The sequence below is a fragment of the Equus asinus genome, chromosome 4 (genome assembly GCF_041296235.1).
Source record: "Equus asinus isolate D_3611 breed Donkey chromosome 4, EquAss-T2T_v2, whole genome shotgun sequence".
In the NCBI taxonomy this organism is placed as follows: domain Eukaryota; kingdom Metazoa; phylum Chordata; class Mammalia; order Perissodactyla; family Equidae; genus Equus; species Equus asinus.
This window is the reverse complement of record NC_091793.1, coordinates 101,447,629-101,519,717: the sequence shown is the minus strand read 5'-3', so window position 1 is coordinate 101,519,717 and position 72,089 is coordinate 101,447,629. Positions and strand designations below refer to the sequence as shown.

Below are 72,089 nucleotides of genomic sequence, written 5' to 3'. Positions count from 1 at the left end.
ATAATCAATGACATTTCTATACCATATTAGCGTATGTATTTACTTATATGTATTCTGTAAAAAATTGTTGACCATGACTGGGAAGGTGGTCAATTTTAGTTAACTCCAAATTTCCATTATAAATGGATTTAAAAAGCTTTGAGGCCTATAACATTTAAAAAATACAATCTATGTGACTACAATGTTTGATTTCATTTTAATCCTCAAGTGATTCTGTGAATAAGACAAGGCAGTTATTTTTATCCTTATTTTAAAGAGGAGGAAAATGGATCCCACGGGGCGTAAGTGACTTGGCCAAGGCTGCACGAGCGAATGGTGCAATAGGAACTTGCGCTCTGTTCTCTGGACTCCTAGGCCCTCATGTTTTTCCCCTTGTGTACCATTGAATAAAGATGGCATTCATGATCCTCCAGAATACAGGCATGAAGGCTGAGCTGTTTTTCCAGAGCTCATGTGTTTGTTAGGGTCCAGTCACACACTCTCCTGGGGCTCCTGGTGACCAGTGGCCCACGGTGGTAAGGGCACTGACTATATTAGATTGTGATCTGAAGCGAGGAAACAGAGGAAGATTGGTGCCCAAACAAGGAAGCACATGAGTGAAAATCACACTGGAGAAAGTTGTGATCCAGTTTAACAATTCAACACTTTATGAGCATGTGCTGTGTGCCAGGACCACTGCCAGGAGCTATTTCTGGCACACTTTTGCTCTCGAGATTCTCACAGTTTGGAGGGGGAGATAATTAGAAGTCTGTGACAAATGCAGTATGCAACGAGTGTTATGGGAGCCTACGATTAGAAACCTATACTCCAGCTGGAGCTAAGGAATAAGACCAGGGGAGGGAAATAGGAAATGCTTTCCAGAGAAGGTAAATCTGAGCAGAATCTGGAAGGAGAAGTGGGAGTTAGCCAAGCAAAAGAAAGCGAAGGAAGGGACATTTCACTTACGAAGGCATGGAGGTGAATGAGAGTGTAGAAGATTCAAGCAATTGCCAGTACATCCCTGGTGAGTTTGGGATGTGGAAGGAGATGAAGGTGGAGAGAGAGAGGGCCCGATAATGAAAAGTGATGAATGCCAAATTAAGTAAGGAGTTTGTATTTTATTCTGCAGACAAGATAAGGGAAAGCTACTTCAGGTTTTGTTTTGTTTTTTTAATTCAGGCAAAATTCACATAATATAAAACTAACCATTTTAAGGTGTATGTACAGTTCAGTGTCATTTAGTCCATTCACCATGCTGCACAGCCATCACCTCAATTTAGCTCCCAAACATATCATCATCTGAAAAAGAAACCCTGTACCCATTAAATGGGCACTCACTCTCTACTCCTCTTTCCCCGTAACCCCCACTAACCACTAATCTATTTTCTGTCTCTAAGGATTTACCCATTCTGGCTATCTAATTTAAATGGAATCATATAATATATGAGCTTGTATGTCTGGCTTCTTTCACTCAGTATAATTTTGTAGTATGTATCAGTCAGTACCTCATTCCTTTTTATGGCTGAATAATATTCCATTGTATAGATATACCACAACATATATATCCATTTATGACTTTATGGACATTTGGGTTATTTTCACCTTTTGGCTATTATGAATAGCGCTGCAGTGAACATTTATGTACAAGTTTTTGTTTGAATACTTGTTTTCAATTCTTTGGGTATGTAATTGAGAGTGGAATTACTAGGTCATACATAATTCTAAGCTTAACTTTTTGAAGAACTGCCAAGCTGTTTTCCACAATGGCTGCACTATTCTACATTCTCACCAGCAACGTATATAGATTCCAATTTCTCCATAGCCACACCAATACTTGTTATTTTCCATTTTCAAAAAATTATAACCATCCTAGTGGGTGTGAAGTGATGTCTTATTGTGGTTTTGAATTGCATTTCCCTAATGATAGTGATGTTGAGCATCTTTTCATGTGCTTTTTTGGCCATTTGCATATCTTCTTTGGAGGAATGTCTATTCATGTCCTTTACCTGTATTTTAATTGGGTTGTCTTTCTGTTGTTCAGCTGAGAGAGTTCTTTATACATTCTAGATGCTAGACTCTTATCAGCAATATGATTCCCAAATATTTTCTCCCATTCTGTGGGTTATCTTTTTACTTTCTTGATAGTGTCCTGTGATACACAAACATTTTAAATTTTGATAAAGTCCAATTTATCTATTTTTGTTATTGTTGTTATTCTTTGCTCTTTTTGTGTCATAGCTAAGATCCATTGTCAAATCTCAGGTCATTAAGATTTTTCTGTATGTTTTCTTCTAAGAATTTTACAGTTTCAGCTCCCACATTTAGGTCTTTGGCTCATTTTGAATTAATGTGAAGTAAGGGTCCAACTTCCTTGTTTTGATGTGGATACCCAGCTCTCCCAGCATCGTATGTTGAAGAGACTATTTTTTCCCCGTTGAATAGCCTTTGCAATCTTGTCAAAAATCAATTCACCATATGTGTATATCTTTATTCTTCACTCTCAATTCTAGTCCATTGATCATATGTCTATCCTTATGCCAAATACCACACTGTTTTGATTATTGTTGCTTTGTAGGAGTCTCGAAAGTTGGAAATAGAAGTGCTGTCCTTTTTCAGGATGATTTTGGCTATTGCAGTTCTATATGAATTTTAGGATCAACTTTTCCATGCCTGCAAAAATTGTTGTTGGGATTTTGATAAGGATTGTGTTGAATCTGTAGATCAATTTTGTGAGGGATTGTTCTCCTCATTTCCTTTAGTTCTTTGTCTACGATGTCCTTAATCTCTTTCAGCAGATTTAAGTTGATTTAAAGTCTTTGTCTAGTAAGTCCTATGCCTGTGCTTCCTCAGGGACAGTTTCTGTTAATTTCTCTCTTTTTTTCCCCCTGTGAATTGCCCATATTTTCTTGTTCCTTTGTGTGCCTCACAAGTTTTTATTGAAAAGTAGATAATTTTAGTAGTATAATGCAGCCATTCTGAAAATCAAATTATCTCCCCTTCCTGCATTTTGTTGTTGCTGCTTGTTTTAGGTTGTTGTTTGCTGGTTTAGTGGCTTTTCTAAAGTATTTTTATAAAGTCTGCATTCTTTGTCATGTGTAGCTACTGAAGTCTGTATTCTATTAGCTTGGTGGTCACCCAGTGTTTTGACAAAATTTCCTTAAATGCCTGGAGGCAAAAAAAGAAAAAAAGAACTCTTCCAGTCTTTGCAGACTGGCTCTGGGTGGGGGAACTTCTTGAACAGTTGGCCAGGCCATTTACAACTCTGTCTTTTCCTGCTTGCTCAGAGCCTGAAGGTCAGTCAGAGGCGGCAGCTTAGGTTCTTCTGAGGACTTTTCTGAGTGTTCATCCAGCTCTGAGAATGTGTGTGATCTTATGGATCCCCCAGGAAAAGCCCTCATCTTCCATCTTCCATCTATCTCCTTCCCGATCTCTTCTTTCCCAGGCTTTTCAGTTTGTCGATTGTTTGTCCTGACTGCTGTCCCTTGCCCCAGTCCCCTGTGGCCAAGACTTTTGCTTTTAAATGCTTTTGGCAAATGCCTGGGAAGTTGCTCCAGTCCTGGGAATGCTCCTTGAGCAAAACAAAGGCAGGTTCTTGCACTGGTCCTTTATGGAGCCACCAAAGAAGTTGAAACACACAACCACAATTCTTTGAGACAAATATCTTTTTGCTTTCTCTGTCACTAGCAACTCACACCAGGAGTGCGTGCTACCACCTGCATGGCCACTGCTGCTCTGGGAAGTGGGGGAGAGTAGAGGGGCAATCCAAAATGCCACAGTGCTCTTACCACAGTCCAGCAGCTTCTTTCACCATTAAGTTTTCCCTGGTCATTGGAAATTTTTGTCTAGATTACAGAGTTGTGCAAAAGGTGATTGTGACAATTTTTGCTGGCTTATTAGTTACTTTTATCATCTCATGAATTCTCTTTAATTTTTTTTATTGTGGTAAGACATATATAACATAAAACTTGCCACTTTAACCATTTTTAAGTGTACAATTCAGTGGCATTAATTACATTCACAGTGTGTGCAACCATCATCTCTATCAGTTGCTTTTATGAAAGAATGGAAGCTCTGGGATTTCCTACTCTACCATTTTCAGTGATGTCATTTCTACTTCAGGTTTTAATGAGGGAAAGAATGTGGTGTGATGTGTGTTAGAAAAGTTAGAGGGCTAGTAACTAAAGTTTTATTGATGGTAAAAAGTATTTGCTAAAATATAGGGTACACTGGACCTCTCAGTACTATTTTTGCTACTTCTGGTGAATTTACAATTACTTTAAAGCAAAAAGCTAAAAAATATAATGAATAATGTATTTCAGGATCATATATATATGTATTTTATATATATATATATAAATTCAGATATTTAAAAGGGAAAAGCTTAAATTCAAAATAGCAGATCAAACCAGAGGGAAAGAAACAGTACATATAGTTTCCAAAGAAAATCCTGGGGTCATGCACGCTACAGTGTGAAAGAGCTGTCAGGAGATGATCGTGTTGAGCACTGAGCAAACCTGGAAGAACATTTGGCTTGATTTGAAGAAAAAAATAAGATTGAATAGGAATGAATGTTAAAACAAGCTCTCACAGGACCAATTTGATTACGTTTTTCACTTGTCAGTCAGGTTTGGCATCAAGTAAACAAAATATACTTGGACAAAAAAAATTAACAAGAACCAAGGAAGAAGAAACTTGAACTCAAAAAATAAATATAGGCTAGAGGAAAGGGATCAAAAACCACTCTAGGTATTGTAAGGTAGGAAAAAACTTTTTCCTCTACCCTCTTATGTTCATGGACTGAGCTCCTGCAAATTAAACTTACAAAAGACAAACAGGAGAAAAAACATATAAATTTTATTTGATGTTAATATTTTCATTTTTATGTTTATATGGGGGTCTCACAGAAAAAGAAGTGGAACTCAAAGAAGAGATTGAGAGCTTATATACCATTTTAACAAAAAGTGATACATTTATGGAGAAGTGACAAGACAAAGGAAAAGTGTTTGGGCTTCTAGAAGTGGTAAATTGTGGGGAAATAAATACATGGGGGGAGACTAATGGAAGATAAGCACTATTTCAGTAAAGTTTGTTTCTGCAGATTCAAGTTGGTGCTGTCTCCAGTGATTAGAGTCATGTCCTCTTCCTGATATTGGAGAGGAGAGAGGAGACACCTTCATAAAGGGAAATTTACACTCTGCTTTTAGTCATAAAGGGGAAGAGTGGAGACCTTTCTCTCCATTTGCTATTTCCCAATTGCCTTCAGCTCAAAATAATCCTTATGCCAAAATAGCATATTTTGGGGGGGATATTCTGATCCTCTTCAGTATTTTAAGGAAAAAAGGATTTAACACAGGGAGCCAGATACTCACAAAACTATTAGAAGAACAGAGGAGCAGGCTCTAGCAGGCAACAAGCAATAACTTCCAGAACACCACAGACATGACCCTCTCGAGGCGCTGCAATCTCAGCCACAAAATATAAAATGGGAGTTAAGAAAGCCAGGCATAGGAAGCCATAAACACCATTATCACAAATGCTTTTTGACAGCTCCCAGTGGAATATAGTGATGGGGCCTGGAACATGGAATGTGACATCCACTACCCTTACCGCTGCCTCCTGCCCCATGAGGCTGGAGACTGGGCACTGGTATTTCTGTCACATTGTTTCCCAACAGCAACAAATGGCACCAAGATAGTTTTTGCTTCATTTCTGCCTTTGAAATCTTATGCAAGTGCATCTAGTTGAGGAACCTTATTTGCATCTGAGATCTTAACTGTGAGACTGGGGAATGCAACTTTTAGCTTTGCAGCCTCTGCAGTAGGAAATACACATGAGGAGGAAGTGGGAATGGATGTTAAGTGTCAACTGTGTACATTCAGCCCTAGTAGTTGAGATGTCCCTCCGTTTTTATCTATTCCTTTGACTGACAGTTCTATTATACCAAGATCAGAGTGAGAAAAAAACCCTTAGAGACCATTTCATACTAACCCTATAATGTTGCAGACAAGGGAACTGAGACCCAGAAAATTTAAGTAACCTGTTCCAGATCCCGCAGTTAATTAATGACAAATCTTAATTCCTGGCCAAGGATCCTTTCCAGACGTGATTTATTTATGTATACTCTCCTTTGTTCCAAAGAGAATTTAAAGTGGCTCACCGATATAAAAAACAATATAGCAGAATAAAATTCTTAAAAAATAAGTATGAAGTATGAGACATAGGAAGTGAGGGGATCGTTCCAAGGAGCTAGGACTCCAGCACGTAGGAGTAGATAATTTAGAGTTCTGAAGAGGAAGCAAAGACAATCTGTGATTGAGTCTAATTTTAAGGTGTTTGGTTAATAAATTTGACCTAAAGTTTGGTATGTTTAAAAGAGTTCCTTTATATTTTACCACACACACAAAAGTTCCGTAGTCAAATTGCCTTAAAAAGAATAGTGATTTCTTTTTTTAATTTTTTTTTTTTGAGGAAGATCAGCCCTGAGCTAACATCTGCTGCCAATCCTCCTCTTTTTGCTGAGGAAGACTGGCCTGAGCTCATATCTGTGCCCATCTTTCTCTACTTTATATGTGGGACGCCTGCCATAGCATGGATTGCCGAGCAGTGCCATGTCCGCACTGGGGATCCGAACCAGGGAATCTTGGGCTGCCGAAGCGGAATGTGTGCACTCAACCGCTGCGCCACCGTGCTGGTCCCAGAACGGTGATTTCTTAAAACTGTTTCTTCAAAACTCGGGAAGCCCCAAAGGCTGAAGGGACTCCACCGAAAGCTGAGGTGGCTAAGATAGCAGTGATTTGTTCTGCGGAAGGGATAACAGTACCCCTGCAAGGGCTGGAGAGATGTCAGTATCTCAGATTGACGCGGGTCAGTATCTCAGATTGATGCAGGTCCACGTTTCATTTGCGGGCTATCTGTGCATGTTAGAACCGTCCGCTGTAGGCTGCTGAGATGATCTGGGGAGGGAGTGGATATGCCAAGCAGCAGTTGATATCGCGATTAATTTAGAAAGTGGTAAATAAAATTGCCTGTCAAGAGCCAAATAACAAACACAGAATGAACACCAAGTATAAGTTATTAGCTCTGTGTTTCTGTAAAATGTATTTTGGAAATTAATAACTTTTTCCTACTTACCACCTAGCTCCCTTCCTCCACATTAAAAATTTTTTTTTTCCCAGAACAGAATTTGATGTTCTCTCCAACCTGTTCCTCTAATTGTAATTAAACTCTGGAGGAGTCATCTTTTCAAATGCCAGAAAATAAGTTAGTGCCCAAGGGAATGGCAAAGCTGGAAATGTGACGTGAGTAATCGCCAGACCAGCTTTTTCTGCTCCAGAACAAAAGAAGGGCTGGGAAGATGGGATCAACCGCAATTCTCAGACGGGAAGCCCTGGTGTTCATTTCCCCAAGGAAATAATTGTTCTGCATTCTTTGGATCATCTGACAAACTGCTTCCTGGTGTATTGATTTGCTGCCACACTGAAGAGGTAATAAATCAATAACCAGCTTTGTTGAGAAAGCAGGGAAAAGCAGTATTAACTTGAGGAACCACATAAGACTTTAGAAAGGGAATTGAGTTTTTGAAAGAAAAGAGTATTGCATTTGGGAGGATCTTTAAGGACCTGAAGAGAAGGCCAAATAGTAAGAGTTGGAGGGAAACTTACATATGATTAATTCCATGCCGGTATCACTTTGCATGGGTTATTACTGCAGGCGGGAAGCTAGGCGTCCCTGGCCATACTGGAGCAGTGGTCCATGAACCAGATAACATGGTCAGACCTGGGTACCTGGTGGGAATGTTAGATTCATGGAAGACATTGTGGCAAAGAAAGAAGTTGCTTTGGCATCAGAGAGACCTGAATCTGAATCCCGGCTGTCTTTTACTTATTGAGCTTGCTTGGGCAAGTTACTTAAACTCCTGAGCCTCAGTTTCTTCATCTGTAAAATTGGAATAACAATCTTTTTTTCCCACAATGCTCTTATAAGGATAAGATACAATGTCTCGGAAGTAATTGGTACATTGTAATTGATAGCTAGTAGCTATTATTGTTAATGAGGGGACTTTTGGTCCCATGGGGAATAGATTAAGAAGGAAAAATATCAGGAAGCTGGTTTAACATTTTTTAAGTTGCTAGAGCAGTTTCTAAATTACAGAGAAACCAGCAAGTTAAGAAAAGCACATGATAAGTAGTTAAAATCATTGGAGAGAATTTGATGCTAAGTCACTGAAAGGAAGTCAGTGATTTATTTGAGGAAAATGATGTCCAATTTATCAGTAGAAAGGTATTTGACATTTGTGGGAAATGGGAGAAAAGTCAGGTCAAAATATAAAAATTCAAAAACCATTAACTGGATGAAATGGAATGCTTGGTAGTGCGTGAGGGAGGGGACAGTGTGAAATAAGTGGTCCTGGGCGCTTATTTCAGTGTGAAATAATTGGAGGAAGATGGGTAACAAATGGTATATTGAGGCTGGGGTTCAGGGAACTTTGTCTTTCTTTGTGAGGGAAAATACCATTACTGATGATGGCAAAAATTTTTTCTGAGCAAGTATTCTTTCTGAAAACTCTGCCAGCATAAATGCCATAACTAAAAAAATTAAAAATAATAAAAATAGAAAAAAAAGTGCCTGATCAGGGTACTAACAATCAGTTTCCCAAGGAAACTGTGGAAACTGAAAAGTTAGGTGAGATAAGAAATTAAAAATTTCAATTATCTACCTGTCAGTTGTCAGGCTACCTAATTCAGGATGAAATGCAGAGATGAGATTTTAAGATGAGACAAATGCCTAATTCTAACGAAGCAGAATAACGCCGAGTGGCAGAAGGTGTTTGAGTAATGAACAGGACCTGGTTTAGTCAGATGTTTATGAGTGATCCTTTCTGTAATCATAACATAATCAAGGCCAACATTTTAGCAAGTGAGGTAAATCCGAAAACATTCATTTAGACAAAATTCAAAGAGTTATCAGAAAAACTTGGCTGCAGCAGATTTTAAAATAACTTTTTAAAAAAGCTTATAAGCTGAGTAAAAACATTATTGTAAACACATGAAAATTGTTTGCCACAGATAAATCAAAATGTTTGGGTATCAGGGGTGAACTAGCAATTAAGTGACTGAATAAATAATTCTAGAAGCACGTTGCAAAGTTTTCTGAAATTAGTCATAACAAGATTGTTTTTAAATACACCAAATCAGCAAGCTACATAGATATGGAAAAGTTAAACATGTGGATGAGAAAGAAATAATGTAACCCAGTGAATTCATTTATTCTTTTTTTTTCCTAGATAGAAATGCATCTAAGCAGCATCTAAGAAGCAAAAACAATTAATTTAGAAAAGACAGATTTTCTCCCCTGTGCCGTCTTCTTTATTATCTGAAAAAGTTAGCAACACCCCAAATTTTTAATGAAACTTAATTTTAAGGAAAACTGCTCCACTGAAGTCTCGTAGCCTTTTTTATTTCAAAGGAAGATGTTATGGAAAGACATTAAGGCTGAATGCCATTTCCAAATTATCTTTGGAAGCAGACAGGTGTGAGCTACTAAGGAAAAAGTCAGGGTGCAATGAGATCACTGGGAGAGGCTGATCCCCACTCAAGATCTTTGAATGGACGTGGTATGGCCATTGTTGGAGACATATTACCAGCTGTTAATTGGGTCCCTGTGCCAGTAGCTGGGGAGTTTTCCATATGACTCTAAATGCTCTGGGGCAGTGGTTGGACCCCCCCTGGTAAGCCTGTGGAATCTGTGATGAAAGGCAGGCTTCCAAACACCTAAGAAGCATAATCTCCATGGGGAGAAAGGCAATAATGTTAATATAAAGAGAACTCCCCAAATAATCTGCTAGTTGTTTCCGGAAATAGTTTTATTGGATTTTTTTAAATCATAAAAGTAATGTACTCTTATTGAAAAAAACTAGGAAATACAGACGTATAAAAAAGAACATAAAAATCAATTATTATCCCACTATCTAGCAATAACTATGATATCTTAAAGTATATTCTTACAGATTTTCCTTCATGCATACATTTTCTGCCCTTTTGTAAATTTTATATAAAAATGAGATGGTACTATTTTACCCTCCACATTTTTCACTTAAAAACATATGAAATGTAAATATTTCCATGTCCACAAATACAGATGCATATCATTATTTTTAATGTCTGTGTTGTCCAGATATTATGTAGTTTAATCTTCTACCTTTTTGATGTATAGATTATGTTATGTGACTGATTGATTGATTGATTGATTTTGAGGAAGATTGACCCTGAAATAACATCCACTGCCAATCCTCCTCTTTTTGTTGAGGAAGATTGGCCCTGAGCTAACATCTGTACTAATCTTCCTCTATTTTATATGTGGGACGCCTGCCACAGCATGGCTTGATAAACAGTGCTAGGTCCGTGCCTGGGATCCGAACCAGCGAACCCCAAGGCTCTGAAGCGGAGTGGGTGAAATTAACTGCTGTGCCACCGGGCTGGCCCCTAAGTTACGTGATTTAAATAAATATTTTATTTACTTTTAAAATCAGTTCAACATTTGGTTTCCAGTATGTTCTTTATGCACCTAATCCGTACACATTTCTGTATCTTGTTATACTCTGAGACTATAATATTATGCTCTGTTCGGCATCTAGCACACCAGAGAATGGTGGAATATCTTTATCCATTCACTGGAAGGGGTTTTAGAGCCCTGACCCTCGATATTTCACGATCCAGACAATGCTAAGCCGAACATCCCTGCTTGATTATTTCCTAGGATAAATTCCTAGAAGTTGAATTGCCATCCCAGAGGGGATGCACATTTTTTAAGGCTTTGGCTTCATACTGCTAAACTGACCTCTTGAAAGGTGAATCAGTGTCCCCCCATGCCCAATTTCTCTACACTCTCCTCAGTGCTGTGTGGCATCATTTTATTTAATCTTTGCAAAGCTGATGGGTTAAAAAATGATATCTCACCCTAATCTGCAGTTTAATTACTAATGAGATTGAATATTTTTCATATTGCTGTCTGTCTGTTTTTTCTTTTTTTTTTTTTTAGGAATTCTTAGTATATGTTCCTTCTGTGAAACTTCTAGGGGAGTATTATGTGGTGCAAACAATGGGAGAATCAACTGACTTAGCTTATTTTTATAAACACACTAAGTTTCTTGGAGAGCAAGACCTTGTCAGTAATGAGTTGGTCTCCTGGACTGACCTCTGACTTGTGTTCAGGATTGGGCTGTAAGGTATAGGGAAAGACTTGCTTGACATCTTATAAATTATCAAAAAAAGAAACGCTACTGTAGACTTGAGATGATAGGCTGTTGGGACTCGAGTACAGGAATGTCTTTCAGGGCTGTGTGACGAGATAGGAACATGGCAGCTAACCCTAAAAGTCCACTGGTAAAGTATGATAGCAGTGGCTGGGAGACATTTACTTTATTAATCAGACTTTCAAAAACTTTTCTACTCAATTTTTTTTTCACTATTGAATGTTTTTTGGATCAGTTTTTTAAAAAAAAATTATTTAGCATACAGTAAAATTGGCATTTGGGGGTATATAATTCTACGAATTCTAACACGTGGGCAGATTGGTGTAACCACCAGCACAGTCAGACGTAATCACAATTACATCTCCCCCCAAAACTCCTTTGTTACCCCTTTGTGCTCACATCCTCCTCCCACCTCTAACCCCTGGCCACCACTATGATTTCTCTCACTTTAGTTTTGTCTTTTTAAGAGCATCACGTAAATGCAATCATACAGTATGAAATTTTGAAGACTGACTCCTTTCACTCAGCAGAATGCCTTTGAGATTCACTGAAGTCATTGTTTGTATCAATATTTTGCTCCTTTTTATTTCTGAGTAATATCCCATCATATGAATGTACCATAGCTTGTTTATCTACTCACTTATGGAAAGATATTTCGATTGTTTCTAGTTTTGGGTGATTATGGATAGAGTTGCTATAAATACTTTTGTACAGGTTACTGTGTGAATGTGAGTTTTTATTTATCTAGGGTAAATATGTAGGAGTGGGATTGCTAGGTCACGTGGTACATTTATATTTCACTTCATAAGAAACTGCCAAAAACTGTTTTCCAGAGTGACTATATTATTCTTACATTTCCTCCAGCCGTACACAAGTGATCCAATTTCTTCACATCCATGTCAACCCTTGGTGTTGTCAATATTTTTTATTTTAGCCATTGTAACAGGTGTGTGGTGGTGTGTCATCATGGTTTTAAATCTCTATTTCCCTAGTGGGTAAGGATGTTGAGCATTTTCTCACAGGCTTATTTGCCATGCATATCTCCTCTTTGGCTTAGTGTCTATTCATGTCTTTTGCCCATTTTTGAATTGGGTTGTTTTCTCACTGTTGTGTTTTGAGAATTCTTTATATATTCTGGATACAAGTCCTTTGTCAGATATGTGATTTGCAAATATTTTCTCCCAGTCTGTGACTTTTATTTTCATTCTCGTAACAGAGTCTTTCCTAGAGAAAAAGTTTTTACTTCTGGTGAAGTCTCAGGATCAGTCTTAACTACTCTGTGCAGAGGCTGGTTGATTACTCAATCTCCCAGCCTCCCTCTCATCTCATCAATCCAATTCCCAGGATTCTCCCCTCACCTCACCTGCTCACAAAAGTCGATTCAAACTGTTTATTATAGAAAGTAAATAAATCTTGATTTGTTTTTAAAATCAATTCAACATTTGGCCTATTCATTATGCTCTTTTATCCATACACATCTCCAAGTCGCTCCACCTGAAAGGGAGACACTCGGTCTGTTTCATCTTTTTCACCTTGCTCCAGGCAGCACATAGCGTATCAGAAGATGATGGAGTATCATCGCTGCAAGAGATTTTAGAGCCCTGGGAGTAGACATGTGGTCTGTGGATCAGCAGCATCAGCATTATCTGGGAGCCTGTAAGAAGTTCAGACTTTCAGACCCTACCCCTGGCCTAGGAGTTAGAATCTGTATTTTTAATGAGATCCCCAGGTGCACATTAAAGTTTTGGAAGCACAGCTGTACAGCTCATCTGGTTCTCACTCTTGTTTTCCAAACAAAAAAATGGAGGTCCAGAGAGAGCAAGGAAGGCCGTAAGGCCCGTGGCAGCTGGTGCTAGAGCCAGGATGAGCACAAGGCCCTTTTACTTGAAGGCCAGTATCTTCTGCACAGCACCACCTGCCTCCAGCATTTTGCATGCCAACGGCTTTCTAAATTTCTCTCATCTCATCCTAGGCCACGCGTGGAGCATCAGCATTTGTCCTCCACAAAGACTCTCCTCGTTCCTTATTCCCAATATCCCCTAGGGATATCCAACTTTCAAAATGCAGACTTTCAAATTTTCCTAATGAAATGAACTACACATTCTTTAGGGGGATAAAGTGCTTTTTCCCCTTGCATTTGTTTACTTCTCTGTAAGCTCCTGAGATGGCTAACATGGTAGTTGTTAATCACACCATCTGTTCAAACAGCACTTCTAAATCATTTGATTCATACTTTTCTTTTTAAGGAATTTTTTTTTCAGAACAATATGTTTGTGTCTGTGTTACTCCCATCATTTGGCAATGCAGAATGAGCTATTTAAACTTTCCTATTTATTGTAAATGGTTTTCAATCAGCAAATATTTTTAAAAAATGTGCATACACCACAAAAAAGCTGTGTCTACTGACTTTTCAAACATTGGAAACGGTAGAAAAATCTGTTCCAGTTTGTCTGCTGTCAAAATTTTAACCATCTGATTATATTTAAATGAAGTGTTTAGGAAGATGATTTATCTGACTGACCCTGAGAAGTTTTCCCCACTGGTCCTGAAGATGGCAGTGCTGTGCAATTTAGTACAACCCTTGGCTCCCCCCAACCCCCTCCACTTCCCTGCCTCCCAAAAGGAATCTCTGGAATGGCAGAAACTGGGGGAGGATTCGCTAAATCTGAACCTTGTAACACTTAGCATAAACCTCTTCTGAACCCTGGGACAATTTGGTTTATCTTTTGGTCCCTTTGTTTTTGTTTAAAGCTGTACCCCATGCATTTCCTGTTTCCAGCCGGGATCAGAAATGGAAATAGTTTAAAGGTTATTCTCATATCATGGGTAACCAGGAAGTGTCTATATAGTTTACTGAGAAGCTGGTTTTCACAAGACTGCTTGGCTTTTTTTTTTTTTTTTTAAATCCTAACAAAGGCTCAACTGAAGATAAGTGGAAGCTAAGAATATTGGAGGTTTAGAATGCCTACTGGGACCACATCTCTGGGATCCTGCCTCTACTGGTTTCCACTCCTTAACAACAGAGGCCTGCAGCCTCATAGTCTTTAAATTTCATTAGCAGGGTCTGGAACATGGGTTTAGAGGTACACTGCTCAAGCCCCAGGCAGTAGAAACCAGAGGGCAATTTCTTGGTCCCGTCGTTGTTAAGGTGTGGGCACGGATACAGATGGGGGAAGGGAGTGTGTAGATGCGCCCAACTTACTTTTGAGACTGTCAAAGTTTGGCAACAATTCTACTAGCCAGAAAACATTTATTATGTGAAAAGCATTATATTAAGTGCTGTTATAAATAACAACCAAAAATATTTATGTTGCCATGGGCCAGCCCCTTACCAAATGCTTTAGCAACATGTCATTTAATCTTCACCAGAACTGTATGAGGTAAGTACGATACCCATTTTTTTTTCAACATAAGGAAACTAAGGGACAGAGAAGTTAGGAAATGCGGCTAAGGTCATGCAACTTGTCAATAGAATTGTTGAGATTCAAAGTCAAATCTTCCAAACCCAGAAACTTCTCAATCAATCATTGCCTTGTATTTTGATTTGCAGATGACATAGCATAGACATCAAGCTCTCAAATTGGAATTAGACATATTTGGTACCCGTTTAAGAACGCCATATGAAGGGAGACCTAGATCCTAGTATTTTCCTTCTGCCGAGTGCTACATAGTTGTAAAGGAGCCAGGCCCTCACAGAACACAGACGTCATTTGGGCGGGGGAGCTCCACATGGAACAGCGCACCTGAGTGACCTAAGATGTCTTTCTCCAGGGTGATCTATTCGGAGAATTTCTGGGACAAAAATTTGCTCATAAAACTATGGAGGCCAAAGGTACCCAGGTTGCACTGTAGTTTTTCATACCAAGGTCTAAAACACATGAATGTTTTCGAACCGTTTTTTTCCCCAGAGTGTTGGACCACTGCTCAAGCTTAGAGGACATCCTAAGCTGGTTCTGTTTAACCCCCTAAATTCAAATGTGGGGCCTTCTCTTTCATTTTTATCACTAAAATCTAGGTCTATGGAACTCATTTCCCTTCTCTGTGCTCAGCATTGCCTTGGACAGTGAGCCTCAAAGCATAGTCCCTAGACCTGCAGCATCAGCATCACTTGGGAACTTGTTAGAGATGCAGATTCTCAGGTTCTGTCCCAGACTTACTGAGTCAGAAACTCTTGGGGTAGAGTCTGACCATTTGTGTTTTAACAAGCCTCCCAGGTGATTCTGATGCACTTTAATATTGGAAAACCACTGGGCTACAACATTGCCTATATGTAATTTGGAAGAAAGGAATGGAGCTCAAATGAGTGAGTGGCCAAGGTGCTGAATGCTCTGCGACAGGAGTCCCTACTAGTTACCAGTGGAAAGGACGAGCAGGATAATCCCTGTGCTGCGCTGGCTGTTGAGCTTGGTTCTACTCCCCTCCTTGAGGTCTCATTGAATCCAGTGCCCTCTTCTAGGACCTTTCTCTTACATCTCTTCTCTCCCAGCTAGTCTTCCAGCTAATTCCCAAACCTGGGGGATTCTTTTCTAGCTTTGAGAGGATGGAGGGTTGGGAGATGGAGGTATAGATGAGGATAACCTCCTAAAACTCATCTCATTTTCTTCCAAATCTTTCATCTAGACTTTTGAAGGTCAAAAGCCAGGAAAAGACTCCTTTCTTTTCTACTTTCTGTGATTTTATTCTCTGTCTCAAGCAATGAGCTTAGAACAGCTGGGATGGGAGGTGAAAAGAGGTAAAAGCAGGCAGGGAAATATATTAGTGTTTCAAAGTTATTACGGCAACACACTGGAATGCAAACTACTAGGTTTTCCATATTTCTCCCCAAAATGCCTCAGGCAGAAATCTCATCACACTGAGATTAAAGGTAGATCTGGGTTGCTGAAGGTGATTCGAGAAGCTCCACCAACATCCTTTCAGTGGGAAAATAGCTCTTCTCTCAAGGATCTAGTGTAACTTAAATTTCTTCTCAGTTTGTTTTTATGAGTAAACTTAGATCTATTTGGGCATTGATTCCTTACAATGCAAATACTTCCTGGAGAATATGCCTTAGTTATCCGGATGCTTGCCAGGAATACCTTTCCCTTTCTTTCCATCTATGCTCTCTAAATCCCTCCTCTAAGTCTGCCAAACCTTCATTGATCACTCCAGCCAATATTGATCGTTCCCCTTTCTTATTACCCCAATACTTACACCTTTAATAATTTGTTTACTTTCAATTTAGAAACCTCTTTTATACGGACTTGCTTTATGTCTGTTCAAGTCAGATTGCTTCCCGTGCAGACATTTTTTTTCTCCTCTAAAACGTAATCTTACAGGAGATGGGAACCACTTCAGTTTGTAAGGAAATTACTTCCTCCGTATCACTTCATTATTACGTGCATGCTGAGGTTATTATTTTATCTTAAGATGGTGTTATACTATGCATCTATATTTGGGACAGTTCACACCCACACCAGGGACCCAGCTGCAGCTGAAAAGTAAGGTTAAGACTAGAATCTGTCACTTAGCGAAGGCACATACATGGGAGAGCAGCACTGATGGTGCAGGAGAGGCGTGGAGTGCTGTCTTGGCCTTGACTTTGAAGGAGGGGCCGGGATGTCAGAGATGTGTGTGTGTGGTCGTAAGGTGAGTTAGATAGTGTCTACCACCTGGAAGTCTCTATTTAAGACTGTTTTTGAATGACGCTCAGAGACTCCGTACGGTTCCTTAGAGGTATCTCCACGTCTCCTTGCGGGTGCAGATCGGTAGCAAGTAGGAGCCTGGAGGAGTGTCCCTCCTCTTAGCTTACTAGAGCAGCTTCAGGGTTTTCTGTTGTATCTGTTAAGGCTTTGTGTAGAGGGTATTTGAAATACAGGTTTTCCTACTGAAAAAAGATTAGGAGAAAAAAACATTTTTCTCTGTAGTCTAGATTATTTTGATTACTGCCATCTCAATGTTTCTTTCCTTTATAAATTCCTGGAATGTTGAAAACCTTAGTTGAAAGTATCTCAGGTGGGCTATGGGAAAGTGTTTGCTCATATTGTGATCATTCCCCCAGATGACCATGGAGGCGATGGAGAAAACCAGAGGGAAAGGCCTCCAGGGTGAAGGTAGAGGCTGGGTCGGGGGAGGAATCAGGTCTTGAGGCTCCTTCTCCCCATCCTTCTCCCTGCCCCAATTTCTGACTCCAGTGTTAAAGGGAGTTTATTATGAAGATGCTATTTTTTTAAGTGCACTCTCTTCTCCAAATATCTAGTTCAGTATTGGGTGCTCAATAAATACATCTTGAATTGAATTAAGAACCCTGGTGCTGTTAAAGAAAAGAGATGCTGAAAGTTGAGGGGAGAATATAAAAAAAGAAAGATCACTGAAGATGAACTTGTCTTTCTTTACAGATGGCTGCAAGGAAATACCACGGTAGGAAATGAAAAGCTCCCCTCCAACTCCAGCTAGATACGCCATTTGGCTTATCTTATTAAGGGTGACTTTATTTCAAGAGTCATAACACAAAATCTGACAGTGTCTCAACAACCTACTGCAGCCCACATATAATGCCAAACTGGGTCCCAGAATTCTGATTTTTGGCCAATTTTTAGGGAGTCAGTGGGTTCATGTGTTTTCATTTCAGACTCTTCGATTGTCTCTCAGACTGGTCTAGAAAATAGCTTTTGGGCTGTAATTTTATTTTATTTTTTTATGCTTTAGGAAAATCTCTTCTGGCTTTTCCCTATAAAGAAATAAAAAACGGAAAGGCATTTTGCAGCAGGAGCAGACCAGCGGCGGCCACGGCAGCCACGACTGCTCCAGCTGCCGCCATGCTTCATAAAACTACCCCAAATGGGATGAGCACATTTAGCAGAATGAGCAATCCACTGCTGCCATATCACTTCTATTTATAATCTTGGCAGAGCTACAAATTTCAAGGGTTTTCGGAGACAGAGGGACTTTGCTACATGGAGTGATTTCAGCTCTCATCTTTTCAGAGTTTGAATTCACCAGAGTGGGATCCTCCAGCCTCTAAGGGAATTGATGTTGCTGCAGAACCCATCTAGCTTCCTGCTCACACGTGATGACTTTTAATGCAGGCCAGCAAAAGACTCTGAAGAGTCTTTTTTTCTAAGGTACCTTTTATTTTTTAAGGAATTTATAAGCTAGAGATCTATTCCACGTATTTTTGTATGTTTATGCACAGATAATAGCCTGAAATCACCTAAGGGTTTAACTCACACATCTTTCTCTGCCTTACCTCAAATTATTCATTTCCAATACTGGCCTCTCTGTTAATTAAATGATATGTCTATGGGGGCATTTCCACTTGAATGATAATTAATGTGTTTTTTCCCAATCCAGCTGCCCATGAACTCTTGGTAGATAAATTGTTTTGTTGCACATATTTGCGGCTGGGCTTAGATAATGATTTCCTGCTCAACTAAAAAAAAAAATAGTAAACATCATCTAAAACACAGGATCTCTTCTCTACCTTTTTACAACTTGGGAATGTGGGGAGAGGAAGAAAGAGACTGCCTCATCTGTAAATAAGAGCACCAAAGTACCACAGTAACCATGGGGGGAGCTACAATGACCTTTTGTTTAATTTTCATAATTATTGGATATCCTCGTCTGTGTCCCTGGTGGTTTATAAGGCATATGGTTTCTGAGACATGCATAAATTTAGAGTAGGTTATTTATTTTTGGTTCCAGAGATATGTTGAAATGTGACAAATTTGCTTTTTAATGCACAGTCTTCTTTCTCGTTTCATTATGCTGCTAAAGATTTTTTGTGAGAGGCAGGATATGTCACAGTGGCTCAAGGCAGAGGCTCTGAAGCGAGAGCTGCATTCGAATCTTGTGTTCACCTTTCGGCAACTACGAGAACTTGGCGAGTTCTTAACCTTTTCATATCTTACTTTTCTCATTTATCAAGTGAAAATAATAATAATTAATATCTCCTGCACAGGGCTATTGTGAGGATTACTAGCATTACTTATGTAAGACAAAATAGAATGGTGCCTGGCACATACTAATTAGTATTTTCAAAAGAAACTACTTTAACATTAAAGTAGGTTTATGAGAAAAATTGCAAAAAACTTGTCTAGTTTTATACCATACTCTCAATTAATTGACAAAAGTCTCTGAAAGTGCAATTTTAGCTCCAGAATGCTAAAACTTCAGCAGATGGATAGTGTGAGCATGAAATTTACAGTTGTAATGAACAAGAACCTCAAACAGAGGAAGTATAAATCTAAATGGCAAGAGAGGGGAGAATTGCTCGCCCGGACAGGTGAGCGTCTAAAGGTGAGTAACATATTCACAGTAAAGAGAAGAGGACAGGATGCCTTGGGATGAAACTCCCATCTGAGTACCATGTTGACAAACCCTCTTATTCCATTTACTCCATTCAGACGTGGCCTCCCCTTACTCTGAACACAAGTGTTACCAAAAAATTATATAGTTAGGAAAAAGAAAATTAAAAAATCTTTGGCCTTACAATGCCTCCTCCTGATTCAAAATGACAAGATTAGGGAAAGTGACCTATCAAAACTGGGTTACTCCACCAGCTGATGCCAGTTATGTTCAGAGAACTTTAATTTTTGGCTTGATTCTTGATAATAGGTTCTAAGTGGGGGAGTTTCCAAATCAAAATGTTAGCATTGTTGCATAGTAAATATCTAGAAAGGAAGTCGATGTCGTCACATTTAGGGAAACCTTTCTGATGAAGGTTTTAGAGAGAGGCAGGTCAACTGGAATTTCCTTTGGAGAGAATTGTCTTCAGAGCTTTAGAAATGCTGTCAGGTGGTCAGTTTTTTCAATGCTCCCAAATGTGCATGAAGGAATTAGGAACCTGCAGATGACCTAGCTAATGTTTATGAAATACTTCTGAGTGCTAGGCGCTGTGTTAAGCACCTTCTATGTTACTTTGTGTAATCCTCTTTGTAACTTTAATATTTTCCCGTTTCGAAGCTCAGGAAGCTGAGGTGCAGACACGCTGCTGTTAAGTAATAAAGCTGGGATTCAAACCCAGGTAGTCTGACTTCAGTCCATGTGCTGTTAGTCTTAATCACTATATTCTCTTCCATGATCTCACATAAGTATTAAAAATGCAAGAGTTGATAAGTATCCATATAGCTTCACTATATCAATTCTAAGACCTAAAAAATCATTATTCTGCGAGATTTCCATAGATATTAGCAACAATGCTGACAGTTAGACTAGAATGTCAAATAGCAAATATTGCAACGTTGGAAAATAATAGCCTCCTTCAACAATTATTGAGATCACTTTTATTCTGTTGAAGAACTGAACAAATCCCACAGATAAAACTAGTCCTAAATGGAGGTATTTCACTGATATTAAGGTTCAATAGTAGCACCTGGAGAAATATCACAGTGAAACCACTGCCGAGGCTGGGCATTGCGCTGACCTGATATTTGAAACTGTGAGCTTCACAATCTGCCTAATAATTAAAGCAATTTATCTTGAGGTGGATCTAGGCCGTTTTGTTATTTCAACATGAAACTCTCGGGGAATAGAGATGACTGTAGAGAACCTCTGTTGTGCAAACACTAATATGAAAAGTAAAGAGGTGACTCTTTCAGATGCCATCAACTATGTGGCATCACAGAACTTTGGCTGCTAAATTAATGCCCCTACATCTGGTTGGAAAAGACTTAGAAATTGGCAGAAAGGTAACTGAAGCTTTGTCACCATCTTGCAACACGTAGAATGCAGACGAAATGACGATACCTATATAAATCTTCATCCTGTCCCAAAGGCCAAATTAAGAAACAAATATGATAAACTAGTGTCTGCAAAGGCCAAAGAATTCTAAAATCATATGGTTTGCCATTTGAGTACAGGTTTGTTCTGTCCAATTAGATACCCATGAGACAGTAGCACATGGCTACAAGCAATTAAAATGTGACCAGTCCGAATTGAGATGTGCTGCAAGTATGGACTATAAACCAGATTTAAAGACTTAGTATGGGAAAGAAATGTAACATATCTCAATAATTTTTTAATATTGATTATACATTAACTAATAATATTTTTGACATTTTGAACCCCTCTGCTGGTGAAGATTCTAAAGCCCCTGCTCCTGTTGTTTTATATCCATTAAGGGTGTAAACCATGAGCTACTTTGGTTTAAGCTCCTATTCTCTTTCCTGACTTTGGTTCCTCTTTTCACACTCGGAGATTTCATACTCTGAATTTCAAATTTGGCTATGTATCCAAATTTTGCTTTTGTAGAGTTTCATTTTTCCATAATGGAGAGTCCTTCTCTGTCAGTTCTGTCTGCCATATCGACTTGAGATTCTCAGTGATCTCATTACTGGGACATTCCATAGTCTCTGGACGTGCCAAGTTGGCAGGGTGTTTGCAAGTGAGAGTTATGGAGAATTAATGATAAACGTCTAAGACTCAGGGCACATATACTTGCTGAGAGCACTCATGATATGCCCCCTATGTTCTGTTCTCAGCCTCTCACTCCTGTGGTCCCTTCACCTTGGCAGTCTGTTCTCTTAGGCAGAATTCCATTTTGCATGCCCTCTGCCTGGCATGCCTAGTATGGGCTCTACATCTGATCCCTGGGACGTGCCTCTTTGACCCAACGTTGGAGAAAAGCATGTTTACCTCCTAGCTGCAGCCCGCTCTGTGCCGCCCTGGGCTGCTTGAAGTTTATCAGGTGAGTCTGCTTCCAGTCTCCCAAGCCTTCCAAACTCAGGGAACATGCATCTCTGAGAGGTCCTGATGGAGCCCCAGCTCTAGCCCTGGAGAGAAGTGTCAGAAACTCCTTGTGCTGGGGAAGGAGAGGGTGATGAGGACCACAGCTCGGCTTGAACCAGAGAAAACCTCCTCACACAATTCCCTCTCTTTGCCCGTCCGTAATCTTCCTATAGGTCAGTAACTGAAACTTTCCTCAGCACCTACTTTAACGTTTTCACGGGATTTCATTCTCTATTCTCTTTATTCTCACCTCTCTTTATTCATGCTAACCAATACTCTGGTGTTTTGTATCTGGGCTCAGGTATCTATCAGATTTTTGTGCCTGTTTACTCTAGTAACGGTAACTAGGGAGTTAATAAGAATTTCCAAAATTTTTATCATTTTTCATGAATTTTCCTTCAGTCTTTGTTACTATGAAATACTTTCGTCTTCTGAAAAGCAGAAGTGTATACGATGTGTGCTCATTTATGGGGATATGGTTTAAAAAAGTTGGAGTGGAGAGTCTTCCGGGAACAGAAATGACTTTTGCAGTGGTTGTTAATCTTCAGTTTGATAGATTATCTTTCAAATAGTAGGCATTACATAAATATTATTGAATGCATGAGTGAGAAAAAAGCAATCCAAAATCTGTAACACCTGCCCTTGAATTGCAGAAGTACTGGAAAGTGTTGAAGGAATTGTTGCCTCTCGAATTTCAAAGAAGAGCAAGATCTTTTCGGTGTGCTTTTTCTGAGTTCCAAGCACATTCTCTTTGGTATATTTAAGGCTGTATACCACTATAGAGAAACCACTATAGTTACCATGGTGGTTTGTCTGCCATTATCCCTTCTGAATTTGTAAGATTATCTTACTTTAAAATACTTTTCAAAGATCCTTGCAGATTGCTTTGATGTAGTGGGACTGGATGAAATTTAAGGTCTCTTAGAGCCTGGAGATTCTGTGATTTCTTTCACAATTCTGGCATCGCCTGTTCTCTTCACACTAGTGGTCCAGCAGAAGTGAGGTATGCAGGGCAGAGCTTGGGAGCCTGTGGAGCAATTATTTTCCCAAACGTCTTCACTGGCAAAGGTATTCTGCCATATGGCTAAGTATAGCATGCAGGTGTCACAGATGAAATCTAGAAGCTTCCATGGCTTCACAAAGCCAGTTTCCAACTTGCTTTGGGAAGACTATGTACTTTGCAAGGAAAGTTAGATTTTGGTCTACATGTATCTTAAAGAGCATGAATTATTCAGAATGAAATGGGCTATATCTCCATAAAGGAACATTTTGTTTCTTCTTAGCATTAAGCACAGTGGTATATTGAACAAAGTATCAAGTGTAGGCTTTTCCAGTTTAAAAATTATTCTCCCTGAGAGTTTACATTTTTGACCCAAGTTTGCTACAGCTTTCCCTCTATTTGAATATGGAAAAAACGTATAACAGCAATAGGATTTTTGAGTTCTATTATCTTATCAATGGCTGTGTAACAACTTGCTTGAGTTCTCTGTGACTCATTTTCTCTATAATGAGGAGGATACTTTCTGTTCTAGAATGCTGTAAGTATTATTTGGTGATAAAAATGGGTTCTAGAAGGACAATGTGTTTAAGAATACTAAGAGGTATTATCTTCTTTCTTAGCTTCTATACATGTTTAAATTCCTGTGATTGAGTTCAGTAAATAGAAAACAGGAACATGTACACCCCATTCTAAATGATTGAGAAAGAAATGGATAAACAAGACCATATTTAGCAAAGCATTTTAATTTGGGGAAGAAACTGAACAAAGAAAAGAAAAAGAACATTAATAATGCTGAACTTCAGTGAACTACATTTATTAGCATCCATGTTGTTCTCCCAGTTAATATAGAGATATCTTGTATTATACAGAATAACTGTCACCCATGTTTCCATTTATGAAAACATTCTGAAAATATCATTCTGATTTGCTCAAAGCAGAGATCATCGATGCCGGCTGATTGAGTGCACTAACCTTCCCAGATCTATACATGTGCATGCTTGTATATGTATAAATGTATACAGTGGTCGCACCTCTGAGACTTTTTGGCTGCTGGTCATCAACGGTGAGTTGTGTATCTGTAAACATTTGAACCTAACTAGTAGACTTAAGATGGTTTGATGTGAAAAATATTAAAAAGGAAATTTCCTGGAATGAATTATGCTATGTAGTTCAGTAGAGGCAATTTAATAAATTGTGGCTTCTGAGAACAATTCAAGGAAATTACAAGGAAATCTTACCAAGAGCGTTTCAGTGACCTATGGCGTGGAAGAGCTCACCATAGACAGACCAGCCAAGTAGCCTCTTCAACTTATGGTTCACATTTTCATAAGAAAGAGCCAACTAGCTAGTCAAAAAAGCACGGCAATAATTGCATTCTCTGCCAGTGGGAAACTAGGAAAATGAAAAACAGAATAATTTAAGTAGGAAAGGGAGAACTCACTTTGCCATTCTGATACCTCTGAGTTTGAAATCAAAACTAAACGTCTTGTTTCCTTTGGAAGTAACAAAGAAGGTTTTTTTCCCTTCATAATGAGCATTATCTCCTGTAAAGAAAAATAAAGCAATGCTGTTTACGTGTTTAATGTTTAAAAAAATAAAGACTGGCTGTCGCCGGAATGATGGGACAATAGATAAAGAGCAGACACAAAGATTTCCCTCCCTCTTCCAGGCCTCCACCCTTCAAGCTTCCCCAGAGAGGAGAATGCAGAAGTGGCTCAGAGCCGGGAGGGTGGAGCTCTGGAAAGTCATCTCCAGCTCTTTCTGAGTTTGGATCCCAGGAGGTTGAAATACCCCACTCTGGCCCGCTGGCTATTTCTGGCAAGACTTCAGGAAGCTCTTTAAGTCATATGATTTGGCTGCCAAAGGTTCTGACAAGAAATCTTTCCTTGACTTGGGGGTGGGGTGAAGAAGCCGGGAATGAATGATCTGAAGGAGCATGGACATTTCTGCCTGCCCCCATGCCCTTTTCTGGAGAGGTGCCGTGCGTGGAATCCCAGCCGCATTTTTGGGCCAAGCCCTGGTGATTCACCTGCACCACCTCTGTGGAAGAGCACAGCTGAGCCTCCTCCCAGCTCTGCCCGTTTGTTGCAAAAGAAGCCACCGTGTCGTGCCTGGTTCAGCCAACCTTCCCTTATGAATCTACAAATCTGTTCTGCTTGGAGTAAGGTGTTCTAGGCAGGCAACGGACAAGAAAAATCACTGAGATGCTTGTTTCTCCACAAGATGCTAAAGTCTTCACCTGGCAGCAGGAGAAGCACAGCTCCCTGCCCAGAGGGCTTGGCTCAGGTTGGTTGTCAAAAACACGGTTGAAAAATAAAATAATCTTAAATAGTTTAATAGTGTTAAACTTGCAATCAAGTTTGTTATTCAAATCTTAATGATGTTACTTCATCTTAATCTAAATATAGCGACTGTAATTGGGATATCGTTAGCTGTCCTCATAAATATAGGGTTTAAGTATCTTGGGTGAGGAAGGCAACCAGGGTTTCATTTCCCGGAGGAAAGATGGGGATGCACTGTGGGGCAGTATGAACAGCACCGACCTTGGACATTGACTGATTTGGGTTTGAGGAAGGACCCAGCCACGCCTGGCTGTTTGGCTTTGGCCAAGTTACTTTCTGAATAAACTTCCTGAACTTCCATCCTTTCCTTATAAAATGGGGCTGACAATACCTACATCATAGGGTAGTTGTGAGGTTTACATAAATGAATCACCTAGGACAGCACCTAGCACACAGTAACTGGTGAAGAAATGGTGACTATATTTATATTATTAAGATGGAAGACATAAAAGCATTAAAAATAGAAGGATTTAAATAACAACAGGTGTTATCAGGGCTGTGAGATTATGGAAAATTTTCTATTTTCTCCTTCATTCTTCTCTTTATTGAAAAACAAACAAGATCAATGAAGTTTATGATATTGATTTTCTATGTATAGCGTATCTGTGTTTATCTACATCTATCCCTCTGTCTCTCTACCTGTGCATACACACAGAGATTTGCATGCAGGCACTAATTCAGGCTGAAATGAGTGCTTGCTCTGGAGATCTAACTAGGACACCAGCAAGGACACTCTAGTGTGGAGAGAGGACAGTGGTATGGGTTTCAGAGATCTTGAGGCTAGTTGAGGTATTCCCTCCAAGTTAGCAGAGGAAATTTTGTCTTAGTTCAGGTTTTTCCTTCATAAAATGCTGCTGCTGGAGGGCTTGATAATGAGAGTCTCTTCGCGCTCTGAAGTGATGTGATTCTATGCTGATCACAAAGAGAGCAAACAATTGCTTCTACTCTTCCAAATCCTACACGGGAGTCCCCAGATGGAAGGGAGAATGTCTACTTGAATTGGTTCTCACAGGGAGAAAATGATTCCCTGCAAATTTCCTGTCTCCAGACTGACGGGAGAGGAAGAGGAAGGTGTCATAGTATTACTGTGGGGTTTCTGATTCTCAGGGTCATTCACGATCACACAGCTGTAACTGTAGGCATTTGGTCAACAAGTCTCCACGTTGGCATCTACCTGGTTAAGGTTGGTTCTGCCCGCTTTGTTAAGTGGGTGCCTGCTCTGCTGTTTCACTGAACTAATAAATCATGAATACTTTCCTTAGCCATTTAAAAGTCATTTCCTCTCATTTTCCCTGGGCACCAGAGGCAATCTTGTACATGAAGGCTGGTGTGTGTGTGTGTCTGTGTGTGTGTTTTGATTGCTGCCTTCAAAAATAGCATATGATAGCAAACAACTGCTTAGAGATTTTCAAGCCAAAATTTATCAACGACCTAAACTCCAGCAGTGTATTCATCAAAAAGCAAAGATGTATGCCTTGTATTACTTAACCTTTCCAAGCCACCTGTTTCTTATTATACTTTTTATTTCATATTCAACTTCTTATTTGAAATTCAAACATCTTCTTATAATCATGTGTATGATTTCTGAACTAAAGTAGAACATTCTAAAAGCTGGTGTTTCATGTACAAAAATTGCTTTTATGATAATTCATCTATTAAACAAATATTTATTGAGTGCCAAGTATGACACAGTTTTTTAGATTTTGGGGATATGTTAGTGAGCAAAGGAGAGGATAATGTCTGCCTTCATGGACTGTAGAATTCTAGTGTGTCTGGGGGTGGGGAGGGAGAGTGACAGACAACAAATAATATTGTATATTAGACTGTGATGAATGTTATGAAGAAAAAGCAGGGCAGGAAGATGGCAAGTTCCAAGAGTATGTGTGTGTGTTGCAGGGAAGGAGGGAGTTCAAATTTAAATAAGGTCATCAGGGAAGCCTTTGCTGTCAGGGAGACTTTTGAACAAAGATCTGAGGGAGGTAAGAGAGTGAGCCATGGGGGTAACTGGTGGAAAAGCCTCCTACTGAGAAGGGATGGCAAGTGCAAAGACCCTGAGGCTGAAGCTGCCTGGCTTGCTTGAGGAACAAATGAAGAGGTCCATGTGGCTGGAATGGAGTGAGTGAGGTAGGAGATAAGGGAGGAGAGAAAAGGTGGCCAGATCAGAAATATGGAAGTGTTTCAGAGAGGAAGAAATGATCAATCAGTATAATTATTAAGCAGGGAGATAACATCCATGAACAAAACAGATGAAAAACTCCTGCTCCTGCAGTTGACATTCTAGTGAGGGGAGACAGAGTGGAAATAACCAAAAAAAAGTGAATTGTATAGTATTCTAGAAGGTGGTAAATGCCATGGGAAGGAAATGGACAGGGAATGCTGGGGTGGAGTGTGTGGATAGTCAGTATTTCACTGTTACCTAGAACAATCTTAGCATGTAAACTTCTCAAGACTAGAGCCTACACTCTTGGTTCCTTTATTTATTACCCAATTCTTAGCACATCATGACTAACTAATTTAAAAGCATTGAAAATGATCCTGTTAAATAATGATCATTCAACAAATATGTTTTGGTTATGTTCTGTGTATCGTGGACTGTAACAGGTGAGCAAAAAGAGACACAGCCTGGCTTCGTGGAGTTTATAGTTTGGTGGTGGGGATAACGTTGATCAAATAATCTTGTAAATACATGTAAAGTTCCAATAGCAGTGGTGCTATCAATGATTTTAGGAAAGCATACAATATGGAGAGGAATGACAATCCATTACCCTGCCTTCAAGATTTTAGTAGTAATATTGGCTTACCCAAGCAAAATGACTTTTGGTAGTGGTGGTGAAATAGGAGCTAGAAATAGTGCAAATGTTTCTCATCTTGTTTCAGAATACATTGTAAGCCACTCTTCTGAGAGGCAGCAGTAGTGTCTCCAATATTGTCTTGCAGAATTTGCTTAGTTGAAGTCTGTATAAACAGTAATAGCTTCTTGCCAGTGTACTTTGAACCATATGGAAAAGAGAAGATTCTAATCTAAAGCTGGGTAAATTTGACTCATGACTGGAAAAGCCCATGGTACCTTGGGTGTTCTTTAGGGTGAGGGTTTTAATAGATCCTGGGATGGAAGTAAGATACTAGTTAGTGTATGGCCTCCTTGTATGAGGCCAGCAGGTCTGACTCCAACTCAGTAACTCACTTTAGATAAACCTATTTTCAGCTCTGTTTGGAGGATGTAAATCTTGGCCATTCTTTACTGTCCATTAGTTTAGATGACTAGTGATATTGTCCACCAATTGAACCAGAAATATATTTATTCACTAGCAGCAATGACTTATTTTTCTGCATTATGCCTGTCCTTGGCAAAGGATGCTTCAGCTGCTCCCTTTGCTGCCTTGCTGTCAATTTGATAAACAGACAGGCTTCCTTCCGAGCAGGGCTGGTGTGGCTCCAGGTTGCAGCCCTGCCCACTTCAGCCGTCTGCAGACCGTTGTTCCAGCCTCCTGTGAGCTCACAGAGCCCATTCTAAGTGCACCAGGGCATTCCAAAAGATGCTAGGGCTGACAGCATCACACCAGTACAAGGAGAAAATAAAGTTTTGTTCTGTTTTGTTAAATGTCTCTGCCAGACTCTACAGAGACATACTGCCAGAAGAACAAAAGGAAAGTTAGTTCTGTCCGTTGTACAGAGCTATTTTGAAAATTTACTGCCAGCACTTTGCAACAGATACATTTGTATATTTTAACTTTTCCTTCAAGCAGTTTTTCTTGCACAATGATGATTCCTTCATGTGTTGGATTTTTAAAAGGGAGAAAAGAGTAAGATAGTTTATTAAATGAGCACAGCTTTTAATGGTAAAGAAAGTGAAATAGGACATGCTAGATCACAAAGACTAAAGAAAGCTTAGCCAGAGAAAACCAGTCCTGTCTAAGCTTTTCTGCAGAATTCATAGGATTAGTGTTTGGGAACAGACTCACTGTGGATTGATGATGTTGTACCAGGTGCTTCTCTCATGTGCATGCTCTTTTGTATTCTACTTTAGCCAAATCTGTAACAGCAATATTACATTCATGGACTACCTCTTCCACAGTAACCATGTTCCCCTTCCCACTCCCATCCCAGTGTGTTCCTGGCGGAAGGGGAGGGTTTGGTCACCATTTTATGAAAGGGAAAACTGAGGCTCACGGAGAGCTAATCTCTGGATCTAGTTCTCACAGTTAACAGTGACTGCAGGGACTTATTCTAGTGCCTTATTACTTAAAGAAGTAAGTACGTAAAAAATAAGTAAGAAGTTGAGATCTTTTTCACTGTAAAAAACAGAAGGTTTCTCTATGAAAATTAAGCATATTGAAAAAGTTGGCAGATATAGCTTAAGCTAGGTGGAGGAAGCACAGATTTTTTTTCTATCATTATTATCTTTAAAGCTATACCTATATGCCATATGTTGTACACACTCTTTTGTATGTATGTGTGTTTCATGATGATAATTAGAAATAACAGGTGCTGAAGATAACTAATTGGTTTTTAATGCCTGGCCCTGTGGTAGACATATTAAATATGTAATCTCATGTTTTTAATGTTAGACTTTTTTTATTTTAAGAATTATTCTTAACCATTATAAAAGTTAATAATACATCATCATTATAACTAGACTTACACATTTCACTGGTTTCAATATTTACCATGTTTTCCATTTCCTGGGTCCTTTTTGCAGTTTCTTCTGGGTAGAGATTTCCTCAAGTGATGTTTCTAGACCCTCTGTGTTGTTGTGGGACTTTCTGAAATCCTTACATATCTGAAATTGTCTGTCACACAAAGATAGTATGGCTATAAATCATAAAGTCACGTTCTTTCTGCTGAAGTCCTTTGCAAACACTACTGTTTTCTAGTTTTTAGGTTACAGATGAGAATTTCAATACCTGTCTGATTTTTTTTTTCCTTTCCAGGTGACCCATTATTGTTATTATCATCATTATTTTCTGCCTGGAAGCATGAAGGAGTTTATCTTTGGGTTTCAGAAATTTTACCAGGATCTTGTATTCTTCTAAATATTCTACCCTTACTCTAGGCTATTTCATTAGATATTCACAATAATATTTTTGGAGGTTGCCTTACATGAGTTCTTCCACAAAGCAGATCCTGAGACAATGGCTTGAGGTAGGTAGTTTATTTTGGGAAATTATCACAGGGAACAAGCCTGGGGTACTGGGAAGAGTGAAATGGGGAAGGAGGGAAAGCCAATCTAAGGGGGCATTTTTGAGTTGGTTACCACCATGGGCAGCTACAGCCCACCTGGGATCCTTTTGAGGAACTATACAGGCTATGCCTCAACATTATCCACCTGAGATAGGAGTAAAGTATTTATCCACCAGCTTCCATGCCCTCATTGGCCAAAGGTTATTCTGGAGGGTGTCAACTCCCTTGCATTTCCTGGTTTGCACATTTATCCCCAGGGATTTGATCTCTCAGTCATTTTACCTATGTTAGGTTGTGTTTGCTGAATTTGCATGGAAGCATCAAGAGAAGCCCCAGTGAATATTGTGGGTTAGAGCTATATTCCTTCATGCCACCATTTTGTAGCAAATGCTTACATTTTTGATGGGAATCAGGGTCAGTTGCCCCACCAGTGTGGCAACTTTCTTTTGTTTGTTGGTCCATCATTTTGAGAAGCCCTAAATGACAAAATAGTAGTCATAGCTTTAAATTCTGTGAAAGTCTTACTGCCTTTCTGTGTTCTCTGGCAGAAGCCTCCCCCACCACCCTCCATCTTCCCCCCCAGTGCCAAGACTCAGGACTTCTAATCCAGCAGAGCCTAATGACATAGGGATGGGAAGCACATATTCTGAAAGTGGGTCACTAGGAGTGATGATGAGAAGGGCCAATCCTGCTTCCACCCATTGGTTTTCAGGCCCATGCATTCTAGTTACACTTCACCATATATTGGCTATAGATTCACTAAATGTACAGAGTGCTGGAGGACAGCACCCAACCTTGCTGGACGTGGTCCCCGAGCTGGCTCCTTATCTGGGCCTTTAACAGATGATTCCATCATGCTAATAGGCTGGCTTCTTCAAAGTGATGTGGTATTGGTGAGATCTGAGGATTCTCTAGTCAAGCACTCATTTCATTAACCTTCACTGTAAAATGTGTCCCTTGGTCTTAGGCAATTTTATGGATCCTATATTGGTAAATCACACACTATTCAAGCCCTCAGATGATGCTGGCTGAGACACCTTGGATATGAAAGACAAACTTATAATCAAAGTAGGTGTAAATTCTAACAAGGATATATTGCTGCCTTTCTAGGATGTTACCAACTTGTCACCAAGCAACTGGCCTTCTTGAGGGATGTTTATATATTGAGGTACCATATTGCATCTCTGCTGCTGTCAGCTTGGGAATTCAGCCGTGCAGTAGCTAGATGAGCTTTAGTGAGAGAGAGCCCATGCTGTTGAGCCTATGCATAGCCTCCATCCCTACCAAGGCTGCTTTCTTTATGACACTACTGTGCAAGCATTGGCGGGTGCTGAAGTCAGAAGCTGACTGACATCCACTGCACAAGTTATCTTACTCATCTGATTGTTCCGTGCCTCTCTGAACGCTCTACAGTGCTCTTCAGTGGGCATTTACACAAGATACAAATACCCTCACATGCTTTGGGCCCTCTGCCAAAGACTCATCCACAGACCTGTTTCTCAAACTTCCTTGTCCCCAAGCTCCTTTCAGGATCCCGAATAGAAAACCCCCCAGTTAGCCTAGAGGTCTGTGTATATCTGTGCTTTAGGCAGTTTTTGCCTGTGTATAAGCTATATAATCAAGTGTGTTGCTCAGAGTTATACTCACTGGAAAACTTCCCTTTTCCGCTACCCCTCAGGGCCACCTTTGAGCGGGGCTGTATTGTGGCAATCCATTTTCAGTTATCATAAATATTGAGCTAATCCATCTGTGAATCTGGCTCAAATATTTCCTTCTCCATGAGTTGATCATAGAGAAGCCTCCATGAAAGCATGGGTGTAAGTCGAAGGAAAGGCATCAGTGTAGCAGAGGCAAGTCACAAAGAAGTCAAGGCTGCCTGCTTATACTACCGACTTGTGCGTCTGGACCTGCTTGACCCAATCCTAAATGTACTCTTTATGTCATACAGTGGACTGCTTCTGTTCCTGGATGACCTTATGACTTTGTGGATCTCATAATCCCAACACATCACAGGCAGCTCCAGTTGCATAGTCACACTTGATGTCCTAGCCTCTACTAGGGCTAAAAGCATGCCAGGAGCTGTTTTCAAAATGGTAAATAGTTCTCTGCCTTTGGAGGTTTGATCTTGCTCCAGAACCAGGGGTCTGTGCTGTGACTTTCATATTGAGGTTTAATGGAGACTCTACACAGCATCCTAATCCATAAGGGTACCTCCAGAACCGTCGATCTTCTAGGTCATACTACCTGAGCATCAGGGAAGCTTGTACTGCAGTCTAGACTGCTACAGGATCCTCTTTTGTTCTGGGCAGCATATACCACACCTAAAAATGACAGCCTTCCAAGACAGTAATAAATGGTTCATGTATGTTACCATGTGTGGTGTGTGGTGATGCCAGTATCCGAATAAGCCTCCCAAGTGTCTCTTTCTTAGTGGCGGGAAGTGTGAGTGCAACAATTTGTCATTTATATTAAAGGAAATTTTCCCACATGTTCCAATGAATTGGATGCTTAAAAACATCACCCATGTGGTAGGTCCTTGACATTCTGAGGGTTTTATCATCTACTCTCTGGCATGTATGTATTTTACCAGGGCACCCTAAATACTTGCCCCTTCCTGCTCACCAGGTCCAATTACCATGACATCATCAGTGTTGTCAACTAGCAATCATGCTTGTTCTGTGGCATTCAAGACATTCAAGCTCTCTGTGGATTATATTATGACAGAGAGCAGGAGATTTAACTTGCTTCTGGGGCAAGACAGTCCATGTATACTACTGGATACAATGTATACGATGATAGCAGACTGATTTTGATCCTTATTATTTATGGGGATTGAGAAAAATACATTTGTCTGCTCAAAAGCTGCCTATTAAGTGCCAGAAGCTGTGATAATCTCCTCTAGTAAAATACTACATCTGGCAGAGCAATTGCGATTGTGGCTACCAGTTGGTTATGTTTACTGTGGTCCATTATCATTCACCGTGATCCCTCTAGTTTTTGCAGGGGCCAAATAAGTGAATTGAATGGGGGTACACCTTCATCCTTCAAGTCTTTGATGGTGGTGCTAATTTCTACAATTCCTCCTGAGATGTGGTGCTGAAGTTTCAGGGACTTCCTCTTGTCTGTTGCAAACACAGAGGTTCTTACTCCACTGGCCAAGAAACTAATTCTAAGTGCACTAAGGGAATGGGAAAGTAACTGCACAGATGGTCTGTGGACCCCTTGGACTGCTATGAGTTGGACATGGCCCAGGATTCCATTCATTCCCTGGCTTACATAAGCCTTTCTCTAATGAAGGTTTACAATGGCATTTTGGATTCTTTGCTATCAAAATCAGCTCAGACCCTGTGTCTAACAGCCCTTGAATGGTCTGGGTGTTCTGCTCTCCCCACTTCACATTTATTCTGGTAAATAATTTCAGATACCTTTGAGGAAGGATTAGGAGATTTTTATTATATATATTTGTAGTGGCGTTGCGGGCTACTTCCTCAGGGGAACCTAACCTTATCATTAGTCAATGAGCTCTGGGTCTGACAATTGACTTAGATCTGGAAAATGGGTGAGTGATTGTGATTTTCCACTGTAGTGGCTGACGCCATTTTTTCTTGCCAGATTTCAACTTCTAGTTATGCATATTAAACAAAACTCTAGTTAGCCACTCATTCATCTTTTTCCTATGATCTATTAACAATTGTTACAGATCCCTGCGGGTCAAAGCACTCTGATTGTCACTCTGGCCTTGCTGCCCATGTCAATAATTATGTCCACCTTGTTTTTGTAAAGACGAAATAGACTCTCCTATTTTAGAACTCTATTTGCTACAGTAATACCCAGGAAACCAGTTCCAGTGTAGTACCTCCTACTGTCAACAGCCACAACCAAGCTTCTCCACAATGTTGGTGCTTCTCTTCACTGTGCATTCTTCATTGATTGGGTGGAAGAGTGTCTTTTGGATCCCCTCAGGGAACATAGTCAGGTGGTGGTTTTTTTGATTTAACATAATAAATCCATTACAACATTCCCACCTCCCTCAGCCTTCTTCCCTTCCCCAGTACTCTGCCAAGGTGGTTCTTTACCTGATTTACTTTGGTAAGGTCCAAGCTTCAAGGAACCACCCCAACAGTGTTTTAAGACCAGCTCTGTCCTTGCTAAGACATTGAACTCCACATCATGGGAGAGTGTTCCAATGTCAATAAATTCTCCCCTCTCCAGCCTTATGTTTTAACCTCATATAGAAGCCCCCTCAAGATCTACTGCTGCACTCATTTCCATGGTTTCTGTTTTGCAATTCTTTAGTTGCGCTGTTTCCTCCCTGAGCAGGAAGCATATATCCCCCACAGTGGTGCTGTGACCTAAACATTCCTATCATTATAGCTCTTACTCTACAGGGTAGGAACCGAGGGAGGGTTCTGCTGGCTGTTTAGTACATGCACTTATAAAGCAGAGGAATAACGTTTGGATGGGTCCAACCTGGAGCAGTGAAGGGGATGGAGTCTGAACATGACAGGGAGGAGCATACCTTATGAAATGTCTTCCTCAAGTGAGGTTTTTGAAGAATCTGTTGCTCAGGGTTTCTCAACAGTAGCACTATTGGCATTTGAACTGGATAATTCTTTGTTGTTGGAAGGTTATCCTGTGCATTGTAAGATGTTAACAGTGCCTCTGGCTTCTATCTACTAGATGCCAATAGCACCTCCCTCTTTCGGTTGTGATAACCAATTCTCCCTGGTGAGAACAACTTCTTGGGTGATAGGAACCAGGCTCCTACAGATGTCCCTGGGGTGATGGCAGAATTCCTCAGGGTGCAGCTGAGGTGAGGTGTCATTCAGGCTATTCCTGTGCATGTGTGGTGGCTGGAGCAAAAACTTGGGCTAAGAAGATGTGAGACAAGGCGTAAAATGTGTAGAGGTAGATAATATGCACTTGTTTCACAGAAGTGAACACTGAGGCTCAGAAGGTTAAACAACTTAAGCTGATGCATTTAATTTTGATGCACTGGGCATAAAGATGACTAAGACACACTTCCTTCCCTCAAGGAATTCTCAGTCCAGCAAACTGTGAAATATTATATCATAAATGATTGCATGTAAGCAATGATGAGGTTATACAATCAGCAAGTGACGAAACTAAAAAATTAAATGAGGCATATTCATTTTAGTATATAGATATGCCTCAGGATTTTATTATGTTTACTGCATGCTAGAATTTTTGCTGAATTATTTGCATACCTGGTATCATTTAACATTCACAGAGATCTAAGTAGACAGTCTCATCTCCATTTTTCAGATGATAAAGTGGCGCTTTCTTATACACCTTCATATGACCTAGACACATTATACTTAAAGACACACTGCTTTGTAGAGGAGGATGACCTTAGACTGATAAAATCAATGTGGACAAGCACAGAGAGCAGGCACAAGACAATGCAGCATGTGGCTAGACACAGCAGAACCCAGTGACCGTTTTTATTAGCTCCATCTTCATTCTCCAACAGTGTGGCTAATTAAAATGTGGGCTGGTACTGAGTAGCTCAACTCTTTTTAACAGTGGCTTGTGAAACTGTGCAAACTATCTAAAACGTATAACTAATGTGAGCGAAATAATGTTGTTACAAGGGAATTGATAACCAAGGATAATGGGAAGGGGAAGAAATAGCAAGTTGGAGCTAATTACCAGGGAAAGCCCCCTGATACTGAGAATGGTGAGCCAGGATAATGGTCTCCTGAGAGGAGTGGCAGAATCACCATCAGTTAGTACATTTAAAAATAGGCAATGCAGCACTAGAAACAGGACTATTGGGAATAATCTTGCATTAGGCAGGAAAGGAGGTAATTGACTAAGTGACCTAATATTAAGAGCTTTCTTTCTCATGAATTTCTAGAATTCTCAAAAAATAAAACTTTATAGGCTGTATACAGAAATGTGAGTACTAATGACTGGAGATGCCTAAATATAGCCCCAAATTATTCATAAATGGAAAATGAGAGCAGCCGTGTCCCAGATGGAGCATAATACAAGGGTCAGAGGAAATGCAGGAGATAGACAGGGAAAGGGGAAGCGATGTCAGGAGTCAGGTTTCTCCGACGCATGCAGACGGGGCTGTGCTCCAGTGTACTTGAGCTGTGAGAAGGCTGTATTAGTCAACTATCTAGACCTCTCCTTTCCTTTCCTCTCTCAGTCTTATTCTCCCATGATGTAAGACAGAGTTGACAGAGACCACCCTACAGTATCCACATCTTCCAAGTCACTGCTCTTCTTACCTTAAAACTGGTGAGTGTATGATTTTAAAGCACTGTTTCCCAACTCGTATGCCAAAGGTTGACTCCCAGCCAGAGGAGCCTTGCTAAAAATGCAGATTTTGGGATCCCACCGTAGATCCATGGAATCTGGATGTTTGGGGTGGACCCCACGAATCTGCATTTTTAAGGAAATTCCTTCAGTAAGTCTTATTCACACCAGTAAGTTGGGGAAACGCTGGGGAAGGGCACGCCGCCTAAACCAAAAGAAACCACAGGGAGGAAGGGCCTCCGAGTCTTCCCCTCTTTCCTCAGTGGCTTTCCCTCATTTTCCTTTACTCCCAACTGAATGGATCTCCTTTAAAGATCACTTTTGTACTTATAAGTATGTATATGCACATCTATAATTTATATTTTACCTACTTTCAAAAAGACTTTGATATAATTTTCTTCTATGTCGAATATGCTGTTTGTGATTTCTCTGCTTCATATTTGTGGTACTGTTTTAACCCTCGAGAGGGCAGGAATTAGGTCTTGACCGTCTTTCTATCCTTCACCATTTTGTGGTAAAGAATGGATATTTTTTTTGAATGCAACTAAGTAAAATCTGTAAAAAGTAATCAAAACAAGGGTTACAACAGAAACCCAGGGTGTGTCAGCTTTGCCAATGTGAGAAAGCATAGTCTGGAGGCTGAACACTGAGCTTGGGGTCAAGACCTGGCTTTTGTTTCCAGCTCTACCAATAATCGCATATGAAGACTTCAGCAAGTCCTGTGGCTTCGCAGTTTAATCTCCCTGTAAGCAGGGATAACCATCGCTTTCTTACTTCTCTCACAAAGCAGCCGAGAGCATAAGCATGAGAATATCACTATTTAATATCACTTTTCACTTAGGAAAGCTAAAAATGACACCAACATTATCAATATCATCATTCCCAAATCTACAAACTGTTGAACAGGAGTTCAGTCTGGGTTCCCCAGAGATAATTATTTTCCCTCACACCAGGTCATACCAGAAAAGATAAAACAATAAAAAACAAAGATTCCAGGAATTACATCTAGTTAAAATGTATATCAGTAGTCAGTCTTCTAACTCCCCAGATAATGCTAGATCTCAGGACAAGGAAAATAATTGGCATTGTTTAATTTTTGACTTGCTACCTAATGAACAGCTAAACCACTTTCATAGAAGGCAAAATTACAGTGCTGCTGCTGGTACGCAGCTACTGTATCTAAAGTTAATTGGATTTTCCATTATGATGAGGCTTGTTTTTCGGAATTTAATCTCTTAGTCTCTTCCGGTTGCTCTGAGTTGATGGTGAGAAAGGAGATATCTAGGGCCTGTGGAGGGAATCATGAGTTGGGGAGGAATCTCATTAGGTCAAAAAATCCTCAGGTATATTGAGGCATTACAATGTGCAAGCAGGAAGTAGGATCTGTGTAGAATATATATATCTTCTCAAAATGGAGTTTTTCAAGAAGGAAAACTGTCTACTTTTTATTGTAGTCTTTCTCAGTCTCTCTCCCTCTCTCTCTCTCTCTTTCTCCCCTAGACAGTAATGTGCTTTAGTTCCATTAGGATATTGGTGTTATCTGTGCAGACTGGAAGAAAATAGCAATACCAACTTTTTTTCTAGTCTGATGGATTGCTCTATAGATTACCTAATTTAGCATCAGTTTGTTCTCTCCGGTGTTTTGGAACATGAAAAGAGCTTTCAAAGTGAGAGAACCAACTTGAAAAAAGCTTCAGCACTGCTGATGCGCCAAAGACAATGGGGTTTTCTCAGTTGTGAAATGGCAACTCACACTGTCACCTTGAAAACAGCCATGAATAAAGGTGCAGCTGCATATGTGCCCAGCAACCTCAATGGCCCAGATAGTGGGTCCCTGGGGAGGCAAACAGCCAGACTGGTGCATTCAGGGCCCATGAAGGGGTTAGAACAGCCACTTGGCCCAGGCTTCTGCACAGGAAGGAACTTCAGTTTAGAGTTTGTCATTTTCTGTGAAAAAAGGCTATTCATCAAGTACTTTCTGGTTATGTGACCCTATCAACACTTATGTGCAATTATTTATTGTATAATAGTTCACAGTTTGCTGGACTGAGAATTCATCGAAGGGGAGTATTACGTCTTATTCAAATTTATGCTCTGTGCATCAACTTAAGTTGTTAATGTATCTATTCTTGTGTATTAAGAGCATTCATTTGATAGGGGTAAGCATTTAAAATATGCCATAATTTTGTTAACCCTGTTATGGTATTTCTTAATTTTTAAGTCACTAAGAGTCTAAAAATAAAAAGTGACCTAGGCCTCTCTAGACTTCTAAAGGCCCTGAACACGTATGGAGCCTGCAGAAGCAACTGACCTCAGTGAGGAGTGCTCCTCTACAGGTCCCTTGAAGATGTGGGAGGAAGCTGAGAACACAAACTAGGGGGATAGTTGGTGAGAGCCGTGGTTTAGCCAGATTTCAAAATCCTTTACGAGCATTTCCCCAAATAGCTGCCTTTTAATGTTCTAAAAACAAAAATATTGCCTCTGTCTTTGTCAACTTATGTTAAACTTATTCAAATATTTGTTCAAATGCTGTGTTGAAGAAAAAGTGCACGAACATTGCCGGGCACTTGGAAGACTTCAAACAATTAAATCACAAATTGATGAAACTGTGATCCTAATTGAAAGTGGGCTCCAGACTGAGAACTGCAGTTCAATCACAGTTCCCCTTTCATTGCAAAGCTTAGTCTGCCCATGAAATAGCCACAAACTTTATATATAGATAGTACTTTACAGTTTATAAACCATGCTCACATATATTATCTCAAGTAGCCCCAATAGAAGAACATTACATAATACCTAGAATGACATGACTGAGCTTTTTTTAAGGGGCAAAATTGTCTTAGCAATACATTTGGAGATCGATAATTTCATACTGCAGATGGAAATCTGAAGGTGGAAAACAGAACTCCAAATCTAGACTGATTTTACAGATTTTAAATACCGTTTATATGTACATATGTGACTCCAGTGAGTTCACACAATGGTTTGCCAAGGGCTGCCTGCATTCTTTCATTGCCACCTAGAAGTCAAACTCACTGCAAGGAAGGCAGGTGAGGTTCTACTCTCCCCACTCATCTCCTGGGTGGGTAGAGCAATGATGTGCCACACTATATGTCCTCTCCGCCCCACCACAGGGCCCACTGCCCCCGACAGTGGCAAATCCCTGCTCTCAATTTTTAGGGAAACCAAACGGTTTAAACTTCTCCGCATAGACAATACATTACTGGAAAAATGTCTATTGCTTCTTTACAGTCCAGTAAATTAAAAAATAACCCCTGTCCCTGTAGCATTGCATTTTTGGCTTCTCACTTCAGATTTGGAAAATGACAAGATCTCAAGAGTCTTCAAAAGTCTCAAAATAAGTACTTAGAGCATCAGCACCTTTGAAGAGCCTCCATCTTGTCTTCTGCACTTCTAGAGGCACATCCACCAGAAAAGACATAACGATTGCATTTTAACACACTGTTCCTTTTGGTCTCCAACAGGGAACTAAAATAAGGATATTAAGTCCCCTCCATGTGCTCAAAATTCGGAGAAGTAAATTCAAGATGGCAGCATTCATGAGCCTGCTCTCCTTCCTTAGGTACCCAGATGTTGAACCTGGGCTGCTTACATCCCTCTTTTATACACCTATTCCTTGAGTTTTTCTCACTCCTCTCTCCACCTGTGACCCTGCGGCCATGTCTTCTCCGTCTCATGTACCCTCTCTAGTCCTGGATTGCCTTTCTCAGCCTCAGTTCTACTTCTAGGTCATCAGGCACTCTGTCAAATCTTATTAAAATAGCACTTGAGAGGTTGGTCCCATGGTTAAATGGTTAAGTTTGTGTGCTCCGCTTTGGCAGGTTTTGCTGGTTCTGATCCTGGGCGCTGACATGGCACTGCTCATCAGGGCATGGTGAGGCGGCATCCCACATGCCACAACTAGAATACACAACTATGTACTGGGGGCTTTGGGGAGAAGAAGGAAAAATTAAAAATAAAAAAAAATAGTACTTGATAATTTAACTACTTCCAGAAATCCTTTCAACTAATCAAAGGGGAGAGGGTTATTTTGTTCACTTTTAAAAATACACCTCTACCACTGTTCCTGTCTACTTTGTTTTGGTGTAATGGAAATATTTGTGTATGGGCCTAATTTTTATTTTTTTCGTTAATAAAACTTTCTCTCAGTTATCACTGCTTTTCCCACATTCTCTTGGTCTACATGAAGTAAACATGTTTTTGCAGTTTTCCCAATGGAATCTTCGTCTTCCTGGTTAAATTTTCAACTTCTTATTCAAACTTCTAAATGACCACCATATCATGAACGGCAATGTGTGATGATTCATTATTAATATGCATCAAATATAATTCTCAATATGTATTTGTTAGCAACCTCCCATCTTGTACAAGCCTCATCTACAGTTTTGTCCATGCCTAAACCAATTTTAGCTAAAAGTAAGACGTGGTGACCAAAAGCAAGGTCCAAAACCAAAGCCTTCTCAAGAGTTTCCCTCTCAACACAACTCCACTTGGAAGAACAAGTATGGAGGACATACAAAAGTTGTTCTATAGCAAGAGCTCATGTGAACAAGCGAAAAATAGGTTGATAGAGGGCAGTTCTTTAAAAATACTTGGAAGGGGTAAAGGGGCAAATTTGAACGATGACAGATGGCAACCAGACTTTTGGTGGTGAACATGATGTAGGCCATACAAAAGTCAAAATATAACAATGAATACCTGAAACTTATATAATGTTATAAACTAATGTTGCCACAATGAAAAAATACTTTGGGTACAAGCTTAACTGTTGTGGCATAGATATTTTATTACCTCAGACTGCTAACATTTATTGAGTACCCTGGGATAAAGGTGAAAATGTAATAATTCCTGCCCCCAAGGATATCACATTATAGTGGAAAACAGTGACATTGGGAACAGATATTTAGAGCATTCTAAGGCATTTCAGAAAACTATTGTTCTTCCTATTTTGCATGGAAAGAAACTACCTAAATCTTAAAAAGATTAAAAAATTGTGCCAGGGTTACAAGACTAATACATGGCAGCAAGTGCGCCAGGATCCACATAGAAAGAAAGGAGATGAAGAGTTTTCAAAGTGCTTAAGAAGGAGAAATTAGTCACAGACTTCCTCTTATCTGCAGGAGCTCCTCCCAAGTTTCCGATAATATTTTTAACACATAAACTTGCATTTTATTCAGACAACTGGAAAATAATTTCCTGTTGACCAACTGAGTATTTTCCCTGAAAAGTTAGTACAAAAGGAATGTAACACAGTCCCTAATTATTAAGGTGGTGAGAAAATAGTAAATACTGGGTGTGTTGGTAGTAATGTGTGTGTGCACAATATTCCATTTATTCTGAACATATCTCCATCTTGTTCCTATATCATGTGTCTTATGAACTCAGACTCTTGGTCAGAACACATCCTGACAAGACAGTTAAACATAAACAAAGAGCTCTGTAACAAGTGCAACAAGAAGAGCATCATTTTTTTGTGAGCACACTTTGATACTCCGTGGAGAAATGCATTGCCCTCAGGTGAGGTTCTCTGTTTTCCTAGATGTCTCTAAACTGTAGTCTTATTTATAAAAAAAATAATATCTTGGTGTGTGTTTTAGAATTAGGCATTTAAGAATATCAACATGAAAGTGCTTAGATTTACTGCACTAAATTAAATAGGTTATTAACTCAGAATAGTATTTCTCTGCATTTCTTTTCCAGTTCAGCCCCTTGAGCACAGTTAGCATCCACCTAGCATTTATGAGTGATAATGCCTAGCAGCATATGGCAAAGATTTGAATGTGACAGCAAACAAACAAGAGTCGCACATCAGGCATACAGCATATATATTGTTTGCCTGCTGAAGTCATGTCTTGACCAGCCTATATATTTGGAAAAAATCACTGCACTCATTATCCTTGGTGTGCATCACCATTCATTCATTGACTTATTCATTAATTCAAATATTTATTGAGCTCTTACTATGTCCCAGATTCTCTTTTTGCCTAACCAACAGCAACTTTCTCCTTCTTCCATGGGGCGTAGTCCAAATTTAGTTGTAACATCTACTCTTGCCCCACATGGCTCAGCTAAAACTCAATTGGTTTAAACCAAACTTGACCTCATTTGTTTTGCAAAGTATTGATTTCATTAAGGGTATAAATCCAGCATTGGCCAATGGACATTGAGAAGAAATCTGTTGGAGGGCTTCTGGAAAAGATTTCTTTGCTCTTAGAGTTGCACAAGGAAGAAACTATATTTGATAGTTTTATGTGTCAACTTGGCTAGGCTATAGTACCCAGTTATTCAATAAGACACTAATCTAGGTGTTGCTATGAAGGTATTTTGTAGATGTGGCTACTACCTACCATCAGTTGACTTTAGGTAAAGGAAGTTATGTTTGATAATCTAGTTGGACTTTCAATCAGTTGAAAGGTCTTAAGAGCCAAGATGGTGTTTCCCTGAGGAAGAAGACACTCTGCCTCAAGCCTGCGGGATAAGCTCCTGTTGGGTTTCCAGCCTGCAGTGCTGTCTTATGGATTTCAGACTGTTCCGCTTCCACAACCGAACAAGCCAAACTATGATAAAATAGATAGATGGATGGATAGATGGATGGATAGATAGATAGATAGATAGATAGATATCCTTCTGATTCTGTTTCTCGGAGAACCCTGATTGATACACTGTCCTTTTTTCAGTCTAGAAATTCAGATGAGAGAGTAAAAACATGGGGAGAACCTGGGTCTTTGATAATGCGATTAAACTTCTGAGTTAAACAATCCTGGAGCCTCCCTTATTTGGGGCTCCTTGTGATCAGAGAAAATAAATACTTTTATTCTTTGAGCCATTTTTAGTTGGGGCTTCTGTTACTTAAAGCGGAAAGCAACCATCTAATACAGAAACCATTGGAAAACAATTAGTACCATATATACAATCATACTTAGTCAAACCTAGAGAGTTTAGGATGATGACATGCTGGTATTTGGGTTATTTTCTTTCAGATAACAAAGAACTTACTTTCTCTGGCTAGGAAGGTCAGAATAAATGAGTGCATTTGAGAGTCTAGAAACTAATTATTATCTCTCTATAGGACTGATATAAAAGCAGGAAAAGAGGTGCAGTAAAGAGATCTCCTATGGTGATAGGCTGTTTCATTCTGTGTAAGGAAATCTTGAAAACATTATCCATATTCATAAAATAATAAAACTGTCTCACTACTTTTGGAAATTATTGAATAACTACCTTGTTCTTTATTTTACACTTTTGACCTTATCAAGAAAGGATCATCTGCATGATTCCTTATTTTAATATCTCATACTGACTATTTTAGTTCTATTTCACACTCAGGATTACAGTTACAGTTAAATTACAAACGGCTGTGATTCCTGCCCCAAGAATCTGTGTAGGTGTGCACAAAATCCTTAATGTCTTCTGCAGGGAACAGGTGTTGCACAGGCAGTGTAGGCTGGAATGAAATAAATTCACTCAGGCTGAAGCTATGAAATGGACTTGGTAAGATGTGATGTTTTGAGTTACACATGTAGGAAAAGAGGTATATGACAGAAACCCTGAAAGACACAAAAAGGGAAGCCTACGTTTCCACTGTGGCATCATCCTCACAAGTTAACCATTTCTAAAAAATTTTAGTTACTTTGAATAACAACTGCACAGAAGTACAAAATGCTAAGTGGCAGCCCAAGAGGAATGGCAAACTGCAGTCTGCAGGGTTCTCTTTCCCAGGGACCAGCTCAGGATGCTTGAGGAACATTGCAACCTCACACAATCTTACAACTTGTTGACTTTTGTTGGGTTTGGTTTTAAATGGAAGTTTAACTTTCTCATTTAAAAAAAAAAGTTTTTTGTTTTTTTAGAAATGCATACTAGACTTTACAATAGACATTTAAACTGCACTCATTTTCCCTTTCCGTCCAGTGATAAAATGGTGGCCATTGGCACTTACTGAGCACTTAACATGTATTCAATGCGCTGGTACTGGGGATACAAAGATGGAGAAAACGCGATAATTTCTAGTGCAACAGCATTCTGTAAAAGAATTAAAAACTCTTCTCTGTGGAGTGATGTTCTGTATAATTTGCCTAACAAATGTATGAGGAAACATAACATTGTGTCCAGACTTTGTTTTCTGGGCTGATTTGGGTCCTACCAGAAGCAAAGGAAGGTCTTAGAGTCCCTTTGAACTATGCCAAGTGATGAGTCCTAGCAAAAATGCAAACTCCTGTGGCTCACACACGCAGTCTCCAGGACATATAAGTCACTTGGGAAGAGAGGATTGAATGCCTTCTTTCCTGATGGGTTAGTCTGAACTTACTCTAAGGTCTCCCCATGATAAAGCAAAAGAACTTGATTAAGCTCCTTTAAATAACTTAATAACTTATCAAGAAATTAACCTATCTATTTTTATCTTCTCAAAATGTGGTCCATCAACCATGTGCATGAGAATCTGTGGGATGCTCAGTAACACGGCAGTCCTGGGCACATAGGATGCTCATGGCTAACAAGCTCCCACAGGTGATTCTTATGTTTGATAAAGCAGATTAATAGAAAACCACTGATGTTGGGCCAGATGCCTTCTCCACCCAACTCACTGATCCCAGAGGCTAACCTAGATGGACTACACGAGCCAGGATCTCTCCCTCTCTGACTCCTAGTTGGCTCTGGTCAATGGACCCTAGAAGCTGACTGGAGGAAAGGAGGAGCGTGACGAAGATATTTATTTCCTGGGCTTTCTCTTCGCTATGTTGCCTACAGACAGCCTTCTGCAACCCCTAGGACTTTCACTTTTCCAGTTTCTACAGTGACTCATGCCTCTTGTCCCTTTGGGTGCAGATATGGTAACAGCTCCTCTGATGTTACCTGCCCTGGAGTACGACACTATTCCCTTCAGCCTGCCTGCACTTCGTAAACAGTCTCCTTGTAAATTAACTCTCCTCTAATTTAACGTGAGTGTGCCATTTGCTTTCTGTAGGAACCTTGACTGAAATACTTAGACATATTTAGTAATATTTTATAACTCATAATATTTTATGTTTTGCAGATTGCTTTTATATTTATTTTTTTATCTTTACAACAAAATATGATGTAAGGAAAGCAGATTTTTTTTAAAAAAAATCACTATTCTGTGATTAAGAGAACGGAGGCCAAGAGAAGTTAAATACTTGTTAAAGTTCACCCCGCTGGTGAATGTGGGAACCAGAGAGCACGTCTGGCTTAATGACTCTGAATTTAGAGCTCTTTGCACTACATAAAGCTGCTGGTCTCCTTCCTTCCCCTCCACGTGTCACATCACCTGATACCATTACCTGATACAACTGCAACTGAAATCACGTCTTTTGGGTAACAATGGACAACGAAAGAAAGAATGCAGCGTGATCCATGTATTCCTTTCAACTGAGGCTGGGATGCAGGCACCCAAGGACTGGGAGAGGAATATTCTCAGAGAAGATGAGCTTTTCAACAGTTGTGCATATGGTATATGCAGTTGGCTCTTACACAACCTAGTCTCTGAGGAGCTTTCCATCCAACAGCAACTTAAGCATCCCTTTCTTGAGCTCCCTCTGTACTCTAAGCCAGCATCTATCACAGCATCTCTACCACTTTCTCTATGTATCTAGCTCTTCCTTTAGATTGGCAGCTCCCTCATGGCAGTCTACTTTTTTCATTTACTACTCTATCTCCAACTTCTTGCCTAGTTCTGGGCACACAGTAAGTGCTCAACAAGTATCTGTTGACTGCATAAAAGAGCAACTATCTGTCTAGTGCATCCATATACCAGCACCATTACAAAATCTTGGAGTCACTTTCTCCTTTCCAGTCTTTCTTATTCTCTAACCCAGCCAGTTGTCAATTTTTGTTGATTCTACTTTTCGAATCTCTCTTAGATATATTTCTTCCTTCTCATTCTACTGCCACTGTCCTAGTTCAGGTTCTCAATGCTTTTTTCCTTGTAGTTGTTGTATTAGTTTCCTAAAATTCCTTCCCCTTGTTTTTGCTGGCACCAATGCCGGCTTAATCTTCTAGAGTCCAGCACACAGCATCTCACTCCTCATCACAGCTTTCAATGGCTTCAAAACAATAGTTTATACACTTTAGCATATCATTCCAATGCTGTGTGCCTGGCTTCATATTTCCTTGCCCAAGCATCCTTTTGTATACTCTAACTTCTAGCCAGCCCGAACTTTGTCCTGTTTCTCTTACCCCTGGTTTCCTCCTCACTCTGTGCCTTTGCTGGTACAGTTTTAACATCTGGAATACTTTCCTTTGTCTGGTATATCTGTCTGCAAGGCTATGCTAAGAAGCTACACCTTCCATGAATTCTTCCTATTCTGCTCTTGTTCATCTTTTTAAGAAGTAGTTTTTCCTGGATTTGAACTCTCATATCGTCTTACTGATATCATTTTAGTGGCATTTAATGCTTTCTGTGTATTGGAATTATTTCTGTTACCCCTCTACATCTTACCCATCTATAGATGGTAAGGTCCTCAAGTTCAGGATGCATATCTAAATTATTCTTGTATTGTTACATATGGTGCTTTGTACGTAGGACGGATCAATAAATATTCATTGAATTAATATGTGTAATTGTACAAGGGAAGCATGGACAAGAAATGGGGCATCAGGATCGATTAAAGGTTAGTAGATGAGGTGATGCTGAAGACACAGAAAGGAACCAGAGGGATATATCACTGTAGCAAAGACATAGAGGCAAAAGGAGGATGCCTGAGCCTCTGGACACCTAGAGATGGCTTGCTTGCCTGAGTAAGAGATGAGAATAAGAGACACTGGCCATCAGGGGAGAAGACCCTGAAATTCAAGGGGAGAAGTGACTTGGACCAATGGGTGATGGGCAGACAGTGAAGATGTTCTTTATGACAAAATGACAGAAATCTTGGCAATAGACGGAAGGACAGATAGTCAGGAAAGAAGTGAATGTAGAAATTAAAAATTACTATAATTAGGTCCTGAATAAAACTGAAAAGGATGTGACCACAAAAAATGGCTGGACTTGGGGACCAACAGTGAGTTGACATGTATAGATGTTGGTAGAATATGGAAAGAGAGGACCAGAGGCAGGCATAGTTATGTCTAAGTTAGATCATTAGGCTGACCTTGGGGAAAAGCCTTTGATACCCAAGAGGATTTTGGGCCATTAATATCAGAAATGTTTAGTAGCAGCACTGACTTGGGAGACGAGGTTGCCTCAGAACTGCAGAAGAGGTCAGAACAGATGTTCAGTTCTGTGAAAGGACTCTGAAAGCACTCACGGACTTCCCAGAAGCCTCTTCTTGCAGCTGTGACATGTATTAGATATCTGTTCCAAATGGGAAATACTGATACTCTAAGCAGTTTGTGTAGGTTATACCTACAGCTCTATCTGGGTCACAACAGAATTCCCTTCCTACTGCAATTGTATGCTCTATCTGATTCCAAATCTGAGAGTAATTCAACACGCAGAATGAGGCATTGGTAACTCCTGGATTCTTTTTAGGCTTTTAAATGCTTTACTGCACAAGTCTAATTGCTCAATTTCTCTGCCAGAATCTCATCACTGGTTAAATGAATTCAGTAGTATTCACTTCAAAGTGATCTTGTGAAGCTTAATTAATGAATGTCTTATTTATAAATCCTTACAAAGAATTGTTTTACTTCAAACCTTCAGGATGAAACCAAATTGAACTTGAGTCTTTTTGCGTCAATGGCTTTTCAAAGAAATAGACTCTTTTTCTCTCTGTGGAGAAATCAGCATAAACACTATCGGAATTTATCTAAACAAAAGAACGGGGCATTTTCATCATTCCACAATAAAATGGAAATTTTCTTGGAAAGGAGGTGCTTTTCTATTCACTGTTCAATTTCTACTTGATTTTGCCTTCTCCCACTGCCTGTCAATTATCTAGGACTAGGGAACATTTAGATTTAAGTGGTGAGTAGGGTTTATCCAGGGAGACAGAATCAGGGCAAAGTTGCATATTACATTCATCTTTAAATTTCTGCTCCCTTGGCTGTCTGTGGCCTGTAACTATAGCTACGTGGTCAAATATTGTTTTTTCATATCTACCTCCCTTGGGGTATGTGGGTAAATGCCAAAGAACAAAATAGCTGGAATAATAGTTTTGAGAAATCTCTCCATGTTTTAAAAACCCATTCGTTGTATGGAAGACATGACAAATCTATGTAGAAATCTTGTTTGGTGCCCATATAAAAATAACCCCACAGTTCTCTGTGGTATTTGGCCATCTCCTGTTTTTTTTGTTTCAGGATGAAACAAGGTTAAATAAATCACAAGCACCATTCTACTGGAGTCAAGGTTACAGCAAAGAAAGAAGGAGTTGGTGAAGATTGAGGTTAGTGGTTGTAGAAAACAGGGTGGTCAGCTCTAAAAATGGGAGCTTGGTTTTGACAAAACTGTGAAGCAGGTAAACACCGGCTTCAGTGTTCTCTCCTTTCCCCACAACTGCACTCCTCTCCTCTAGACATGGCTCTCGGGGCCTCTGTGCGCTTAGGTTTCGATGGAACCTAAAATTCTATTGCTAAAATGCTGGCTGATGCTCAAGACAGAGGTGTGGGGGTAATTATGGCTTATGCAGAATCAACTTTGGGGCCCCTTAAAAAGATCCAAAGAGGGGAAACAACTTTGGCCCAGTGAGGATGAGGATGAGGTTGGGCGGGGGTAGAGAGCTTCTCTGGAAGTGGAATAAGGAGTGACTTTAAGACTCAAATGGTAAAAACTTCAGGCACTGTACAAGTTGGTAAAAGAACTGTCTTTGACTCTTTGAATCACAGGATGTAGACAGCTGCCTATCCCACTTCTGAAGGTGCCGAACAATAGACACTACAGCTGAGAGAAAAATACAGCTTGGTTGGCACAACCAATGACCCTTGTACTCAGCCCCAAGACGCTACATTTGATTTTCAGAATTAAACCAAGTCTTTCCTGAGATTCGGAATCAACTTAATGTTTCTCATATCTAGTTTCCAGCTGGAACAAAATTCCAAAGTGCCGGAATTCTCATAAGAAAACTACATTTGCGAATATCCAACCCAATTCTGCAGATGCCAGAGGCTTGGATGACCATTACTAATAGTCCTGTTAAACTTCATAAAAGCATCCACAGTTTTGGCATCTTGTCCTGAGAGAGTTAGAAATCCTTTGTTTTCTACCTCTAGAACTTTTAAAAAGAATAATAGAGTGGAAAATGCTTTAAAACTATAGTATTTACATTCCATGAACTTATTCCGTGTGTAAATTATTGGCCTATTTTGTAAGGAAAAAATGTGGGGTTTTTGCACAGGATATATATGGCTATATCATTGTCATACTGTGAAGAATCATGGATTAAGAAAAGCTGTAAAGAAAATAAGAAAAAATAAATTTCTGTTTTTATCTTTCAAGGCAAATAAATATTGGATTTCTCACAGTAGGCCTATAAAGTATTTTATAAGCAATAAATCCTTAATCTCCTGCCGAGGCAGCATGCCGTGTTGGAATAGGAATAAGAGAGCAGTTTTTCTTCGAACTAGCTCTGTAATGTTAGGTAAGTGTGGCAAGCACTCTTGATTGTCTACCCAAATGCCATTCTTCTAGGCTAATAGCTCCCTTTGTTTGTCAACTTTCCTAAGGTTGACAAAGCTTCATTTCCAGGGAGGCTGGGTTTCTCCTCATCCGCAAGGATGGAATCATGATTGTTCTAATCCAGTCACAGGACATCCTTCTCCTTTGTCATTGAGTGCATAAGTGGTGACCATGTGATCTGTTCTGGCCAATGAGATGAGAGGGGAAGTCACCTGGGGCCCCTCTTGAAAAAAATCTCTTTGCACTTAAAAATAGAGCACAAGAAACACCACCATAATTAAGTGATGTAACCTAAAATCACCAAAAAAAGAGGCAAAGTGATATCATGAGCCTCCTGATGTGTTGCAATGTGAAGTATGGAACTGGTAGCTATGAAGTGTTCTTGAAAAAAAAATGTATAATTTGAATATATTTATGAGGAAGCAATCAAATCTGGATTGTGGGACATTTTATTAGACAACAGTCCTGGACTTTCCAAGAATACAATCTCAAAAAAGGCATTTCAACAAAAGGTAGAACAACTATTCTAGAATATAGGATATCAAAGATGCATGATCCTTGACTGAATCCAGGATTGAAACGGAAAAAAGTGCTCTGGAAGACTTCCGAGACAAATCAGGAAATTTGAATATGGACTATATTTTAGATAAGGCTTTTTTTAATGAATTAAGTTTCTGGCATATATAATCATATCCTGATTATGTGAAGAATGTCCTTGTTCTCAGAAAAATTTTGCTGTAGGATCTATTGCTGAACTGTCATGAGGTCTACATCTTGTTTTCAAATGATTCAAGATAAGAAGAGAGGCAGAGAGAGAGAGAAATGGCAAAGGTAAGTCTAGAGGTCCATAGAGCAGTAGCAACATCATCTGGGAACTTGTTGGAAATGCAGACTCTCAGGTCCTACCACAGAACTACAGAATCCAAATCTGACTTTTGACAATATTTCTAGGTGATTCCTCTGCACATTAAGGTTTAAGAAGCAGTTCTGTAGCGCATGTAGTCTGGCCAAACAGCCATATTGTTGTGTGTACATGGACAAATGCATGAGCCTTGTCTGCAGACAGAAAGAGGAGAATAAAGCAGATGTGCAGAGAGAAGCAGAGGGGTAAAATCACAGGGTTCTAGACAAACAGCAAGACTATTCCAATTGCTACTCCCACATAGTGATGTAAAGCAACGACAATCAATTGTTAATCTCTCCCACAGTTTTGGGGTTAGCTGAGTGCTTCTCCTTGGAGTCTCTCATGTGGTTGCAGTCAGACAAAACCCTTGGAATCATCTTGATGACTTCCTTACATGTCTGGTTCCTGGGCTGAGAAGACTCAAACAGCTGGGGGCTGGAACAGATGGAGCTCCATGGGCATCTCTCTCTATCTCCGTGTGGTCTTTCCAAGTAGTCTATCCCACTGGCAGCTTCTGGACAGCTGGACTTCTCGAGGCTAAGATTTCTAGGGGCAAGTTCCAACAGAGAGAGCCAGGTGGAAGCCGTATCAACTCTTATGACATAACTTTGCTTCACAAGTCATCTACACTCTCCTATCATGGTCCTGTATTAGTTAAGGCAGTCACAAAGGCACACACAGTTTCAAGAGAAGAGGGCATAGATTTCAAATTTTGGTGTAGCAGTGGCAAGGCTCAGGAAGAGCATGTGGGATGTAAAATACTGTTGTGGCCATTTTGGGAAAATATAATCTGCCATAGAGAATAAGCTCAATTCTGGACCATCCAGAGATGAGGTCCGATTGTACTTCCTTCCCTTGTGTTTTGTTAGATACCTTGTATCTTTGCAGAAAACTCACCTTTTCATTTTGTGTGTGTGTGTGTGCTAGATAGAGTGGGTTTCTGTTACTCATGATTAAGACAGGCTTGACTAATGGATGTTAAGTAATGGTTTCGGACATTCTTCTCCAAACTTGACTTCTGTCTTCGAAATGAATTCATTCAATCCTTATCTTATTCTAACAAGGCATGATGAGATTGCTGAGAAGCACACACAATCTCTTTGACTGATCCCTAGAAAAAAATAAGTGCAATGTGATTGCCTGGTTGGTAGGATCCCTGCTACAGCAAGACAAGTAGCAAGGCTGGCCAGGCTGAATGTTGCATACTCACTAGCAAGCACCATTACTGATTCGGCAGCTTAGCAGTGCTTTTCTAGGTGTGGTTCATGAATTGCATGCATCTGAAGGACATGGGGGAGCTTACTAAAATGCAGCTTCTTGGACTCTATCAGCATCTCTAGTGTATGGAGCCCAGGAACCTCCATTTTAAAATCTCCCTTTATGAAGCTCTTTCCTAAATCTGTGCTTTTCAAACTTTAATGTAAACCTGGGATGGTGTGTGAGATTCTGCATTTTAAGACGCTCCCCAGTGATGCTGTTGCTGCTGGTAAGCAGATCACACTTTGAGTAGCAAGACCTTAAAGCAAGACCTCAAAGTGTGGTCCCTGCACCAGAAGCATCAGTACCCCCTGGGAACTTGTTAGAAATGCAAATTCTGAGGCCCCACTCCAGATCTACTGAACCAGAAACTCTGCGGGTGAGACCCAGCAATCTATAGTCTACCAAGCCCTTCAGATAATTCTAATACACGCTCAAGTTTGAGAACCACTGCCCTAAGCAACATCTGATTGGTAGAGAGCAGTGGTTCCCAAACACGGCTGATCAGAATCAGCTGGGGTGAGAGTGAGCCTCCTATGGATTTTTAGACTCACTCAGGAGATTCTCATTCTATAGGGCTGGGCTGGGCCCAGTGATTCTGAAGTCAGTCATGGTGGGGAACCACTGGTTTAGAGTGATTAGAAGGACAATGATCCTGAGGAAAGGCTAATGCAGTCTGGGAGACAAAGCTAGAGGGAGGAAGAGAAAAAAAGGATCAAAATGGGAAACTCACAGTTACTTAAATAATTAGTATGTGACAAACCCTGGGCGAGAGGTTTTATATAATGTCATTTAATTGTCTAGAGTACACTACATGGCAAGTACTATTACCTCCATTTGATAAATCAGAGACTAGAGATAAAAATTGGTAAATAATTTGTCCGCAGTCACACAGCTAGTAGTGGAACAGAAAATTAAAGCCAAGCTTCTTTTACTTTAAATCTTTTTCCGTTTTCCTCTGTAATTTAAAAAAGACTTTGTAAGGTGGTTGAAAGGATGTCTGGCAATCACGAAGAGGGGGTGGAAGGAGACCACTATGGGCAGTGCAGTACTGAATTAACAGTGTGCATGTCAATTTCCCCACCTAAACTGTGACAACATGGAAAGAACCATGTTGTCATTTCTTTATTCATTTATTCACTCAATAAACATTTATGGAGACTCAACAACATACTAGACACTATCCTAGGTGCTGAGGATAGATACAGTAGTGAAAAAAATGTCTTCAGGGAGGTTATAGTCTTGTTCGTCTTTGTTTCTCAGTACCTACCAAAGCAGATGTCGCACAATAAACACTCTATAATTATTGCCTTATGCATTATCTGTGGATGGATAATTTAAAATTAACTGTAGAATTAGTCATAGCTGAGCTATTGAGCCAATGTATTAGCCAGGGTCTAATTACATAAAGCTCTGATTTCCCTTCCTACTCTGTTTTATCTGGGGGGGAGGGGGCACGGAATATTGATGATAATTAATGACATAACCAGCGGACTAAGAAAGAGAATTTGTTACTTAGCAGCCATGAGGAAAGTCGTTTAGGGGGAAAGTTGAAGTAAATTCAACTGAATTGCTATAAATGAGTCCTGGGAATCAACTAAAATGTCATTGATCAGAGTTTTCCTATTGCCTCTAGTTATGTGGGTAATAGAGATTGCTGAGCGTCTTTCAAGTGTTTCCTTCAAATGTACTTTCCTACATCTTCGGCAAATTTTTAATTGCTCCTAGAGTGAAATTAGACATAGTAGTCAAGAACTTTTAAAATGAAGATGTAATTAGCAGTAATGAAAAAATAAACTTATATAATATAGTTAATTTTTAAAATAGTCTGTGAAAGATTTCATTTGCCTTGCTAATGTAATAAATGGAGTGCCTGAAGAATACTGCTGGTGACAAAAATTTACATTGTCAGTTAACACTTGTTGATGTGGTCCCTGATAGTATTAAGATTCTCCTAACTAAGATAAACCATTGACAGTCCAGGTTGATGTTTTTGAGTCTCACTACATGCCTCCTTCAGGAAGCTCTTGAAAAAGAAATAGTGTTACTGTTGTTTAGGTTTGAGAAGATTAAGAGGCAAACTATTAGCTGTCTAAGAATCTTTGAAGCATTTACTGACATTTGAAGGTTATCAACCATTCCCCAAATTAAGTAGGTTATTTACAAAAACTTCATCATATAAAATGTGCCTTCAGGTGGAGGATAGTGAAAGAGGGGATGGCATTTATGGTTACTTGACATACACTATTCCCATTTTATAGCTAAGGGATCAGAAGACATAATAAATAATTTTCTCAAGACCACTCAACTAATGAGTATCAGCCTAGGATTTCCCGACTCTTCAGCATGAGGCTGTCCCACCATATCCGAAGGAAGAATTCTTCAGAAAGAGAACTTGTTACATTTGAATGAGATACATAAGAAGATTATGGTAGTTTCCGTCATTTAAAACAAGAACAGATTCTAATATATCTGGAGTCATCCTTGTGTTCCAATGTTTCAGTCTCCCCCTCTTCCTGAAAACTAAAGAAATAATAAGATCAGGCATGGCATTATTTTCTTTGACATCTGGGACTGTAGAATGCAAAGTTTGGTTTGCCAACATCATCCTCTATGTGGAACCTTTCCTGACTTTCCTAGTGTGCTCTGTTTACACAACTCCTGTAGTCGTGTTTTTCTCATTAAACTGTGGCTTCCTGAGGGCAGGATGGTACTTTATCCTGCATCTCTGGCTGTGGAGGGAATGTATCAATAGTTCATTTTTCAGAGGTACTTTGGTTATTAACCAGCTGAATCTTCTGGTGGCAGACTAGCAATTTTTTCAACAAAATTTATTGAGTACCTAATACATGCCAGGCAACATGCTAGGCACAGAAGACAAACCATCAGTGAAAAAACAGCTCGTCCCAGGGCTTCTTTGCTATAGAGCTCCAGGGGCACCAATCACGCCATAAATCCATGTGTCCAGTGCAGCCCGGAGTTGTGCCACACAGCTTGTGTGGCTGTCAGGAGGGACCCTGATGTGCCCCTTAGCTCAAACTGCCGCAAATCATATGATATTACGCACCAAAATAAATAAATGTGCTGTCTCTGCATGCAATTTGAAGGATGAGCATGTGTTTGACATTACTCCAACCCATCCTTAGATTCAGAACCATCTGACTTTACAAACTGCAGTGCAAAGTTTAGCGAAAGCATAAGGGAAGGACAGGAGGACCGGTCCTTCCAAAGAATCAGATTCAAACAGCTACCCTCCCTACACCATCCCCTCCCCTGCACCCCAAACATTGTCATCTCAGACAGGATAACTTTGTAACTTCGTAATATTTTGAACTTGCAGCTCTCTGTGCATTGTTTTTCTCCCTTCTGCATGCTGTTCTAGAAAGGAGAGGACACATTGTCTAGACCCCACGTCCACAGCAATGTTAGCCGAATGCCAGAGACTCGTGAACCTACTCTTTCCTCCCTTCTCCCTCTTTTGTTTGCTATTTCTCCCAATAATCTTTCATAAAACGTCTTAACACCATAGGAGGTTTCTAGTGGATCCATATACTTGTGCTTTCAAAACAACATTTTATCTCCCTGACTCACAGGCGGAGTGGAAAAAAGAAACACACCAAAACAAACCCCTACATATTCGAAATAATCTACAAGGAAAGCCTGCATTGGAAATCATATTGCCATATAATTATCCTGTTTACAATCTCTCATACATCTTTTCTCATAGAAAAATGCGGATTTGGAAACAAAGCAGGAAAATGATGCCAGAAAACCCTGGCAAAGCTCTGACCACTGCCTGCTGAGGAATGGCTGCGGAGGGAGAGAAATGTGTTTGCAATTAGGACTGCCCAGAGCAGGTCCGATTACATCTGCACGCAGCCAAGCTGAAGAGATTTCCAGGGTGAACTTGTCGTGTGGGCCTAAATGGATAAAAGGGAACTTAGACTGGGGCCATTACAAGGAAATAAACGGGGCCTCCCTCTGCCCCTCCTCGTGTCACCCTTTTCTGAGCTCATTCCTACCTCTTGGATGAAGAAGAACAAAATCACCATCATTTTAGGCCCTCTTATGTTATAATTCGCAAGGTTCTCATGACTTTTTCAGCAATAAACAAAAAAGGAGAAATAAAATGAGTGTTGCGAAGTGGTCTCCATGCTGATTGTGATTTACAGAATGACCAGGGGATATTAAAGAGATGCCAGCAAGACTCTGAAATAGCCAAAGGCTCACCATCGTGCCTCTCTGCTTCAAGAAGCAGCCTCCATCCTTTGCTTCCAGGCTCTAAATGCACCCACCATCGACTCTTCAATCTCGCATCGATCTGGTAGGACAATTAGCTTAGCCCACTCTCAAAGGCAAAGCAAAGCGTTCTCTGCAAAGAATTAAAAGCAATTAAGGTTTCTCTTCCTTGCCACAATTTTCTAACACAAAAATGCTCCACTGAACCTGCTGCCATTCCCTCAAATAAAGACAAAAAACGCAAAACAAAAGTTTGAGTTTCTCGTTGCATCCTGATATACCTGTTGGGTTTTGGTCATTGCGGGTGTGTGCAAGTGTATCTGTATGTTCCGTCCCACAGAGACCAGTTCTATATTCTTCATGAGACTGAAGAGATGGTTTCACAGCCATTCATAAATTTATCCCCTCCCATTTCCCTCACTATCTCTTGCTCAGAGACCTTTCAACTGAATCTATATTATTGCTTTTTAAGACCTTTTGATCAATTATAACAAGTCATAATACTACTACTTTGTATGAAATCTTTACTTAGAGGCCCCTGAAGGCCTTTTAAGAGGTTTTAATAATTTCACACAGTACACTATGCCCCCTACCACCACTGCTCTTGCCCACACAAAGATGAAGAAACTAAGAAAGCAATTAAAAAAGGGTCCACATTTCTCTAATACTGTACCTTTTATTACCAATTTATCTGGGATAGTTCTTTACTGAGCAGAATCTATTTTAGCTATCTACATTGTGTTTCTACATACAAACAATTTTTTTGCCTCCATTTTTCAGTCAGAAGATCATTTTTGTAAATGGTGTCTTTAATAGGGCACCCAGATAATACAGAACCCAAATTGGGATATTTAAGAGTAATGAGGCACTATTTACAATTATTCTAGGACAGCAGCCATAAATTGGCACTGTCCTGGGCTAATCGCTTTGTTTGTTCTCCTTGTTCTTAAGTGACTTATCTGAATTTATGGAGCTGTGGTCGACAGGGCTCTCTGGATTGCAAAACTCAATTGTTCACATAGCCTTGCCCTCCCATCCATTATTGTCCAGAGCCCTTGCCTAAACCTGCAAGGTGGCCATGATAAGGAGACATCCTGGGAGTTGGCACCTGAGCCTCTCTATTTGTTTGGAGTACCGTCATAGTTTCTGTGGTGGTCTGGAGAAGGTATCCTGGACAGTCTAGAAAAAATACTGAGAGGGTGATGTTAGGGAGCTTTCTTATATTACCACCAGAAAAGGGCCATTTACAAACTGAGGGACAGTAAAAGTCCTCTTTGTAAGCCAGCTTTGACCTTTTCTGGAGCCTCCTTCAGTAGTCTATCATGGATGGGAAAACTAAGGACTTAGTTTTTAGCTGTGGAGTAATCCAGGCTGTCTGGCTTCCCAATTGGTTACTTGAGGCCCTCAATTTCTGGTGACCTACTCTTAGGAAGTCTGCCCTGTGGAACACTCCTGACCTGCTGGCCAGCTGGCTCCGATGCCATAGGCTTGCATCTCTCTGGACATTTGGTCCTCATCCCCCTTTTTATTTGACTTGTCAACACAAATCCTCTCCCTACACAGCCAAACGTGTAATAATTTCTCTCTCAAAATCTGTTTTTTAAATATAAAAAGTTATTTTTGAGACTAGTTTCATTCTCATACAAATTCAGTATTTCACCAGGGTTGAGTTTGTTGGAATTTGGATTAAATTTTTTTCCTGAAGTTATAAGTCATATACCATGGGTTTAAACATTGTCTTCTCTGGATATGGGATCATTTGGGATCAATCTTCACCTCCCACCCCCCATCAAAAATCGTCTTCTGTTTCAAGATTTTGTGCCCCTTTTCATGTTTTCTCAAATGAAATGGTCTTCAAGACCTTATATCTTGATTTTGGCAGACATGTTTTACTGATGGAGTGAGAATTCCCAGTAGTCTAGCTGAAGGACAGAGGATTAGTGTGCCCCTCTTTATTTCTTGAGTGCTGTTACAGCAATACCAGTAATAAGTGAAGAATGCTGCTTCTTGCTGACAATTTTCAGGGACTGATTAAATATTTGCATGACATGACTATAGTCCTGAATAATGTCTGAGATGTCAAGGAAGAGCAACCCAAGCCTCTCCCTTCCTTTCTGCTGCTGATGAAAAGACATTCAGCATTAAGCTGAGTAACTGTAATACAGAGACACTATATCTTTCCTCTAGTGATTCATTGCTATCTATTTTTAAATGTAAGTACATTTATATAAAATGATAGTGTCGTGCTGTGCCTAGGCTTTTCACATTATTGCTTCATTTTCCCTTGCCATGTAGTCATGCATTCATTTCTAATGGAGATTCAAAAATCAAAATGTTATCAATTCAATTTCCACAGGTAGCTCTGGATATTTGATTCAACTCTTGCAGCAATGAGAAAGAAGGCACAACAAGGAGATCTTCTGGAATACTAGCAGAAGTATGATGAAATGTGGTGGTTCCAAATCTCTTTGATGTCATGCATCATTGCTTCTTGTAATGACACATCGTTTGGTTGACATTGCTGGGGAATGAAGTATTCCACATAAACACGTTTTCCAGATAACTGGAGCTGACTCTTTCTCATGCCAACACTTTCACATTTTTAGCTAGAGTGTGGATGAAAATCTTTCTAAAATATATACCAGTTTCTTCCCTTCTTAAACAGAGCAGAGCAAGTACAAGGAATATTTTCTTTGTAATAATAGTGGGCTATCTAATAGGGATATTTAATAGTGCTGTCAAACTGAGAGCACGAGGGTTTGTTTTTAAGTTTGTGTTATTTATGATTTATATCCTACTTACTCCTGAAAAGAACTTGAGATAAAATACAATAAAGTTGCACATATGGGGCAGTTAAGCTCTCTGATATGTGTCTAGAGTGTAGATACATTTTATATTGAAGCCAGATGCATATACTTTTGACATCAGGCAGCAAGAAGGACATCTTGTTTTGAAAACCAAGAAGTTGGATCCCTCAGCTGGAGTTCTATCTCACAGCAACATGGGAGTGACCTAGGAGGGAAGTATGCTAGAGCAGCAATGAAATGATCTGTGTGGAACACCAGTGTCAGCCAACCCCAGCACCCCCCTAATAACAACAGGTCACATTCCCAGAATTCTCCGTCTCCTGTCACTGACTGTGCCTCCCATCTTCCTCTCAACCCTTGGCCTCCCTCATTCATCTTCCTCACAGTCTCCAAAACCTTGTATTCTATTAGCTCTTCCATAACCACATCCTTTCCCCTCCCTCTTCCTAAGCCAGACCTTAGATAAACACCTCTAATTCCTCAATCTTTTCTTCTACTCAGTAGCTGTATAACTTAATCCATTCTTGCTTCTAATAAATAAGAGGACTAGAGAGAGTTATTTGAAGAAATTTGATTTAGTCAAGTAAATTAGTGGATTAGTTTAGTGGATTTATTTAGTCAAGTTAGTGGGTCAGAATACACAAGAAAAAGTAAAGTATTGGTGCTGTTAATGGGTTTTAAAGTTTATTTAGTGGTCTCCTTTGGCAAGAGAAAATTAATTGCTGGTTAATAATGTGAGAGAGAATATGAGCATCACAGGTATGCATAATGATAAAAGGACTTGACCATGACTGTTATTAGAAGCTATGCAAACCCCCAAACAACAATGATAAAAACAACAAAATGGAAGATGGAGATTCATCCGTGGGTAGCTGAAGCTGAAAAAGGGAATTGTTCATTGACAGTTGCTCAGCCTTCTCTCTGGATATTATAATCTGTTTTGTTCAGTTCCCTTCATGTGGGCTACTCTCCTGTTTGTCTTAGGGTGACTTTAAAATTGTTTCTGGTTTGGTTGTGACTATTTAATGTTTATCTCTAAGAACAACAACTTACTTGAATTGGCCCATACATAAAGCCACCTATACTTACAGGAAAGGTGTTTAGCAAGACTCAAATCTCGTGTCAAGAATATTTTCAAAACCTGTGTACGCAGCTTCAGGAAATTCCGTAAGGATTGTGAAGGCTTTCAAATGTCCATGTCATCTTGCTCCTGGCACCTACCTTCTTTTTGTGAGGCCAGAAGTAGGGAAGCAGCTCCCAGCTCTGTGCTTGGGTCCAGAATAATTGAAAACACTTTCGGGAAATAACAGTGTTATTCTTTAGGAAAAGGCTAGAGATTCCTGATAGTTGAGATATTTACATACTCAATACCTCATTATTTACTCCATCTTCATAATGGCTAGTTGAGAAGTAAGGAATTCTATAAATTAGAATAGTGTTGTACTGTAGCAGGGAATTGGGTAGTGGGGCGGGGGGTGGCCGGGTAGGGGAGGTTACCCCCCATACTTCAGCACTTCTAATATTAGATTAAATCAGTCAAACAATATAGCACTTTCTCCCAAATGATGATTTCATACCTATCAATACAGCTGATGTAATAGCTCAAGTGAAGTCTTTTTAAAACAGGTTATCATTTCATCACTATTTTATTAGGTACTAGTGCCATTGATTGATGGATGCAAACAACGTTAATTGAACATTATGCTCTATGTTAGGCCAGGTTTATAAAGATGAAAAGAAATAGGTCTTGCTGTCAAGTTGCTTATAGTCTAGCAAGAAGGTATATCACCAAGCATTAAAACACTAAAACACAGTAAGATGATTGCTATAAAGGGCAGGTGGTATTCGCAAGACCCCAAACGACTTACCTCTTCTTTCTGAATTTGAGGTAGATAAGTAGATAAAAGTGGTTGGATAAGAATTAAAAATAGGCTTGCTTGCTAGTAATGGATTGGAGAATGTGGCTCATACCTGAGGCCAACAGGCTTTCCTTCTACCTGAACCGACCTTGTCAATGTAGTGGGCAGAGCAGCTGCTCTGGTAAGTGCAGACAAAGCAGCAGGAAGCAAAAATGAGAATATGGGTTGTTCGTGAGCAGCCAGCTCTAGAGTATCAAAGAGAAGTCTCTAATGAGAAGTAGGGCCTTGTATCCAGTGTCACCAATCAGAGAAGTCACTCCTCTTCTTATAGAGAGAAAGAAATGGAAGGATTTCTCTAGTATTATTCCCTCCAGAGTTTTAAGAATTTCCTTGGAGTTGAAAAGCTGGCCTTTTGGGTAGTATGGTATATTGCTCTACTTATTGAGTGGGAAGGAGGGGCAAAGAAGCAGATGCACGGGAAATGCAAATGCAGGGGACGAGTTCTTGCAAGCATCTTCCTGCTGATGTTCACTGAGGCTTGGGAGAGAAGTTGTGGGATGAAGTGTGTACACAATGTGCTTTTCAGATAGGAACCTATGTAAATCCTAGGTCCCTACTCGTGTGGCAAATAGGAGGCATTTGTTTGTCTATACCCTCAATAGATGTTGCTCTTCATCTGTGCCTGCGAATAAAGCAAGCATGCATATTACAGCGATGACTTTAGTAACTGGTCACACATACATGCACACACAGTGTGATGCCTAGCTTCTTTGTGGGGAACCCACATGATCCTTTTGTGATAACTGTGTAAAGAATTTTCTTTTAAAGAATGAAATCCTTTACATATAATTTTAGATTGAAATGCAGTAATTTTTCTGCAAAGGACTTTTGCATGTGTGTTAGCTGCTTCTCCAAAATAAGTAACAGATGTGTAGGGCTCCACTGAAACACAAATATGTGCGAGGTATTCTTTAAATATGAAAATTTGCCATTTTAAGAGATGAGTCAGAAATTTAGCCTTTTATGTCTGTCTAGTTTTATTTAGTCTTGAGCAAAATATGATAGAGAAAACCCCAACAAACATCTCAGCTCAAGTTTGGAAGGCGGTGGTCCAGACTGTCTTTTGGAAAATGTCAAATGTGAACACTGAAGCAAAGCTAGGCTAGAAATAAATGATGATGGCCAAATAGTAAGTAAAGTGCTACCCCAGATGCCCATGCCCCATTCTGATTCTTTACTCCTTGGCCGTTGAAATTGTTTAACAGTGTTAGGAACTTGGGCTGCTTATGTGCTAAAATCTTCAAGCATATTCCCAACGTTACCTAGTTCATTGGAACTAGTTATTAGAATAACTGGTATTAGAATCAGACCTCAAAACACAGAATAACCTTAAAAATAGGATTATTAGAGATGTTTAATACAGACCCATTCAATACTCTAGAAATAAGACTTGAGAACAATTTGTCTTTATAAAACTAAGTTTCTTTAATTTGCTTCTTCCAAATTGTATAATGTATCGGTAGATCCACTTTTAAACACGCAGATATTTAAGGAATATGAAAACCTTACAATATTTTATTGAAGCAACTGTTCAATTTGCACAGATGTGCACTTGAATTAGTACTTTTCAAAATGAATTGAGAAAGCATAATTTTTGGAAGGAGTCAGCAAAACTTCATTGGCTCAAAATCCCTGTAACAGGCACCTTACTTCCTCATTAAGATGTCTCTCCTCTGCCCTGTTTAGTGAAATGACATGCTATATTGGCTCCCCTGAAAGCCCAGATGATAAATAAGTAAATCAGAATTTTTTCCTTGTTTATATGAGAAAGAAACATCAGTGTCATCTTCACTAAAAGTCATCCAGAAAAGTAAGGAAAAGTTTGAGATGTTGTAGTTGCAGAATTAATTCTGTTAACATCTTGTCACTAAATTTTCAGACTGTTCCAGCTTCCACTTTGGTTCAATTTAGCAGCAATGCTACTAAGATGATAAGGATTAATTTTCTGTGACCTATTTTCTTTGACCTTTATATGACCTTAAAGCTTTTTTTTTTTTTTTTTGGTCTATCTTTTCCCCTTATTCTGCCTGCCTTCTACCTCGCGCAGCCATGGATAACTTCAAAGCAATTCTCTGTCTGATACTAGGTTTTATTTTATCGGGTGGCAATTCATTCCACTACATAAAACATAAAACACCATTTGCCTATAAACGTTCTCCCCCAACATAGAGGCAAAAGGAGTCATTAAAATTTTTCCTATGTTTTTCTTAACAAGGAAATGTTTAGAAGAGGAAAAATGTGGATTCTTTATGTGCAGTGGCATATTTTCTGTTGGCTATTTATAATTCACATTTCTCCCCATGTACTTGAGATAAAAGTCACTTTTAAAAATAGAAGCTATAACTTTTAAAACTGAAATCAATAGCTAGAAATCCCTGCAAATAAATTAGGGCAGACACTTCATTGCTTCTTGCTCACATTCTCTCTCCATGACCCTTTATATTTTTAATAAATGCTCCAGGACACTTTTCACAAGTCTTTCATTCTTTTAAAGTTTATTATTTTTAACACTGTAAACACATCTACTCTAAACTTAATGATGACACACATAATCTACACATGGGTCATATGAACAAGCCCTAAAAACATGTTTAAAGGTAACTTTAAATTAAACGCCTACTTACATCCATATTTACTGAGTTGTCAGTTAGTATGTTGAAAAAAATGGAGCACTTATAAACACTGAAAATAACACAAAGCCGTAGCCAGACTGAGTTTTGGACATGGATAATCAGAACAATCTGTAGCCCGTCTGTGGCTAATGGGATGTTTCTCCCAGCTTTGTCACCATGGCAAATACTTCATAATACACAAACATTTGTAGTGCTAAAAATCCACCCACTCTTGTTGAAAGATGGCCAGGTTTTGTAAAATTACATTCCAGCTAGTGCTACCCTGCTGATTTTTAAGATAAGTTCTTTCTGTTTGCCATTCATGTGCTTAACAAAAGACCAAAGGGGAAAAATATATATAGTTTGTAAACATATATTGCACTTTCATAGTTCAAAATCCTTATAAACACATGTCAGTAGATTTTTGTGAAGGCCAAAGTTGGGGCAAGGGGATGTCTATTTGGCAGTGGTGGTGGGGAAGAGAGATCTTTAGGTCTTTAATTCTCCCCCACAAAGCCCATCATTCTCCCCAAATAGACATACAATTAAAGTAAAAAAGCACATTTGCCAACAAATATAGCTTCAAGGCAAGTCTCTTTGTCTCCTTAACAATCAGATTCCTGCCCTTAAGCAACTATGGAGAATATTGGGTATGTCTTTATAGTGAATGCCACCAGGGCCAGTATTCTATGGAGGTTGTAACCTATTCCAACTTTCTATTTAGCTTCTGGACGCAGAGCCAGAAGCACCACATGCATGGGCAAAGAACGTCCCTAGTTCCTTTCTGACCCTCCTCCTCTCTCGCCAAGACAGCAAAGTCTAGCACATACTCCAATTCATTCCTTCACTTACAGGGAGGGCGAAAGAAAGCCTTGGTAACACTCTACTGCAGAGCCAAATTAGAGCGAACTGTCGTGCAGCAATGCCAGAAAAAATTCAGAATACGTGTCACTGGGGAAAAAATGTAGGCAAAACAGTCTTTACCACAAGTGGGTGGAAGAGAACAAGTCACACTTTTAAAAGCATAACATAGGTGTATAGTGCCAGAAAGGGCCAGTCCAAACATTTACACGCAACAGTGATATATGAGGAAAAGCTTAACAGAATGCTTGGGGAAAAAAGAGAGAATGCGAGTGTTACTGGAAGCTCTAGGCACAACACTGGGTTTGTTGGCGACCTGTTTGAGTTTTACAAGCTTGTTTATACTGTCTGTTACCCCAGCATCATCCTGCTACATCATATGGTCTTTCCCAGAATCTCACAGCATCCGGCAAGATGGCAGGAGAAGACAAGGACGTCAATACATCGCAGTTATGAAGCCTCCTTAAGGAGAGAAACTCTCACGATTGTTGTTAATTTTAATGATGATCAACCTAAACAAAACCATGAAAATTTATTTCTAAAAATCAGGCTTTGTAGAACCAAAAGACTTTCTTAGATGTGGCAATTCAAAGTAGCAATTGTTTGCTTTAGTGTTACCTTGGAAAGCATTTGGATGCTAATTCAGAATATGCGTTATTCAGTCATTACTACTGCTTAAGACAGGGGATGCATGAGAGCATCCAGCAACCTTGCAGTCACGTTTCCCCTATATAAAATGTTGCACGTAAACTATCAACCCCAAATGGTTTGGACTGGCAGCAGCTTTTTGACAAAAGAAGATTACCTTATTTGATTTCACACTTATGGGTAAAGTTTTATACTAATAGTCATTAGCGTAATGTAGACTTCTTAGGAGAAATGATTCAAGAATTGGGGGTTTTTTCCTTTCAAGAGAAGATATTACAGTAAAACAGGAAGTAAGTCTTGGTTAATAGCAACATTTTCGCTGTGAGTTTAAACATTTATTTTATTGCCCAGTGCAAAACATCTATGTTCTTAATATTTCTAATAAGTTAAATACATACCCAAACTAGATTCTATGCAAGAAACACCTGGTGATTTAAGTTGCCTTTTTAAATAGCCATTTTAACAACTCTCAAACACAGATACAAATACTACCTTCTATTTTGTTTAAGGTTCATTTCCTGTCTTAGGATATTCACTGACCTTTTGACGTTAGCCATTTTGCTTTTTAGTTTTTCAGGTGAGTCTTATTCCAGTTTTCATTTCATTGACTTCATTCCTTTCCTGACCTCTTTTCCCCTCAAGAAAATTAAATGCAGCCCAGAACATATTGAAGCCCAATTAAAGAGTTTTACAGCTCTTCATACCTTCCTACCTCTTCATTCTTTAGTTGTTGCCAGTCAATTGGCCATATACAATCTCCACAAACACATTCACGTACAAAACAAACCCTGCCTTAAATAGATTGGTTTTTTGACATTTCTTATTTATAAAATTTGAAATCCCCTTAAGCTTATATCAGAAATTTCTTGATAACCTTTAATTATATCAGCTCCATTCAATATCATTCAGCTCCTAGAGGCAATATCTGTTCTTATGGATTCTTTTCTATCTATCATATTTTTCTTAAAACCCACAACAGACTCTAATTTATCTTTTTCTTAGATAAATGCATTAAAGAAGAATAATGCAAATAAAAGGGATTTTTTATGGGACATTTCTTGGGATCATACACTGAGTGACTATAAAAAAGCCACGGAAACAGATGATTCCGTTTCACCTAAAGTGTTGAAGAGGACAGAGCATTCTTATCTGTGTGATGAGATAATTTGTAATCTTCTCTTTTTCCTTAGGGCAACTAAGTGCATGTGTAAGCTTGTTTGTGCTTCTAGAAATGTCTTTAATATTTCCCTGAACTCCACCACAACATTTTCAGTGAAAAATGGCTCTGCAGTTTGTTTCATCATGCTAATTGAAATGAATTATATCATGCAGAAAAAGCCTTCTTCTCGTCCAGATTAGACTTTGCGGATGTCTCTGATTCACCTGCAATTGGATTACAAGAGCAAAATAATGCCTCAAATGATCTAGTTAGAAAAGGAATATGCATCTTAGCAAAAATGAAATGAATGACAGAAAGGAAGCCTTGCAAAAACGGTGTAGGTTCATTCTTACATTTAGGCAAATCCATTAGGTATTAATTTGAAACAATTGTATGATTCATATTTTCAGTACTTTGCGACCTTAAAGGAGTGGTTCTTTAAATTAAGATACACCCCTTACCCATGCTACATTCATGAGCCTCTGGCCAAGGAATGTGCTTTTCCTTCCTCTGTATTTTTCTTGTGATTTGTATTACTCTGAGAAAAATGAGACCGTAAGCTCTGTGGTTTGCATGGTACTGTTGCTCTATTATAATGCCTAACAAGTTAAATACATAAAATTGCCTCCTGGATTCCTGAGTCTGAATTTGAGGCTAAAAATCATGGTCATTCCCCAAGTCCTGACTCCTTTTCCAGCCTCACCTTTATCCAAGTATTTCCCAGTCTTCATGCTCCAAAGCTTCTCCAGATCCCCTCCTCCCCAAACATTTCCTTCAAGTCCTCTTGGGCGCTGTGTTTAGACTGCATTACCACAGACTTTAAAAAACTCATACAAACAAAAACAAAAACAACCCTCTGGCTGAGCTGCATTCTGAAAGGTTGGAAGCGTCAGAGACAAATTCTGGCAGCCAGTCGATACTAGTGAGTATTTCATATTTTCTTCTCACTGGTGGGCTACCCTCTAACTGTCTGTGATCCAGTATCCCTCCACCCAGCAGGCCTCAGAAAGCCTCTTCCCAGGCTCCTCCCTTCCTCTTCACATTCCACTCATACCACCGCCACCTTCACATCCCAGTCCGAGACTCATCTCAGCCTCACCCACTTACAGCAGCTGCTCTGGTAAAACAGCCTATCAAGGTTCATAATATCCAGAAGGAGAGTTTTCCAAACTCTTTCTCTCAATGCCTTAGTGGTCTTGAAACCAATTTTGCAGGTCCCAATCCCCTACTATTTTTTAACTTTTTATTCTGAAATTATTATAGAGTCACAAGAGGTTGCACAGACATGTACAGAGAGGCCCCATGCACTCTTTACCACACCCAGTGTTGTCATCTTGCACAACTATAGTACAATATTAAAACCAGGAACTTGACATTGGTACAATCCTCAGATACTAAGATTACATTACATGTAATTATGTTACAGGTTAGCAATGCATGCATTTATTTGATGTGTGTATATGAATAGATCTATGCAATTTTATCACATTGTGTAGATTCATGTAAGCACCAACAGAATCATGATAACTACAGAAATAAAATTAGTCTAGAAAATATCACTGTTAGTAAAAGTACTAATTGTTTCATGAAGCTGTTGTTTAAGTTTTACATTTATTTATTTCCATATTCACACATATATTACATGTATGTATATAAAATTATAACATAAAATGTCTAAACATAATGTGTAATATAAAACGTATTTCTTACTATGGGTCATGATGAACAAATTTTAAAAGCCACTGTTCCAGACCCTTGCTTCTCAAAATATGGTCTATGCAGCAACAACGTCAGCTTTTTGGGAGCTTGTTAGAGATGCAGAATTTCAGGTCTACCCCAAACCTACTGAACCCAAATCAGTTTTTGTGTGTGTGTAAGGACGATTGGCCCTGAGCTAACATCTATGCCAAGCTTCCTCTATTTTGTATGTGGTCTTAACGAGTGTGTGTTGGTCTTCACCTGGGATCCAAACCTGCGAACCCCAGGCCCCTGAAGCAGAGCGCATGAACTTAACCACTACAACATGGGGCCGGGCCCCCAGAATCTGTGTTTTAAAACACGATCCCCAGCTGATTTACCCATACACTGAAGTCTGAGTGCACCATCCTGGCAGACAGCTTCACTGAGTCTGCAAGAGGGTAAAATACAATCTCTGCATTTCATTGAGAGCTGGAATGAGGGCACTGACCTTTGCAAAGTTTGAATAGAGGCCTGGCATCACGATTGTTTTTCCTTGCCTGCTTTAATAGGAGGTGACCCTTGTCAGAGTCCATAGGGCATGGCTGCCGTGGAAATGATGACAGAGTGTACATCGGCAAGTTCTTTATTCTTTCAGGATTTTGTGTTCCATCATTAGCAAGGGTACAAAAAAAATTTTACTTTCCACAAAATAGTGATGTCTGGGAGGGAGTTTAGCCCACAGAATTTTCTGCGTCAGTAGAAGTGGTTGAAAGTTCGCTGTCCCCTGCCTGCTCAGTGCTAAACACTGTTAGTTTTTCTTCTCCTTTCCAGGTGGGCGACCCAAAGAATACACATGGAGAAAAAAGAAGAGAACAACATGGCCTTGCTCATCAAGATTACAATCCTGTATCACATGTCCATGATTCCTGAGCAGCTGTTATTCTGAGCCTCATTATTCTTTATGAGATTAATAAAATTATTGAATATTATTTTTGTAGTGTCTCTGCGTTCATCTAAAAAATGACACATGTGATAGCAATTCCAAGTGAGTAGGGCTTTCCAATGTTTCAGTCTTTTTGTATTGGGAAAGCTGGGGAAGGATGGGGCCAGGGAGAAGGGAAGGAGAGGGAGGTTTTCAAATGACAGTGATCTCGCTCAGATTCATTTCACCAATTCCTAGCTACTGTTCTTGAAGTAAGACTAATTAATGTAATTAACACATTTCAGGCAAAATAACCCACCTAAATATTAACAGAATGTCTTTCATAAGAAAAAAACAAAATGTGGTTCCGTCATTTTGTTTCTGCTTGAGGAGGCAATATTATGAAGGAATGTGAAATCCTTTAATTAGACACAATTTAAAAGCCAGACAGAAAATTGAGATGCTGAGAATTCTACCTAGAGAAACAATATTCATCCTCAAGAGCATCAGACAATGTACCACACACAGATGTTTTACAGTGAATTAAGATTATCTCATCACACCAGAATATTACTCTAACCACATTAAGATACACTTGGATCACAACAAGTTATAGCCTCATAATGAGATTAAAAGTCTACCCAGGTAGATGCCTCAAGCTAGATTTAAAGAAATTATGAATTTTTTTCCACTCCAGGTGCTTTTTTTTTTTAATACACACTGAACTATTTAAAGATTTTACTTTTCCTTTTTCTCCCAAAGCCCTCCGGTACATAGTTGTGTATTTTCAGTTGTGGGTCCTTCTAGTTGTGGCATGTTGGATGCCGCCTCAGCATGGCCTGATGAGCGGTGCCATGTCTGTGCCCAGGATTCTAACAGGCGAAACACTGGGTTGCCCAAGCAGAGCGCGTGAACTTAACCAGTCAGCCATGGGGCTGGGCCGGCCCCCATTCTAGGTACTTCTTGTATGCACTTACGTTTTATGCTCAGGAGAGAAAGTAAGTGTTAAGAGGAGGATAAAGCTAAAGCTGGACACTGAGGGAGCTCCGTGAACATGGAATTGAGACTGCACGTGCCTCCACACCTATTGTGGGTTATTGGAAAGAACGCTGGCCTGGGAATCACCAGGTGTGGTTTCTAGACCTGACTTTGCAGTAATTACCAGAGCTATCCTGGGTTATTTTGTTTCCATTCTGGGCCCTGGTCTGTTTATATTCAAAACAAAAAGGTTGGATCCTACCGTCCTCAGATTTCTTTCCACTTCCGATATTTTATTTTAGGATTCTGCATTTTTCCAAATAATGCAAAGAATTCAGAATTTTAGGATTTTAAGATCCTTCAGGGCTCCAAGATCCTCCTGGGCTTGAAGACTCTCAGGCCACATGACCCTCCAATGTTGCTTGAGGACATCCAGCCTTCACAGCCTGATTATAGGCCCATCAGTGAACTGAATCTCCTCTCCTGCAAAGCCCTACCCCACTGAGGCCCGTGTTTAATGCCTGGATCCCCCATTAGTGATTCAAAAGACTTCCCATAACCTTGTTAATTATAAAATAAACATCTTGGGTGTCTACCCACCCCAGCACACAAGCTACCTGGGAGGTATTTAAACGCTGGTCCTTGTTCCTATGCCCCCATCTTAAATAGATGTGCTAATTAAAATGGCTTTAGGCTTTAAATCTTTGCTGGCAGAATTAACTAATTTCCAGCTAGTCTCAAATAAGGGTTTAATGACCTTTTTAAAAGTAAATGTGAGACTTACTCTATTCTCACCTGTGCTGATTGAGCTTTTCTTTTTCATAAGATTTTCGTCATGTTTTCCTCACCTACATCCCCCTCCCTAAACACACATACCACATCTACAAATCAAGGCGGAATTTATGAGATCCTATCTGACTTGAAAGTGGCATCATGATAAATTAATGATATAATCATGATACTTGGGGCAATTGCTCTGGACTTGTTTGGAAAGAAAAATATTTTAGGGTTCTGCCTTTTCCTAAGAGATTACAGCTTGTAAGTTATTCTTTAAAAGCTGTCAGGATTTATTGTCTTTTGCTCAAGACCCTGTGCTAGGCTCTATTGTACAATATTATGAACTCTGGGTGTTCAATAAATAGCTGACAATGATGAATGAGGGTGTGTCCATGAAATACTTGGTGGCATCTTCAAGTGCCAAATTCTACTCTTTTATAATGCTAGAACCTTAATTCAAAGTCAAAGACAACCTGTTACACCAGATTTTTACAGCCTATTTTAAGAACTTCAGATTATTCCCCAAGATAATTATGTGGTTACCAAAGGAGCTCACAAGTAAGCACGATATAATGGGATTCAATGTATCTACTGTGTAATTTATGAACTGGCAAAAAAAAGATGACAAACACAACCTGGTTACTAATACAAAAGAGTGAACTGAGAAAACAAATGTCAGCGTTTCTGGCTGTACTGGGTGTTGGGGAAAAATAAATATTAAAATGTCTCCCGCCTCTCCATCCTAAACATATCCACCAAGATTTTGGGCAAGACGAGAGAAAGGGGTATCAAGAAGGAAGAAGAAAGAGAGAGAAACAAAAGAGAAGAAAGCAGAAGACTGATGGCGAGAAGGAGAGAGGAGGTTTTTAGTCTCAAAGAACAGAAGCCACAGTGTGCGTGTAAACGAGAGAGAAAGAAAGCAGCGCCCCCTCTCTCCCACTGTATCACAACACCCTTGTCATAGTCCAATTGGGCTACTATAATAAAATG

The 72,089-nt window shown here is 39.6% G+C and overlaps 1 long non-coding RNA gene across 2 annotated transcripts; it reads left to right on the top strand.

The window, feature by feature from the left end:
• Positions 1 to 17,989: 17,989 nt before the first annotated feature.
• On the top strand, positions 17,990 to 56,978 carry LOC123285010 (uncharacterized). Of its 2 annotated transcripts, XR_011502831.1 has the most exons (6): positions 17,990 to 18,330; positions 21,688 to 21,893; positions 23,873 to 23,997; positions 49,022 to 49,107; positions 49,547 to 51,167; positions 56,225 to 56,978. It is a non-coding gene; the product is annotated as an uncharacterized lncRNA (long non-coding RNA). The 2 variants fall into 2 exon arrangements; XR_011502832.1 differs by lacking the exon at positions 49,547 to 51,167.
• Positions 56,979 to 72,089: the final 15,111 nt, after the last annotated feature.